At 41.7% G+C, this 60948-nt stretch overlaps 1 protein-coding gene across 3 annotated transcripts; it reads left to right on the forward strand.

The window, feature by feature from the left end:
• Positions 1–32718: 32718 nt before the first annotated feature.
• On the forward strand, positions 32719–60534 carry grik5 (glutamate receptor, ionotropic, kainate 5). Of its 3 annotated transcripts, none has more exons than XM_062423337.1 (20): positions 32719–32830; positions 34347–34511; positions 36868–36965; positions 37401–37566; positions 41821–41999; positions 42762–42815; positions 43601–43759; positions 44127–44279; positions 45669–45773; positions 47000–47107; positions 48031–48234; positions 49354–49467; positions 50038–50147; positions 50405–50578; positions 51571–51736; positions 52931–53156; positions 56953–57081; positions 58433–58599; positions 59890–60100; positions 60131–60534. In XM_062423337.1, the coding sequence occupies exons 1-20, from the start codon at positions 32719–32721 to the stop codon at positions 60532–60534; spliced, it is 3204 nt and encodes a 1067-aa protein (XP_062279321.1). The 3 variants fall into 3 exon arrangements, with proteins under 3 accessions (XP_062279321.1, XP_062279322.1, XP_062279319.1); XM_062423338.1 differs by lacking the exon at positions 60131–60534 and adding an exon at positions 59155–59191 and having other exon boundaries at positions 58433–58554; positions 59890–59942; XM_062423335.1 differs by having other exon boundaries at positions 59890–60534.
• Positions 60535–60948: the final 414 nt, after the last annotated feature.

Consider the following 60948-nt stretch of genomic DNA (forward strand, 5'->3'; position numbering starts at 1 on the left):
GCAGGGTTTGCTTTCGAGCAAAGCAGAGGCTGAAGGTGTGAGGCTTATTAGATTCCAAGAGGCCATGTTGATGATGTTGAATTGCGGCCATGATCATTTACCTCACCGAAAGACGCTCAAGTTCACCCGGTAGTATTTATCATCTTAATCCTCATGTTCGTCTAATCATGCATGCACTGATGTGAAAGAATGGAGGCACTAATTAAAAAGAAAACTCCACGAAGCTCAAGTGTGCCATGTAGACATGAAAACATCTGAGATCATCTACTGTACTGTATTATCTATTCATTGCTCAGTTTTTCAAAATTATCTACCAATTATGTTGTCAACTGCCTAATGATACTATTTTGTCAGCGCATTTATTAAGAAAACCATTATGATAATCTCCAGAGTTTCATTGTAACGTCACTTTGTAAGGATAGGTTTCATAGTGGAATCAAACAGATGATAATGTCTATTACTGCTGATAACGATGGTGCAAATTACATAACTCTCCCAGCACCTCCACTCTAAATCATAACTCATCTATAGGCACTTGGAATATTAACCCAGTCTTCCCCCAAGGCTGAGAATATGAACCAGTACCTTATAAGCCAATGCAGCCCTTTGCAGCGGTGGTGTGATTAGAAACTCTGCTTGGTGAACTGCTAATACACTCAATGGAGTTTGATAGCCTCCAGTATGTCAGGCTGCTGGTTATGAATAACCCTCTACATAACCGACCCTCCCCCACATCACTCAGGGTGAAATACATAGTTTTCCGTTCTTTTTCATCACTGTTTTATGCTGTGCACTTGAAGTTTTTTTTCTCGCTAACTGAATACATGTCAGAGCATAGGGTTCATCGGAAAGCATTAGAGGAATCAGTAACAGCCCTTAAGTCTTTCTGAGGCGGATCGGGGTGGAGATTAAGCAACATCGGTTAAAGGGAGACGGGAGGGGAAATGTGTTTTGGTCTTATAGGCATCTGACAGCTCCTCCATAATAGTAAGCTAATCCGTTTTATGCAGTGTGTGTCTGTCTGTCTTCCTTTCCTACACACATTGGCAACATCCAAACACATACACAGACGCCTCACATGCATGCAGACACTAATTCATAAGCAAACACACACACACACACACACACACACACACACACACACACACACACACACACACACACACACACACACACACACACAAGCATGCACACACCTACACACCCAAGGGCACAGACAAATGCATTCATAAACACTTAGTATTCTTGGCTGAACTGATGAATGGAGAATCCTTTGTTGATAATTTATTGAAATGTCTCTTCATTTGACTTGACATCTGTCAAAACTACTCAAATAGAATTTGTTCCTTCATCAAGACGCTGGCTAAGAGTTATTATTAAGGAATGCTAGTGGCTAAGGTGTTAAAGGAGCGTCTGCCTATTCCTGGCACGGCACTACAAGATAGTTAGACACCAAATTGACTCATTATAAGTGCTAATGACAGGTGTCCCTTTGTGTTTGGTTTGTGGTATTGAAACACTGCCAAATGCCTGCCATCACTAGCATCAAAGACTGCGGTGTGCAAATATTCTGTAGAATGAGGTGCCCTTATCTATTGCTGCGCACTCGTTCAACTCATTAAAAATTAATTGATATGTGACATTTGATATCCATTGTTGAATCACTTTAATGACATTGATGTGACAGACTCAATTTAGCCAGTCAGGCAACATAAGAGGAAGAAGTCATTTTGTCCCTCCCATCATTATCGTCCTCATCGCACACTGTGATTGCACACACCAATTAAAACAGATGAACCCCCCCCCCCCCCCCCCCCCCCCCCATCCAGTTCACCACGTTCTGCCACTGGATTGTTGTGTCATTTATCGAGCATTATGGCTGCCCAAGCTCACTCTTTGTTTTTTTTTGTTCCACTCTCTCAGGAGCTGTCGAAAGTAATAATTGTGTTTCTTGCTGTGTGATAATGTGGTGCTCTCTGTTCCTTTTGGGTCTGTATTGAAATCTCGATCCTGTCCCTCTGCAGTGGCTATCTCCCTCTGTATCTGAAGAACTGATGGTATCTCCCTCCCCCTGTGAATTTTCTCCTCTCCAGCTGAATTATCCATCCTCTCCCTATTGCTCTCTTTCTCAACTTTCAATATTTCCTCTCTGGCTTCTCTATCTCACCACCTTATCTCTCTTTCACCACTATATTTCCTCCATCTTGCTCTTTCTGTCTTACTCCTCTCCCTCCTCCTTTCCCTACTCTGTAACAATTCTCTCTTGCCTCTTATCCGTCCACCTCAATTGCTCTCCTCTGTCTCACTTTGGTCTAACTTGGTATCCTAAAGACGCTTTGCATGTGTCTGGCCAGGAAGCATCAGAGTGTAACCTGCTAAATTGGAACGTTATGGTGAGGCAACACACACGCATGAGGAACTCTTGAGTTAATGGACAATTTACCTCACCTCATTGTTATAGCCTTTACATTCATTAAGCCCCCTCTGCTCTCTCCTCTGCCTCTCGTTATCTTTCTCCCACTCACTCTTTTATTCCTTCATTCTCTCCAATCTTTCTCTCCCCTGGTTGTCTTCATCCTAAAAGAAAGCCTGGATGCATTCTTCTTCATTGTGTCATACCTACTGTAGGTTTCCTGGGGCTCTGGTGTTGCTTTTTCTCTCTGCCGCTCCCCTCGCAACCCCCCCCCCCCCCCCCCCCCCCCCCCCCGGCTTGAGCTGTCCAGCCTGGTTCCTCCAGCTCGCCGCTGTAAATGGTAAAATAATGGTAACAGCTAGCCATAAATCAACCCAATTGAAAAACATCACCATTAGAGTCTCCCTCTCTTTCCCTCCCTCATCTGCTCTTTTCTGTGCCCTTCACCTTTGTTCCAAAAGGGAACGAGGGAGGGAAAGACAACTATAAGTAAATGTTGTGGGGAGAAAACAGCCTCCTAGAGAACGTGAGGAATAATGAAAAATGAATACAGCACATACGTTACTGTTTGCTCGTATATTTTTCTCGGTGCTCATGTTTTTGTATTTGTTGATTCAAGAGAGTGAAATCCAATCTTTAAGCTGTTACTGGTATATGTGGATGCTATGTGCGCCGTCCTGACCTGAAGCTTAGAGGAGAAGGCTCATGCGGAAGGAAGAATATCCTTGTGTCAGCACATCCACAATCTCTGTGTGTGTATATATGTGTGTGTGTGTGTGTGTGAATGGGCATGCATGTCTTACAGGCTTAAAGGATGGAAGAGGAAAAATGCGTCACAGTGAGACAGCGCAAAATAGCAAAAAGAAAGGAGTGATAGCGAGAGATAGACAGAGGCAGAGTGCGTAATGGTAGTAAGAAATTTGCTCCAGTGGATGGTGAGTGAAGCGATGCCATAAATATGATATGACACATGGACATACATATTGTAAACATGCAAAAGTCTTTTATGCTGATTGAAACAAATGTGTAGCTACAAACACATCCATGCATACACATTTAGTTACAGCTGCTGATTGCAGGCAGCGGTGCGTTGTTCAAGCTTTATTGGACCAATAAAAGCCAGCGCCAGGCAGAGGCCTGTCTGGGTTTGGTTGCTGTGGTAATGCTTGGCAAGGTGGACTACATGGCAGAAAGCAGTATTGGTAGTATTCAGTATTCAATATTCAATAAAAATAAGCAACAATGTAAAAATACTATAATACAAACAAAAGTCCTGCATTTCAAATGTAAGCTAACAGTTTGTTCACAAAACGTGTCAAAATGATACCTAAAAAAACGTTCTTCCTTACCGTTAAAGAAAAAGTGAATTGGCTACAGGATAATTATCTGCAAAAAATAGTCATTGAGGAATTTCACTTCTCAAGTGTTTTATCATATTATTGGCTTATGGTTACTGAAGCATTAACATGTGAGCAGCATCCTAATGATGTAGTTGGTTGTGGTGGAACAAATTTTCAAGATCCTCTTCAGACATGAAGTAACAGATATAAAGATACTGTGCTGGGAACAATAATGTGCCTCTGATATGGAAAAGTATAATTACCACTTCAAAATCGTTAAAATCTACTCCTCCAACATTAAAAATTAAACAATATATGAATATGTAAATATATAGCTTCTCTGGCTCCCGCTTAGGGTGTAAAGAGTCCTATGAAGCCAAAAAGGTATAGCCCAAATGAACTTTTGAACATTATCAACAACTCGCCTGCCTCACTTCCACTGAAGCTTAGAGTGGCATTCGGCAGACCGCAGCTCCTGAGGCCCTGCAGCAGTGGACTGGCATAGCAGACTATGTACTGGATCCAGCTAATGCGATCAGTCCAGCCATTCCATTGGTCTTTCTGGTCAACTTTCGCTCACTGGGTAACAAAATGGATCTGATCTGACTGAAACTGTGCGTTCATTGAGAGATGAAGAACTGTTTCTTTTGACAGAAACTTGGTTAAGTAACATTACGCCGGACTCAGCTTTTCAACTCAACTGGTTGCACTCGTCTGTGCAGATCGGAAATAGCTTTCAGGAAAACCTGAGGAGGCAGACTCTGCATATAATTGTCTTTAATTATAAATGATTGGTTTGTTAGATTTGTGAGGAAATTACCTACCTGAATCCATGTTTTTGGTACAGTGCAGTTTCAAAGTGGAAATGCTCAGCTATGATGTCGATTGCTTATTTTGCTCCTGATATAAGAAAACAGTACATGGACACTTTAACAAGGTTAAAAACTTGGTTTTCATTGGAGGGGGTCTTTAACTATGTCATATACTGTGTGGTAGTTTAATGTATAGTGATACATTGTACATCATCAATTTTTACTCTGAAAAGTGACAAATATCGACAGCCATCAAATAAATGTGGTGGATTGAAAAACTATTAACTGAAAGAGCAGCTGAGAACACACAACTTTCAAACAAACTCATACAATAAGTGTAAAGTAAGTAATCATGCATGTGCTGTATGCCCGAGCTCACAGCTCCCACACACTTGACTGAACCACGCATGCCGTGACACATCTTGACAGATACACACCCATCCACGCATTCTTACAGACTCACAGCGCAAAGGCCACGCTGCACAGAGGTGCTGACGGCTGTCATGTTAATATACCAGGGAGCCTGGAGGATTGGGTTGTTACTAGCAGGATGAGATGGAAGAGAAGAGAAGAGAGGAGAAGGAAAAACTGTCAGTCTTAAATGATTTATTTACAAAAAGTGACATCTATTCCTGCAGACTGATTAAGAGCACAAAAAGCCTTTAAGTTGTCTTTGTAGGCAGTGTTATAGGCAGACAAAGTCATCATTCTCTTACACAATACATTGTAAGTAGGGCTCATATGGTTGTGACATAGACATATTGTGTTATTGCTTTTAAAAAATGAAAAATTAGTAAACTCCTCCCCTGTAAAGTGATTGTCCAGTCATAACTTAACAGCCATAACTAGGCATGGCAGGCCTGTCAAGCTTTGTAATTCTCCACATGTTCAAGCAGTGTGGTTGTAGGAAGAGAAGTACTTTGTATCTTGAGAATTTGGAGGATGATATCTATTTAATTGGCTTTCCGGAACCAAAAACACTGCTCCCAAAATGTAAAGAATAGATTAAACTGTCTGCTTATCTGCTCTAATGTAAGCTGCAAACAGTACAGTTTGACCAGTTTGTATGTTGGTATGTTAGCATTACTTTCTACAGCAGTAACACTAACAAAAGGTTCTTACCAAGGCCAAATAATGCATTATTAGCTAATGTTGCATTATGTATTAGGGTTGCAGGTAATGTAAGAAAAAGCTCTTTTCAGGGCTAAAACTGCCATAGTGTGGTATATCACCTACAACAAGTTACTATATCATAGTCACGTCAATGACTCTGTCCTGCCTTTTATTGGATCTGAGCAAAATTACGCTCCAGCAACCAGAGATAGCATTGTCTAACTCATTGATCGGTCCTCATTCTCAAAATCTTTTCTCTTGTAAAAGTGACAATAGGAACAATAATGCAATCAGTGCTTATGTGTTTACAGTAAGCCAAGCATCCAACCGGGGATTATGTGTATGAAAAAACAATTTCTTCCATTTCCCTCATCATACTACATTATGATACCAGGACCAATTAGCTCTACACTCCAGTACAAGAACAATGTTGATTCATCATTTCCATGTCTTCTACATGGATCAACAACTTGAGGATGCTGACTTTTTTCCCTCAGTGTTTCGCTCAGTATTATTTATGTAGCCTTCATGTACATATTGACACCCTTTAAAATGGTTCTTGTTCTAAAATGAAACAGCTGAAAACATTTAAGTCAGTCACAGACAGTGTGACTGACACAAATAACGATTTCAAGCAAACTAATAATACTGTGTATAAAATTATGCTCAGCCTACATGGGCTCACACAACAACATAAATTCACATGCCAGAGCCAGAGTTCTGGTTATACATTTCCAAACAACATAACATGGAGAAGCAACTCAGACCTTAATCATCTACAACTATGTGAAGATAATTTTTTAACAGTTTTATATATCGTAATATGTATAAATATCTGGAATATATTGTTATAAAAATGTGATACTGATTTCAGCAATTTCCCACTTGCAACTTCCAACTTCAAGCAGTGATTTTTTCCCCCCTTCCCTTCCAACGAATAAACAGAGGTATGGAGGACAGGCCCTCCTATAAATGGAGGGTTAGTGGTTGATGAGATGAAGATGAGGGGTGGAGAGATGAGGGAATGAGGGAGAGAGGGAGATGGGGAGCTAAGGAGGGGCAGAAGGAGGATACACAGGATGAGCGAGGGGAGAGAAGTCAAGACTGAGGCGCAAGAGGGGATGTTGATGATGGGATGTATGGGGTGGGGGGTGTTGTGCAGGAGTGGGGGCGGAGGGATTATTGGAAGGAAGAGAAGGAGGGGGATTTGTCCTCCATCCAGTAGGAGTGTGGTCTTCATTGGCCCCTGCGGCACTGTCTTCCCAATCTCCATCCCTTAATCAAGAATAAGAACAAAGATATGCAAGTTATTAAAAATCAGGCCCGTCAAAGGGAGCAAGGGAGCAGGGGAGAGAGGGAGAGAAAGAAATAAATAATGGCATAGTAGAGTATAAATATAGTGATATCCTCCAGGCATGTTCTATCTATCGCTCTTTTTTCTCAGCCATGAAGGAATTCTTCTCTCTCTTTTGCTTCTGTCTTTTAAGTAAAAATGAAATGGTGTTGATTTTCATTGTCTGCCTTCACTGTGTCTCCACGTCCCATCTCTATTCTAATGCCGACTGTCCATCTCTCTCTTTCTCCCTCTCTTCCTCTCTCATTTCCATGCTTCTGTACTGTGACTGGCTCTATCTCACAGTCTTATTAGCTTTGTTCTCATTCCTTGCCTCTCACCTGTTCTTCATTTTTCTCTTACGCTCGCTAGCGCACCCGCTCCCTCCTCTCTTATTTTGTGTGATGTCAAGCTAATCACTCTGCCACTGTTTCTCTCTGCGTTCCCCTCTCTCTGTCCCTCTGTGGTGTGAAAGTGATTATGGTGGATGGTGCATTAGGCTGTTTGTGGTGTGTGTGTGTGTGTGTGTGTGTGTGTGTGTGGGTGTGATTATGATGTTGAGAGACAGGTGAAAGGTGAAGCACGGGGTGCGGCTACAGACGGAGGCGTTAGTGTGTCATCTCTTATCAGCAGTATTTAGTGCGGGATGTGTTACCCCGGTGTAATTTGCAGCTCAATATGGAATTATACAATATTTACAGCCCAGGATAATTAGAGGGCTGCAGTCAGCTATCACAGTGTCACTGAGGACACGGGCACTCTTAATTACATGTCACATGTCTAAATTTAGTCAGACTAGGGGGGCTTGGAAATTATCTGAATGTCCGGTTTACAAGAAAATTGAGACCCAAAATACACACATCGTCTAAGCTTGTTTTGATTATGTTGTGTGTTCGCAGTGGAAAAATGTCAAAGTAAGTATACTCCAAAACAGTATGCAGACAAAAAACTCTAGATTTTTGAGTGCGCTCTTGATGTAAACTATTCCCACAATATAATTCACAAGGAAATTGAGGAGTTGCTCACATATTGCATCATATCCAAAATGATAAAGTACATTTACTTGTATACTAACTTCAAACACAACATACTTTGCCTATAACTTTGTTGTAGATACTGTTTGTGGATTATATGGAGCAATTTTTCAAAAATCAAGTTTGAGAACTAACATTTGATTTATTTGCAATAATCTGAGGTTGGCTAGCAGCCTTTCCTAAATACACAGTTTTCCGTCTAGGCTGTTGAATCCAAAGTGGTTTCCTCACATTTACTTCTGAGATGGTTTGGTGTCACAATTGATTATCCGTTCAGCACAGCTCATTAGTTTTCTTAATTTTGCATTAGTGAAGAGACAACGATAGCCTAGTTTACTGCATTTTTAGGAACGCCACCCGCTGGACTACAGCACTGTGAATTTTTAATTTATACAGATCATTTCAGATTTTTTATCCTCATGTTCAAACACTTTGGACTGGAATGTGAAATAAAAAGTAGTATATAGTACTGAATTAAGTGAGGCTGCAATGCTGACATTTTTTCTTCACTGTATGAAAAACTGGCAACTTTTCTATGCCTATACATACCAGTAGCGGGGCAGAAATTGTAATTTGTCCTGATGGTGGCACCAGAGGAAGGACCATATTGTTACCTAAACAGTTTATCTTCGGTTCAGTGCTATTTCAGGACATTTCATACTCGACTGTCAGGCTCAGCTCTGTTTGGCTCCACTTTCATCACTAAGAGGCCACATTATAACAGACAACAGCACTGTGTGGAAAATTGCATCCTCCTCATTCAATTGAATTGGATGACTGCATTGATGCAGCTGGAGATACCAATGTTTAGGGCGCAGGGTCGTCTAGCCAGAACATAACATTATCAGGCAAGGAGCCATGTTAACCAATCAAATACATGTAAGCACACATTTCAGGTAGATGACTTTGCAACATGTCCGCTATATTCCTACTGTTTTCCTGGCGAATGCTGTGACAAAAGATAAAATGATTTCTGCAGTGAAAAGTTACCAGAGCAGTAAAATCCTGTCTCGTAGAATTATGAACTGCTCATGAAAACTCATGGATCTGTTAGTAAAACTGAACTTGCAGCACTGTATTTTATTGTCTTGCCAGTAAAATGTACACTCACACCAATGCAGACACATGCTTTTTTTATTTTATTTTATTTTTTAAAACTCAGGTCGGTTTCTAGATGTTCTCAAATGCCCACTAAGCCTCAACTTTATATAATGTTCAGTGAATGTTACATGAAACATTAGTAGTGCACTACTAGCACATAGTATAGAGTGCTAATACCACCAACACCTGTATAATATCCCTGTTGAGTTCAAAAGCTCAGTGCTGACTACCTTTGTGAAGTTTATAATGTTCTGTTGAATGTGCGTTAGAAAGTGATCATTCATCGTTGTTTTGGATTGCATTATACTGCATTAAACTTCATGTACCATCATTGTATCGATCTGCTGTACTTGCCATAATGTGAGTTTGAATTAGTCATTTACCACCTTTTCTCCTTCTCCTCTGTATTGTATAAAAAATGTGAAAACACAGTGAAAGTGATGACCGCTTTGACCTTTATTGACCTTCTCCTTTGTTATCATTTATGAGTTTAAAGTGCTTCAGTATTTGTACTCTGAAAGCACATAAACTGTGTACTCTCCCCTTCTGCTCTGTTAAGCTCTAACTGTCTTTCTCTCTCTTTTTGTAACACTCAAACACACACACACACACACACACACGCACGCACGCACGCACGCACGCACGCACGCACGCACACAAACACACACACACACACACACACACACACACACACACACACACACACACACACACACACACACACACACACAAATGTACCTACCTGACACAAACCATTTATTCCACTATATAAACAATCTACCAAATGCTACCCAATTTCTCAGGTTTTTCAGCAGCATTCATGATTTTCCTTCTATGACAAATGGAACATTTGTAGGACAAGAAACAAGCAGATTGCAGGAAAATAAGTGAGATTTCCAAGGTTGCTCCAAATTTCTACTGTCTATAGGCCCAGGTGCAGAACATGATTGGGTTTCTATTAGGAAGGCTGGCTTGAGTCGCATCGAGGATATGGGACCACCTGGGCGTCGGTATGCACGTGTGCCTCGAAGCATGTTTGACAGCAGTGTGTTTATGTGTGAAAGAGTGTAGCTGCATTTGCCCTTGGTTGTGCTCATTAGGCTGTTATGAGGACGGTGTGTGCTCATTACTGAGAGAAGATTCAGAAGAGCTGCCATAGTATCCAATATGAAGTCAATGAGGGTGGCAACAAAAGACTGTGCTGTATATGATATACTTGTATATGATGTATACGTCTTCTTGAACCATCAGTTGTTGAGACACGTATTGACATCAAAGAACATTGAATGCACGAGTTTAACCAAGCAGCAACCTTTGTACCTTAAGCACTTTAAATCCTGCATTGTTAACATGAATGTTAGCTCGCAGTTTTCTTCTTCACTGCCTTTGTTAGTTTCATAGATTGGTGGAATAGTGTGAAACCTCAGTCAGTCTGTATCCTGCATGCGTGTGCACGTCCCTGTGAGCGTGCATGAGACAAACAAATGGGGACCAACTCATAAAAAAGCTTCATAGCACCAGTAGAGGCCAAAAAACTCCACAGATGACCTTTAAGCCAATGCATGCTCATTGAAACTTTAGATTGTAGTGAGAGCAGAAAGTAAACCAGAACATATTTGTTCTGTTCCCAAGTAAGAAAACCTAATTCAAAATCCCACTGTTGTAATAATCAAATCAGTAAAACTTCAGCCTTGGAACATGACCTTGCTCAATACTATGTTGTGCTATTTACTTGATTTGTAGAGACAGGGAGTAAAAATTAATACCAGAACCCACAAACAAAGACTGTTAAATGTTGGTTAAATGTTATCAGCTGAATAGACTAAGGCTTGTCAGTGTCCCTCATCCATAATAGCACCCCACACACTAAAACATAAAAAGGCATAGAAATATTTAGAGGAAATATATATAGTATATATAATACTAAAAATTATTGTTTTTTCCCCCTGTTAGACCGATGAAAGAAAGAGGTTAGTGGAACAGCAGCTAGCCCGAATGTCTCATCATGACTTTGGCTCTCTATTGATCTCAACAGAGACACCCTGAACATCTCTTTCTTTTGGAATGGGGTAGGGGGACGCAGTAGCGACAGTAGAGAGATGACGAGGAGAGAGACAGTTGGGGAATGACATACAACAAAGATCCACTGCGAGAATCAAACCGTTGAAGCTGCAGCCACGTGACGTGTGTGCCAACCAGCAGAGTTCACACCAGTGCTACAATTTGAAATTTCTGCCTTTGGTATCTGATGGCAGCAAGCAATTACTCCAAGTTCAGGGTTTAAAATCTTTTATCAGACACCTTTGGGTGATGTCACAGATGCTAATCCTCTGTTTGAGTCAATGAGTCCAGCCAATCACTACTAACCCTCTGTCTCTCTGTCTCTGATTCCAGCAGTCGCTGCTTGGCATGCTGCTGATGTGTCCTCCTTGCAGACATGACTAATGCATGGAGTACACAATATACGTGCCAGTCAAATCTCACTAGATGTGTGTGGGTGAGAGTGTTCTCAAATGTACCATTTGTGTATGCTTAATGAAACAATTTGATCTGTTAAATATACATAAGCCTGGATTATAACATGAAATAAGATCACAGACCTTACAGTGCACACACACATACACACACCATCTCTATGTTTCATTGTGTTTCACCTGATGAGTGTGTTTACATAGTGGTGCTGAGATTCCTGCGGTTTGCTGATGTTCCATCATAGTGCTCCCTCTCTGAGCTGGCACTTCGCCACAGGGCTGGTCACGCTAATAAAGACCCTTTGAACTGAACCGAATTGACTTGAGACATGCAGAGAAAGGGGGAGGAGAAGAAAAAAAGAGAAAGAGAAATGGAATTAGGAACAAAGAGGGAAAGACAGAAAGAGATAATGAAAGGTTTTGTCCTCCAGGTAAAGACCTGCCAAGGTACAAGTCTATGAATTTTGCCTTTTTTTCTGTCAGCCATGCTAACATTAATAATTAAAGGCTAGGCAGACTGGATGGGTCCCTGAGATAAGGGCAGATGATGTCCTCAGATAATGCTTGTTTCAACCTTGAGCTTGATTTTTAAGGTCGTACTTGAGGGGCATTTGACATTTTGACATCTGACATTTAGACTTCACTTTGGCATTTTATGAGATTTCTTCTTTTTTGGACAGTACTTTGAAGCTAAAATGCGAAGAGATAAAAATGTGACACAAGACTGATTTGAACCCATTTCTGGCTCTCGTGTCACTACTGGAGCGTTGCCAGACTTCATGTTATGCCCTCCTCTTCAGTCATTCTGCCCCTCTAACTGTTCCTCCAATGACAACAGAAGTCTCCACATTTCAGTGCTCTGATGGTAATACCTAGTGTGATCTGATCCAAATCTATCTAAAGATCCTGTACAATCCACTTCACTTTCAGTCTGAAATATTAACTGGATTGATTCTTATAGATCAATGTTGATGAGTTTATTTGGCACCTGTTCCCAGATTAGCAAAAAGGCTATCATAAGAACCAGACTGAATGTCAATCAAACAGTCAATTATGGCACAACAAGACATCCACGAGTAGGATGAAACCTACAGGCTGTGTGCTTTAGTTACTGTACCACTGATGAAGCAATGTGACATCTTGTGTGTGGGCCTGCGGCAGCTTCAGGCCTGCAGAGGCTGTCTAGTCCGACTAATGAGGATGGAGAGAGAGGTCAGAGATGATAGCCAATCTAAATAAGGACCTTGATATGACTTTAACACTGTGTCATAGTGTGTCACTGTGTGTGTGTGTGTGTGTGTGTGTGTGTGTGTGTGTGTGTGTGTGTGTGTTTGTGTGTGCTTGGAGGTGATGTCCTCCCACCTTCCTGCTGTTATGTTATGACTAGCGTCCTTGCTGCAAGCCCACTGTCAACAGGAGGTGTCATCCACGCAGCTCAGCCATCAGCGCACTGCTGGCTGCATTCTGAACGCTGACAGATACAGACACACCTTCATAAACACAATTATTTTAATGTGCACAAATACACACTCAGTTGCATATCTAATGTACACTTTATTAGGCATTCTGCGAGCATAGACAAATACAGTGCACATGCTCCCACATGTGCGCACATGCCTTTTGCCCTGTCAGTTCTCCCACTAGCCGTTGCTGAGTGTCCATGTTATGCAAACTCTTAACAAAACACTGTCAGAAACTGTGAGTGCGTGTCAGCTCACCTGACAGGAGCAGAGGGCCGTCTTCCTCCCTCACTATCCAATTTTCCCTCAGTCCAACCTCTTTTCATCCTGAGGCCGACTCTTTACCACAAAAGTTAAACTCAACTGAAGTTGATGTATAGACTCAAACACTTTTATTGTATTGGCCTTTCTTCCTTATCTAGTTCCTTTGCTGCACCTGACCACTGCTGGATTTGAACAGACAAAACCCTTAGTTTTTATTTATTTTTTAAACAGAATGATAAACTAGTTGCCAGGATAGACTGGGCATGTAATTGCCTATTTAAAATTGGTATTTTTTGTTTTCTGAAAGTCTGTAATTTTCTCTGCTCAGTGGGACTCTGAATGACGGCATGCCTGTCTAACGTGGCATGCAGAGAACTATTTTGGCGTGCTATCTATGCTTTAATACAGGGCTTAGCAGCCACAGCGGAGTTGTTAAGCAGCATTGTAGCTGAACGTTAACCAATACTGTAATGCCAACAGGCCTCATTGTGAGTGTAGCTGTCAGGAAAAACAGGAACTAAGCCCCACACTGGGGCCTGTTTCAAACGCACACCAGATGAGCTGCTGATGAAGAAGACGTTCCCTCGCAGAAGAAAGCAAGTGACATTTGAACACTTGAACAATTCCCAGAGTTGTTGTTGAAAATGTTTCTTGGGCGGAGGGAAAGATTTTAACATGTGGAGGTACTGCACATTTATTTTCGATGATAATAGATACATTTGTGTGTGGACTGTCACAGACATACGGTATACAGCATGCCTTTTGTGTGCCAGTGTGTACAGTATCCTGGCAGATACAATGTGGGTGTGTGTTTCAGACTCCCCATGAAATGTATGTTCACTCCTCTGAATCCTCATAATAAAGTCACAATTTTCTGAATTCATATGCTGCCATCCTGGCTGCCTTCACAGCTTGTATATAGTTTGTCAGCTGTTGTGTGTTTCTTGCCTGCAGGCCCTTGTGATGGGATCATTTAAGACTTATTCGCTTCAATGATGGCGAGTGACATCTCCCTTTATGATGTCCATATATGGAGCTGTGTACAGGGACTTCACTTTGTCACATTAAGACCCATCTCACCTTGCAGCACTATTCTTTGAAGGCATTTCTTGACACATGACTAGCTTTACTGTACAGTATAGGAGTTGTTTAAGTTGTTTCCACAGCTGCAGGAATGTGATTGTTTTTGTGGTGCATGACAGACGCAATAATGAAAGAGCCCCATTTTTTTTGAAGCACTGCATCTCATACAATTGCTTAATTCAGGCAGGAATGGCATTTGCTGTGTGTATGGATGTGAGACCCACTGGTCAATCATAGCAACTCACATAGCAACAAGACCTGCGTAGGACAACTGAAATAGATAAGATGAATCAGAAGCAGTGCTTTACTGCTGGCATGCTTTAATCCTGGCCATGACAACACCTTTATGTTTGTCAGTTGTCGCCACATTCTGGAGTAGGTAACACTGCCAAGAAAAAAGACAACACTGCGGACAAAAGAATCTAATTAAGAGTTGGAATTAAAAGAATAGAAAAATAATGTTTATCACATACATACACTGTGGCTTTTATCTGAGAGCGATTCCTTTGCTACACAGACAACAACAGGAGGTGAGCCACTTGCAGCGATGCCCCCGGTCGATCTGTATTCGTACATTCCTGATTGCTGGCCATGCGTACAGATGTTGCAGCTGCAGGTTGTTGACCTGGCCACATGGTGTGTGTATGGTGCATGTCTCCAGTCTATTACACTGTATCCTGAAGTGAAACCTGAGGGTAGTCTTCACAGATTGATGAGAGTTCACACAGCTCACTGGAGCCCCGGGTGGAGTGACACAGATGCATATAAGAACCAGGCAAATACATGAGCACACTTATGTGGCCAGAGAAGCACACACATACACACACAAGTACAACGTGTTCACAACCTGTTCCGTCATCCTCACACACTCTAGAAGCATCCCTCATCGCTCTTTTCTAGATGGGGTCGGCATGTCAACTTGCTCACCATGAAAGGATGGGAATTAGAGAGATGAATCTGTGCATTTGTGTGTGCGTAAGCATGCTGTAGGGCTTTGTTTGTACATTAGGCCCAAGTCCTGCATCACTAAATCCAGCACAACACATCAAAGAGACAGGAGCCAACACTGCTGCCCGCTGACAATATATGGTTCTTCCTGCATTATCCAGGCTCTGGTTTAGCCCATTAGAGAAAGTAGGACAGAGCTGGGTCCTGATGACCATATTTGGCCGGGTACTCTGTCCCCTACAGCCATCTTGCCTGCCTCCACCACATGCTGCCAGGGCACTGCTGCTCAGCTTCTTTCCTCTCGTCGTCTATCCCCGTTTCCTCTGTTTTCTCCTCCTTCTTCTCCTCCTCCACCCATCAGAACACAACACTTTTCACCCCCCTCTTGATTTCTCTTTTTGCTCACTCTGCCCCTTATCGCTCCTTTCCCTCCTCCTTTCTCCCACTCATCCTGTTACTGCGCTGTTTTGTCTTTTCTCCCCAAACCCGCTTCTTCCGCTCATCCTCCTTCTCCCCGCTTCACCCTCTTTTACTGCTTCCTTTGTTCTTTCCCTCCTCATTACTTCCTGTGTTCCCCCTTTCTCCCTTATCCTTCCCCAGCAGGAAGCTCTGCACATCCAGGTTTACTCGACTGGCTGTGCACTGGGAGCAGAGTCTGCTGGCCTCTGGCCTATTCTGACTTCATCCCTGTGTTCCTAATCAGCCCTGCTCCACGATGCACACGTGTTTGCAAATTCATTAACTTACACATATATTTGCACATGTGCACAGACACTTTTGTTATATAGGAATCTGTGAAGGTGTTTAGCCAACATCTGCACATGGACAGCCATGTGTAAATGTGACTGTTAATGCACGTGCACTTTCACACGCACTTAATTTGTGGGTGCGTGTTAATACTCATGCACACACACACACACCCACACACACACACACACACACACACACACACACACACACACACACACACACACACACACACACACACACACACACACACACTCCCTCCACCTCCTGGCAGCGGGTTTGATCGCCTGGAAAATGAATACTAAATGCAGGGCAAAATGGCTGGCAGAGATCACCTTGGCTGCATGCAGCTCACCGCCCGCTCTATGCAAGCATGAAACTGGAGCTCCTCCATACCTGTCTCCCCACTCAGATTTTCTTGGACTCCACAAGCTTGGTAAGGACACACAAAGTGATAGTTGGCTCTTGTTAGTAATTTTGTGTCTAAGTAGAGAGGAGAGAGGCTCCTCCTGTGCCCTGGCTGTAGCATTCCCTCTGAGCCCTCAGTCTTTCCTCTTACCGCCTCAGACTGGAAGGAAACACACTAGGCGATGCTGTGCAAAGGTTCCTACAGCACATACACATGTAGCGTACACACATTCATGCACAGACGTAGACAGTTTAGGCTCACATACACACAAGCAAGCACACACACACCCGAAGAAACTCTTTAATTTCATCGCTGTGAATCAAAGCAGGAGGAGAAAGCTTGTAGGCTGAGTACTGGGCCAGCTGGGAGCAGGTTTTCCTTGAGGCTGTAGGAAACTGTTTGAGCCCCAGACACATACATTTTAAAGTAATTCATGAAATAATAATAATAATGTAATTTTAATGTTATTCTTTCATATTTGTTAGAATATAATTAGATATTTGTAGCAGAACAACAGTTCCTTTAAAATGCATAGTATCCTTGAGGTGGAAAAAACACAATGTGAACCATACAGAATCGTTTTATTCTCTGTTTTTTCGGCACAGCTTCTTAACAGTTTAAATACATCTGACTACGGGACTGTGAGAGTGTTTGACCATCTTTAAAGTGCTGTCCAGGAAGTTATTACTGTGAGTAGTGTCGGGAGTTTGACACATGGGAGCATTGTTAAGTTGTTCCTCTGCACTCGCTGCTCGACCTGTTGAATACCACTCTGCACTCAGACCTGCATGTTTAAGCTACTTGTTGAGCAAATTTTGCACTCTACTTCCTTCACACTCATTCTAAAAATATTCTTGCCACACAGCTGAGCCATAACCTGCCATTTTAGTATAAAAAAGTAATTGTATAAAACTCGCTTGCAGGAATTCATTTATTTATCTCAAGGTTAGACGAGTAGTAGTAGATAAGACAGTCGTGCGGTAGCATTAATGAGGGTTTGAAGAAGGCATCTTTGTTTCAGTGCACACAAAATACTTTGGTACACACAGAGGCACATAAGCACACACTCACTATATAATTCTGGGTTCCCGCAGGTATTTTTTTCATGGAAAAATTGAGTGAGAGCAAAATTTCCAGGAAATACTGGGATCTTGATTCTCACTATTCAAACCTTTGCAGTACACCTTCTATAACAATATACAACTTGCTTCATCTTGTAAGAAAAGTCTGGATTTCATGATTAAAAAATGAACAATTAAGCACCCTACTATGTCTGTGTGTGTGTGTGTGTTTTGTGTCTGCATGTGTGTGGCAGGGGAGTAGCATGGTTATTTGGGTGAGTGTTTACAACACAGCCATGTCTGTGTGTTTATATGCGATTATGAATCTTTTCATGTATATGAGATGAGTTTATAGCACGGTGAGAGTGTGTTTGTGTCCGAGTGTTTGTGTTTGTGAGTGGGCAGTGTTTGCTGCTGTTATCAATCCGGGCCAGATGACAGAAGCCCTTTAGTGGAGAGTTAGCTCAGTTTAGCATGAAGATGAGGTTTGCTGGCCTGCGTGTGCCAGTGTTACTTTGCTTAGTGTATCCCTGTGTGTGTGTGCCAATGAGTGTGTGTGTGTGTGTTGTGGAGTATTTTTTGGCTTGTGTGTGGTCTTTGATGTCAGCTGGTGGCTGCTACTGTTTGCAGATGTGAGTTTTAGGTAATCACAAAAATCACTCTGATCTATTTCTGAACTGCTGCCATTATATATAGTATTCTCCTCTTACACCCACAATCTCTCTCCATTCTCTCTCACACACACAATATTTTCTCTTTTTTTCCCTCTCTCCTCTGCCTCTCCTACTCCTCGTCTCTGTCCTCCATCTCCTACTCCCACACTCACTCTATCTCTGTGTTTTGTTATATATTACTGCTGTCCGTTGTTTGTCTCCGGTCGCTGGACATTTTTCTTGTCATCTCTCTTTTTCCCTCTTGTTCTTTCACCCACTGCCCCAAGCCCTACACTCCCCATCACTAACACTTCCCCCCTCCCCAGCCTTTCTGCCCCTCTCCTCCCTCTTTCTCCCTTCAACATCCCTTCTTTACCCTTGCTGTCCTCCTCCTTTCCTCCCTTTTTTTCCCCCCTTCCATCACATGTGTGCATGCTGTCGGAGGGAGAGTATTGATTGCACGCTTGGCTGACAGGCACAGTAATGGACAACTTGGAGTGTGTGTGTGTGTGTGTGTATGTGGTGGTGGTGGTGGGGGTGTTTAAGGAACAGTCCTGGCAATAACTTACCTGACCAAGTGGATGGCCGCCAGGCAGGCAGGCAGGCGGAGTGAGAGGTGCTGCAGCATGCGGCGCAACATGACAGGCTGCATTTTATAGCAACTGAGCCAAATATAGGGCAACTTCCAAATCACACCCTATTTCTTCCCCGGGGAACTCGTTTTTGACCAGACGCACCATGTGAAAACACTGGCAATAAAACAGACAAGTGCATTCAGGAACGGCAGTGACTAGTTTCCCCTGCTTTCATATTACATTGTTTTACATTTATCTCGAATGCACAGGATATCAAAAATGCTGTTTTCAAAAAACACAGTGTGCTTTGTTGTTGCCAAATCCTGAGCCATGCTCCTCAATAATCACCACTGCAGTATGGACAGCAACACACTGTAGGACATACACTGCAGTTAAAATGCTAATACAGGCGATTCAATTAAAACGATCTCTTTTCCATTGCCTATAACACCGCTTTGTGTATTTTTGTGTCCACTCTTTTATGGATTATTATGGAAACAGAGAGTCAGTTTCTCTTCTCTCAGGCAGTTTTTGGACATTGTCATAATGATTGCAGGGCTTTATGCAGCAGCCCTTTTGACAATGCAATGGCTTTTGTTTCATGGTGCTGATCTAATAGTGAAAACCTGTGACATTTGGGTTCAGGCTGCATAATATTACAAATACTGTAAATATATAAACCTCATTCTGATACATCTTCTGCATGCCAACAGCCTAATTATGTGATACCCTTGCACACCAGCACAATGCAGTCTATGTTATTACTAACATAGCATGCATACAGCAAGTGTTACTGTCATCCCCACTGGCATAATACGCAGTATATACAGTACATAAATACATGCTAATACAGATGAAATCACATGGTGTGATTAGACATCATAGCACATTATGCCACATAATTGTAATTTATTTCATTCAATCTGTATTCAAAAGTACAGCTTCTAGGCATTAAAAAGGTTATAGCACCCTACAAATAGTAATACAAGTAAATAAGCAATTGAATAAACACATATTTTTCATACATAATTAAGCAAAACCTGACCTAGATCAAGTATCTTGAATGAGTGATTCTAATTTGAGATGCCAGTTGTAAGCTGTATAAAAAATGAATGAGGATATTCATAATTCTGTAGTAAGTTGTGGAACTTCTAAGGCTAATGTACCATGGGCTAACTAAATGTATTATGTATTTATTCACCAGTGCATGGTACTGATTTACTGAACAATGGAGCAAACAAATGCTAATCCCGAATTAAAGATGATACTGTTGCATAAATGTCCTAACAGACATTTCTTTTAGCATATGCTACCATCTATTAGCAGAAAGCCGGCAGAGATAACTGAAAGTTAAGCATGAGAGAGATGAACTGAATAGAGTGCAGCAGAGTTTGACCACTGAATCACTTAATTGACCTTGTGAAGGTTATACTCTGGTCATATATATATATATACACATACACATACACACACACACACACACACACACACACACACACACACACACACACACACACACACACACACACACACACACACACACACACACACACACACACACACACACACACACACACACAGCTTGAAAGTGACCCTCCTGACACTTTATTTTCTTTACATATTTTGCCTGCTGTACGGCAGCTCTCCTGCTCAGCTGAAACACGAACGTGGAGATGGGTGAGCAGTCAATTTATCTCGCTGTTAAAAGGACATTAAATATTGACTTAAAGATAGAACCAAGGCCTAAACGGCAAGAAATTATTCATCATATGTCAGCTACGCTGTTTTTGATTATCTGAGCTGTTGATATGCTTCAGACCTCTGGCCTCCAGTGCTCTCCAGCTGACCTTGGACTGAATCCCATCATACCCTTATTACAGTTAGATGAAGCAAGATGAATTACAGTATATATTGGAGTTCACAGCTTACTTACTTAAAAACACACAGTGAGCAGCTGAAGGCACTGATGGAAAAACTCATCTTGTACGCTAGGAGAATATGAGGACTACACACTGACTTTACACCTTCATTTATACTTAATTGTTGGAAGCAAAACAAATGTTAATTATTTAATTACTGTTGATTGCATATTACATAGTCACATTTAGCCTACTAAAATAAAATGGTGTTACTGTAAGCAATATACGCTACAACTATTTTAATTACAATGTGTTGTAAAAAATGCCTGATTTCCATATTGGTTGGGGGAAATTTGAATGCTTTTTGTATTATACTGAAGAAATCTAATTAATTCTAATTAAAGATGGTAAAAAGCATTCATCTTCCCAAAACTCATCAATCACACTAAGTAGTTGAATCCTCAGAAAGTCCTCACTTTGGCGTTGTGTTGGATGTCCTGTTTTGTCTCTCAACTGTGTGAGAGGTACAGAAAAGGAGAAAATGCCTCTCGCCTGGAGCATCTGAAAACAATTTGAGAACGCTGTTGTCGGCAACACATTTAGCACAGATGAATACACAAATAAAAAGCTTTTTATGCAAAAATGATGCATAACAACATTTTGAAAGTGCACAGTCACTCCATATTTCTGTGTTTTGCTGAATCTTTCATCCCCCTCCCTCCCCCCACTCGTCAGTCCCTATCAGGCCTAATAGTGTGATGTCTCGTCTTGAGCGGAGATGACCAATTTTAGACTCAGTCATGGGTGACAGAATTATACAACATCTTGAGGAGACATGCAACATATTCAGGGGAACTGTTAAATACATTATGGGGAATAAAACTCTGATAAATATCAACCGTTAGCCTCTGGTTAGACCACAAATCTAAAAACATAATTATATGACTAATATGTTCTGATTAAAATGGATCACAGCCGGTTGAATAGCTAAGCAAGGCTAACATCAGTCAGGATTGGACAAACTATCTCCAGGCAATTTACATAATATAAACCAATAGATTAAACTTTTAATTCCTAAATATATAATTACAATCTAGCACAAACAGCCATGACAGAACATACAGTATGTACAGCCTTAGGATTAGTCAAATAAAATATGGTCAGATATAAGCAGTTTTTCATGGTCAGTATTAAACTACAGATATTAATGTACTGATGGTCTGTAGGCTCATGCAGCAAAATTGAAAATGTGGAGTAAACGTGATAAAATAATTTAATTAAAAGGATAATTAATGGCTTAATAGAAACAGAAAAGTCATTATTTTTTGTTTGTAAGCCCATCCAACACTGTGACATTTTTCATGTGTTTGACTCAGGCAAAGGACATTATTAAAAAAGATTTTCCTGATATTTCTTGTATGCTGGATTATTGCAAAGTGCAGAATGAGAGACAACATGGAAGCGAGGGAATGACATCAACCAAGGTCACAAGCTATATTCATACCCGTGATGTTTTGAACATGAGATGCAATGAAAAGAAAAAACCACCCCAGGGCTTCATTGTGTTATCCTATTGTTTCTGTGACCTTTTTAAAATAGATGTTTTTTTCTGCTTTTATGAAATTGCTCATAAATAATTTGATCAATTATGTAATCCAACAAGAGCGCATGTACATTCACAGATAAGAAATAAGAGATTAAATTGATTGTATTGTATGAATTTTTTTTCTTTGATTGTAGATATATAGAAATTGTTTCCATACATATTTTCCAACTATAGTAACATGAAGGCCAAAGATAGTATTATCTATTAAGACGCAGATTTCAGACTGTAGCTGAGTCAACACAGATTGGTGCTGTCTTGAGTCTCATGGTATTATTCATGGCTTATACTCACCATCTGGCACTAATGCAAAGTTCTCAGCAGCAGCATTAAAAGTAAAAGTGTATTTTTTCATGCATTTATCCCAAGGCAAAATCTTCCAGAAAACAATGTCAGGCGAAGAAACATGAAGTAAACAAGATAATTACTACATTTGTTTTGATTACATTAAATAATTTTTTTTACCCACTTCTTTCCACCTACAATACTTAACTTACAAATGTATTTCATTAACAGATTAGTGAATATGCGAATAAGGCATTGATTCAGCCGGGAGGTTGAACTGGCTGGCAGGTACTTAAGAATGACAAATAATAATAAAACACTGCTTTTATGCTGTTGCTAATTTGAAATGATCACCTTATGCGATCATTTCAATTAACAAGTTCTGTTCACAGACATTTCCTGGAAGCTCACAATAATGTTTAAATATTGTGATATTGATTCGCTCAAAGCCTTTTATGATACCTGCAGCAATCATAAAAATACACTTAATTTTATTGTAGAGATGATTCAGGCCTTATTCATTTATCAAACATTGGTGCATACTTTCCTCGAGCCAACAAACTCACTCTCCTTTTGAGATATCCAAAATTAAACAGCTGGTAGACTTTCTCTGAACAACACAACGTACGATTTTGTTTAATGCAGGATTTTAACCCTAGCGTTCTACTTTAATACTCAGCAGTTTAACTCTATAAGAAAGCACCATTGTTCCTCTCCTGAATGAGAATAGTGCCTTGTCCTAAATATTTTGGTCTTTGCATAGTCGCTTTGCATAGTTACAAGTGAATCCTTTTCAGATGTTGAACTGAGTCTGAAAAGTGCAGTCAGAGTGAATTTGTCTCTTGCCCGCAGCAGCTGAAAACAAACCAAATTTGAGCATGCTGCTTTCTGCAGAGCAAATTAGTACAGACGAAAACACAAACCAGAAGCCCCACATGTAAAGTTGAATCAAAAGAGCACTTTCACAGTACTCACTTGCCCCTTTATTTTCATGTTGTTATTCCTCCCCCTCTCTGCTTTTTCAGTTTTTCCTCCTCTCTTCTCAGTCGCTCCCTATCAGTGCTGATAGTGTGATGGCTCATTCTGATTTTAGATGACCAATTTTAGATGCAGTCGTGGGTGACAGAATTATACAACAGTGTGAGTGGACACGCAACATGTCGTAGTCATAGAGTACACAAGTCAGGTGCACCGTGCACACTTGGTCCCAGTCACGCACCAAAAACAGCATCTTTCTGTTTCTGCCTCTCACTACTAGAGCTTAGTCAAACACACACACACACACGCACACGCACACACACACACACACACACACACACACACACACACACGCACACGCACACGCACACAAAACACACAACGACAAAAGCCCCACTTCACATGACCAGTGAGCTCTGACTCCCCCAATCTACCATTTACCTGTTCCATCACCAGCTCCATCTCCTCTCTCTGTCTCCCTCATACTCCTCCCCACTCCCACTCCCTCCTCCTCTCATCCTCAACTCTGTTGCCACGGCAGCAAAACCTGACAATGAGCGAGAGAGAGAGATAGAGAGAGCAAATGCCATCTGAGTCATTTAATCCACAACCTGTGTATGTGTGTGTGTGTGTGAGAGTGTGTGTGTGTGTGTGTGCATGAAGCCAAATATGTTGGATATGTTTGTGTACATCTGTATGTATCTGTTGTGCGTGTGTGTGTGCGTGCGTATGTGGCGCGTGGGTGTCTAAGTGGGAGAGCTGTGTGGAGTTGGTTCATCGGTTCATCACAGAGCTGTGGCAGTGCGAAGACAAACACTCTACCTTTATCTGTCTCGCTGCATATAGTGGTTTTGTTTCCGCTTTCTGTTTCATGTACACTGTGAATACCTTGTTATTTCAAAGTAATATTCCCTCACCAGCTTTGAGTGATTCACAAATGTTTGTATGTTGTGATGACTTTGTGCCCCGACTGATTGAACAAACGAAACTTTGAAGTGCTTTCATGACGTAATGTAGTTTCTTTTACTGTACAGCAGCAGCCCTAATCAGTGGTCAGCTGAAATGTACAGAAAACTCTGATGTACCAATTATAGTGAAGTCAGATTTATTTTTACATACAACATACTAATGTCTCAATGGGCTTTACAGGCTCTCAACACTGCCAATAAGCTCTCTAAGAAAAATACTATTCACACTTACAAAAACTCTTAACAAAAAAAGTTAAAATTGGAAGAAACCTCAGGAGAGAAAATTGAAAGAGACTCCTCCTCCTCAGATGGCCAGCTTTTCCAGTAGGAGTTCTAGTTGTAGAGAAAAAGACAACTACAAACAAAGAGCAGAAAATTGTAACAGTTTATAAAAATTCATAACACAAGGGGTTTAAAATTTAACAGTGGGATTATAATAAGTCCCATATAAAAGCATGTACCAATCGTGTAACTGTGTAAAATCCTTTAACTAAACTCATTCCTCTATGATATAAGTGAAAACATTTCATATCTACTGTGACGTCCACCTCTTAACTACTCACTGATCTAAATTCACAGTAATCTACTCTCACTCAGCCATTGTTCTTTTGCAGTGCCGTGTGTAATAATATCACTCTTATATTTCCAAGGCTTTGTTCTGAATGCAAATTGTAGCTCTCCAAACAAGCCAAGGGGCAAGTGAGTTCAAGGAGAGCGTCCTAATTGTGATTAAACTGCTGTGCTTACATAAGCCACAGCTGCAACAAGTGGGACCTGCGTCCACAGCTAGTGACACTGAACAGCACATCTTTTTTAAACAGCTCCTGGGGAAAGCAGTGCACTGAGCTTCAACCCCCCTTCATACACTGATCTGAGCAGGGTGGTACATATGCATGCGGGGAAGCTGAAATGCAAACTCACTGCTGGCACGTACAAACAAATAACACGCAGGCGTGCATCGGGACACAGATGTTGAGAAAAATAAAAGACATGAGCTCACGCATAAGCAGGCACACACACTCAATGTTCTCTGAACCTTCCTAGAGAGTTGGTGTATGTGTGTGCTGCCAGTGGTTGCCGGCGTGTTTGTGTGCGTGTTTGTGCGTGACATACTCAGATGTGACAGTGTCACAGGAGCACGGTGGTTCCCCAAGCAGACGGTGTCACTGACTGAGGGCCTCTTTGTCAAGGAGAACACTGAGAAGAATTTATCCATGTCCAATGAAAAGAGAGAGGAAGAGAGGGAGATAGAGGGGAGAGAGAGAGAGAGAGAGAGAGAGAGAGAGAGAGAGAGAGAGAGAGAGAGAGAGAGAGAGAGAGAGAGAGAGAGAGAGAGAGAGAGAGAGAGAGAGAGAGAGAGAGAGAGAGAGAGAGAGATAGGGGGAACTGTAACAGAGAAAGTCCACTGCCAAGATTGAAGAGACCTGTGAGAGCTAAGATAGGGTGAGAGAAGAGAGAGGTCAGTAAAGAGACAGGGGTATAGAGTGTTCCTGAGGAAGAGAGACAAAATAGATAGAGGTAGAGTGAGAGCCGATAGAGAGGTGGGGGAGGATGGAGAGAGAGACAGAGAGGGAGAGAAAATGAGAGATCAAAGTGTCTGCAGCTGTGCCGAGAGAGGACAAGGTGAAAACCTATAGGAAGTGGGTGGGAGGAACAGAGACAGAATTCTTGAGACCAAAGTTACTCGGGTTAGACGTAATAAAATAAACACGTGTGCAGTTTCATGCCCTCCACAATATAATAATAAGTAATAAATATTGTGAAGCTTATCATTTGAGCTGCAACTAATCAATATTTCTCATTTTATTTTTTCAACTCATCATTTAGTCCATAAAATGGCTGGAGGCTGAAAAAAAAAAGCCCATTGCACTTTGCCAGGGTCCAAGGTGACATCTTCAAATAGCTCCAAATTCAAAAGAAATTCAATTAACTGTCATATAAAACACAGAAAAGAAACAAGTTTTCACATTTCAGAAGCTGGAACCAGCAAATATTCAACATTTTGGCTTCGTACATTATTCAAACAATCAATCAATTTTTCAGAGTGTTGATTATTGTTTCATCCTCTGCTTATGTACCTTAGAGCAGCCGAGTATCCCTTCTGTGGCGCATGATTCATGTTCATTGCTGATGTTCAGGCCCAATCAAATGGTGCCAGTGTGGAAAGTATTGTTCCCTTTATGTAGTGAAGCGAAAAGTTAAGGTGTGAAGATTTTTGTATGTGAGATTGAAGTTCATGTTCTTTTAGAATACAACAATTTGCCTTTTGAAAAACACAACCTCAATCTTTGCTGCAATTTAAACCGAGAGTTTTAGTTGCCAAAGTTTAACCATGACAAAGCACAATGCCCTGGATGTTAAAAACACAGAAACATCTGTTTGGTCTGAGAGGTGTTGATTTAATTTTTGAGGCTATAGTTCATCAGACCCATTTTTATCCCCAAACTATTTTCAGAAACAAAGATTTAACTCTACCAGCTTCACATTTTATTTGCATTTAGAGTAGTTTTAAGATATGGAGCATTTACTTTTTCAGATTTCATTTCATATGGCTAAATAATATAACCTTTTAGCTAAAACTCTGCACACACACACAGACAAAAAAAAACATTTTCAAAACATCTATAGCGTGATATTCTTTATGTACCAGCTTCCCGGTAGAACAACATCACATGAATAAATCATATTTGCTCAAAATGTTGAACCTCACTTTCACGTCTGAAGTCTCAAAAGCCTCTAACACTGAGAATGTCAATAAGAGGGAAAGATGAGGGTAAAAATCTGAAACACTGAGACAAAAGGGATAAAAGGAACAGAGACACAGTGTTGTAGAGAGGTAAGATAGAAGTGGAAGGCAGAAATAGTGAGAAAAGGTGTATGTAAGGGGTGGGGGTAAACTCAAAATTCTGAGTCAGTGTGACCAATAACATGTGCTGCTGCTCTGATATTAGATACAGACACAAAACACTCAACACTTCATCTTACAAAAAGCCAAAAAAGGTGAGCGAAGGGTCCTTGGTATTTTTCCATTCCTGTTTACACCACTTATACACACACACACACACACACACACACACACACACACACACACACACACACACACACACACACACACACACACACACACACACACACACACACACACACACACACACACACACACACACACACACACCTCTCAGTTCATCTGTATTGTCTAGGGGTTAACAAATGCCCTGAAATGGCCTGACTGTGCTCAGTCAGGGACATCAGCCCAGCTGATTCCAGCAGGCTCGCTCCAGTCAACAATGACTGTTAATTGTGAGAAGGATGAACAAAATAACACTTCAGTCCGCGTAATGGCTGGCGGTACAGTCTTCTTAAATCCACAGCCACTGAAGCCAGTCCACTTGCAAATTCAATTATGAGAATGATTCATCCTTTCATTATGATAACTGTCAGATTTTCTTGTGTCATACAATAAGGCAGAGGGGGGAAATAACAAATGATTCGCCAGCCCCCCGTCCCCCCACCCCCCTGCTCACCGACACCCTTCTTTTCTCCTTCTCATCATCCCTCCCTCAAGCTGCTTTTCTCCATCTGAGTCCTTTTTGTCTTTCTCTGCATCCCTCTTTTCTCTCACTCCTCCCCTGCTATCTCTCATCCTGCTTCCTTTGCCTTAGTCTCTGTTCATCCTCTCCTCATCTGCCCGGGGGTGCGAGGCGAGATAGCGTTCCCTCGTTTTCTGATTTTCTCCACATCCCTCCCCTTCTCCTCTCCATCCCACTCTGGCCCTCCCTTGCTTCCCTTCCCTTGCCTACCGCGCACTCCCCCCCTCGCCTCAACCCCATCTCCCTCACGCTCCCTCTAGATAATTAAGATCTCTGATTTTACGGTTTTCTCTTTCATAATAGGCACTGCAGACACTAAAAGCAAGCCGCCAAGTCGCCAACACACACACACACACACACACACACACACACACACACACACACACACACACACACACACACACACACACACACACACACAGACACACACACACACACACAGACACACACACACACACACACACACAAACAAAACAGCAAACACACAAATATGCATATGCCTTCATGCACACACTAAGATGAATGCATGCACCAAACAGCTAAATTCCCAACTGGGATGAATGTCCCCTCTCTCACTCTGCATTCTTTCTCTGTCTCTCTCTCTTTATACACTTAGGCACACGCCACGCATACACACACACACACACACACACACACACACACACACACACACACACACACACACACACACACACACACACACACACACACAGCGAGTCGGAATATTTATGTATTTTTGCTTTTGTGTATATCTCAGTGGTGCCAGCATGCGGGGTGACTTACAGCTGGGTGCAGAATGAAAGTGAGCGAGGGGGGGAGGGTGATGGGGGGCTAGAAGCAGTGTTTTCTGTACAGCTCAGACTATTCTGGCTCCACTCGGCACCCTTGCTGCTTCAGCTCCCTGCAGACTGACACCCGACTGCTACAGGGACTCAGCCATGTACTACTACAGCAACAGAGCACGTACAGCAGCCAGACACGGAGGCCTCTCAGATTAAACACGGCTATAGTCTCTCACCGTTTGCTCTCTCTTTCTCTCTCTGACTGCATTTGCTTGCTCCCTGACTCCCTCCTCCCAACTCCACCACAGCATACCTAGTTTCTTTCTTTCGTCTCCTGCAGGAGTGAAAGAAGCCGACCCTTTACTTTAGTAAAATCACTTGAGCCACAATTTAAAAAAAGGTTGTTATAAAACCTACAATCAAAATTCAACTTGTACTTTCAGTAAAATATCAAAAGAAAAACTGAGCAAAATGGCCACTTTCAGAGTGTTTCAGAGATGTTTTAGTTACCTTATTTTTGAATGATTTTCATTGAAATTGAGTTCTCTTCTTTAAGAGAGACCCGAGAACATGAAAAATAATCAGAGAACAACACAGCCTGCATATCGTGCAAGGGCAACACATCTAAAACCAAACAATCAACATCAAATGACGAAATGTTTTACAAGCGTCATAAAAAGCATTGCATAAAGCTTTAAATTATCAAATTGAATCAAGCTTGAAGGCAGATAATAATAATAATAATAGATAATGTTAAGTGGTTATATGATGTGTATTGTGGTTGTAAGATTTAAATAAGAAAAAAAAAGTGAGGTATTGGAAGCTTTAGCTGTAGTGCTTTGGAGGTTAATATAATGAAATCATTATCTCCTCCTGTTGGTAAGAAAGTTCATGCAACTTTGTGACACTGAGAGCAGTGATGAGAGTTAAACTTCATTTGTGATCAATCATAACGCACTGTGATAAACAGGGTCTAACTGCTAAAGTAATGATGGACCAGCAATAGGGTACAGAATGTCCCCAATATATTTTAATTAAGATATATCAGATTCTTATTATTATTGTAACATATAAGCAGCATGTTGCAGTAGTTGTAGGTGAGGTGGAGCTAATTTTAACTACTGTACTTAATGTATTGTTGGGAGTTTAATCTATGACAATTCATCGTATTGTATAGGTTGATTATATCTTATTTCTGCCAAGTAACTAGTAGCTATCCAAAAAAGTACAATATTAAAAGTAAAAGTATAAAGTAACTCATGTACAGTACTTGGATAAATGTACTTAGTTACTTTCCACCGCTGCTCTTCTCTCTTTCTATCTCTATCCTCCTCTGTCTCTCATTTTGCTGAAACATTTTCCAATTTCTTCTCTCTGTATTCAATTTTGTTCTTTTATTCCCTCTACGTCCCCAGCCCATTCCCTTTGCTCCTTTTTTCACTCATTCTCCATACTTCTATCACAGCTTTCCATCTCCTTCTTTCCTCCTCCCCTCTCCTTCTCCTCAGAGTATAGATGCTGTAATCTTCTCTGTCTAATGCTGTCAATAGCATTCAATAACAATGAAATAGTACCGGTTCCATCCCATCATTGATGAAGGTATAGCCTCAGTTAGGATCTTATTCGTCATCATGGCAGTCTGCTTCTTGGTAATAGCCAATCAGATGGCTCCTGTGAAATGCAGCGCCCCCATGATAGGTTCCCCATTGTTTTGATTGACTGCACCTGAGGGCCCGACACTTCAGCTGGGGTCGATCAATACGCCATCACACTCACACAAGGTAAGCGCATGCGTGGAATAAACACACACACTCGCAATCCACGGGACTGGACAGAACACACACACACACACACACACACACACACACACTTTGGTGGAGAGTAAATTGAGAAAGCAAACAGAATATAATATAATATAGTAGTAACAATAAGCAAAATGGGGTACTGCACAGCACAATACACAGCGGTGTGACAGCAGTGTGTCGTAGTGATCTCACGGATGGTCACAATAATCAGCTGTTGCATAAATGTCACTACTGTACACACAGTATTATATACCCGCACACAAATATGACAACAGCATGAAACTACTGTACTTTCTGGTGAGGTGATTATTTATAGGAACCTTTATAGTAACATACTGTGTTAAAACGCTGAATGTGAACATTAATTTATTGAAAACAATGACTGAGGAAAAAAATAACCCCCACTGTGTGCCTGTTATTCTATGTTGTATCACACATACAGATGGCCTTGCACAAGCCCTGCCTCCGTTCACAGTGAGCTGCGGTAACCATAATGAGAGCAACACAGCCATCTACACAGTATGGCGCAAGCTATTAGTATTACAAACATGTTCGCGTACACACTTGCCCACCCTTTGACACAACAAACCCGTGTATGAGAAACACATGAAGTTATGAGGGGAGGAAGTGGAGGTTGGTAATTGCAAGGAAAGAAGAGAAAAAAGGGAGAAAAAAGGAAGTAGTGTTGGTTTGTGAGGTGCGAAGAGGGATTCAAAGCACAGGATTGCAGATTTCTTTTCTTGATGTGTTTAAACATCAGAGTCAAACACATATTGGAAAGCTGAGATGGGGTAAAAAAAAAAAAAAAAGGAAAAAAAAACAGACAAAATGAAGATCCCAAAGGGAAAAGACTGTAGAAAAAAGACTGGATGTTTGTTCTACACAATGGCTGACAATCCACATCATCTGTCTCTCTGATTTACACATAAATGTATGCACCAACACACAATGGCAACACATTTCCATCCCCACATGCAGTTGTCAGGGTCAAAGGTCAGCCTTCTATCACCACAGCACCAGCCCTGTGTAGAGCTGTACGGGTCAATTGAAGGTCATGAATGGACTCTTTCAGCTGTCCGTCAGACCTGTCGAGAGCTCAGACCAGTGAACCAGTTGTTTGAAACATTCCCAGGTCAACAGCCCCCATAACCACCAGCACCACTGCCCCCACCCCTCCCTCAACCTGTCTGCCCGTCTGTCACGCAACACTCCTCCTCCTCTCCTCTGTCTTCATCCCTTCCTTCATCTCTCCATCCTTTCACGCTGCCTTGTCATGTTGTAAGTCAGTGCACGGCTTTGTCACTCCTGGTGAGGACTGCTTAGCACCACTGAGCTCTTTGCGTGTGCTTTTTTTTTTAGGGGGGGGGGTTTGTGTGTCTGTTTGGAGGTGGGGGTGAGAGGTTTGGTCATGGAAAACATGTATGTACAGGTATGTGTGGGTGTATAGTTCATGACTGTGTGAGTGTTTGAGAAAGTTGTCATGCTTTATATTCTGTCTGTGTGTGTGTGTGTGTGTGTGTGTGTGTGTGTGTGTGTTTAGTATGTGATTGTGTATCTGTGTGTTTACAATTGTACATATGCTTGTGTACGTACAGTGTTGAGGATACATGTGTGGCGATGTGTGTCCCAGTTTTTTTGTGATGTTGTCTTTGAACTGCCTCTGGAGATCTCTTCAAGGCTGAATCCTGTCACTTCTAAACGGCTGACTTTCCACAGGAGACATGAATAGAGATGTGTGCACTGTATTTCATTATTAGACAGGCTGTATGCATGGGCCCGGGCTGCTCTTGTGATATGACAGTGAACATCTTCATAGCTCAGTATGAAAGTCTATAGTAGTGCTGTCATATTACAGGTGCTACATAGAAATATGACAGAGTAAACTGAAGATAAGCCGCAGGGTGACAATTTAAAGAGTCATCTAGTGCTAGAAGATTGATTTTGTGTCCAGTAACATGCCATGTGTCCTCCGTTCCTGCAGGTGGTGGTACAGGCAGCCAGCAGACCATTCTCCATGAGGAGCAGTAGAAGATGCCGGCTCTGCCAGCACTGCTGCTGTCAATACACTTCCTCTCCTTCCTGCTAGTCACCATGCCGCCACGCTCCCTCAGTCAGGCCCCCTTGCTCTCCTCCGTCCGCATGGGTGAGTGGCGCGGCCGTCCCTCCGTCCCCCCGTCCCCACCACACCTGAGTCCAAAGTTACACTTACATACTACAACATACTGATCATGATTTGTTTTTAGCCTCTTTTGGTGCCTCAGAGTGGGTTTTGCTGCATTGGATAGGAGTTGGATGACAATTTAAAGCAACAAATTAGCATCAATAACATACCTGTTGCTCAAATGGTCCTAATAATATAAAAACATGCAATAAAAGTTTCCTTTTTTTACTCTTCTCTTTGTTAGCCAAAGGTGTAAAGTTACTCCAAACAAAGGAAAGAGGCCTTGTCACAGTTTCAAGTTTTCAGTTTACAGAAAGAGAAAGACGCCTGCAACAATTCAGTCCTTAAGAGTCCTGACTCTAATATAACTCTACTCTTATATGTCTTAAATATCAATGTCACCAGTGTTAAATATTAGAAATGGAAATTTTCCACATGCTCTAAAGCTTTGTGTCTGACCAGAATAAACTCCCATGCACAGAGTAATGCAAAATAATATAAACATATTAAAGACTATGAATTTCTGAAGTAAGTCACAATAACTACAGCTACAAAGCTCAGTAATTTAGTGCTATAAGCTAATTCTTAGCATTTATCAGCTATGAAAGAGTTCATGTGACAATCAGCACTTTGAAGTCCCACAGAGACCATATCATCCCTACACCAAAATGATGTAACATGACAAGGGGGACTTTCATGTAAATCGTGACAACATATGGTAAACATAGACAAACTGTTTGTGTACAGATTAAGCAAACAAGATATAACAAGTTAATTAGCGCGCTGGCAGTTGCTAGGTAGTGAGCTGGAGGTGCTGGTAGGCAGAGTTGTTTTAACGTTTAGATAGTGCAAGGCTTGCTGTATCCACCTGTTTCAAGTCTGTCAGCAAGAAAGCTAATTTCCCAAGATGTTGAAATATTCCTTTAATTTCTGATATTATTTGTATTTTACACCACTTACCAATTTGAACAAGGTCAACTTCTTTCATTCCTTCCCCAGTTAGGTTTTTTTTTTTAATCGCTCTATCAATCCCTGTCATCTTCCTCATCCCCATCTCTTTTATTATCTCCTCACCAGAGCTGGAACAATAAGTCTATTAATTGATTAGTTGACTGACAGAAAGATTAATTGACAACTATTTTGTAGTGAAGATTCATTTCACAAATTTTTCAAGCAAAAATGACAAACATTCTCTGCTTCCGGCCTCTCAGATGTGATGATTTTCTCTTTTGTTGTATCATATATGACACAAAATTAAGTATCTTTGGGTTTTGGATCATTAGCCAAACAAACAAGACAACACTGTGGAATGTCACTAAATAATTGTTTAATCAATTAAGCAAACCAAATAATCGGTTGATTCATTAGTCGTTAATGAAAATGATTGTTAGTCGCAGCCGTACAGCTCACCTCTTCTGTCCCTCTCTGTCCTCCTCTCTTCCCCCTCTCATCTGCATCCTCGTCTTCACTATCTCTCCTTCTCTCTCTGCCTCTCTAGCGGCGATCCTGGATGACCAGTCTGTGTGTGGGCGTGGGGAGCGGCTGGCATTGGCCCTGGCCAGGGAGAACATCAACAGCGTGATGGAGGGTCCGGCCCGAGCCCGAGTAGAGGTGGACATATACGAGCTGCAAAAAGACTCCCAGTATGACACTACTGACACCAGTGAGTGAAGCCGAAACACTCTAAAGACGACCCGTGGTGCAGATTCACACGACCCCTTATAGAGTGATAAAATCCAGCTAAGACCATTAGAGGCCAATAGGGCATTGTGCCTAATTAGCACAGGCAAAAAGTGACTACTAAGAATACCACAATAGACATAATGGATATTAATATTGAAAGGAACCAGTCCAGAATAGAAAAAAATACTAAGCTACTAAGCTACTGAATACTGCAGTTTTATTCCAAAATACTTGAGCAGGCTGTTGATATTTCTGAAAAAAGGTGATCTCATTATCTAAAAAAATGATGTTTTGGTCACAAAAACATCAAATGATGACTGGAATGATAAAACAGCACCACTTTCATATGATTAGGAGCCAGTAAGGGCTGTTGCTGATTAGTTTACATGTCATTTGAGACCAGTAATGGGCCACTAAGCTGGTCTCATTAAAAACAGTGGACCAGTGCCCTCCAGTAACAGCTGGCTCCATCTACTGTGCAGTCATGACAAAAACAAATCATGAAATACTAATTCAGATCAGCAGTACAGGCCAACATAAAGCAGATTTATACCACAGAGGCTGCTCCATGAAAGTTGTATTGATATATAGAGTTAAAAAAAGAATGTGTGGAGTCTGTAAAGACAAAAGAATAGCTGCTGAATCCAGCCACTGAGGAGACAGAGACTCCCTGCTCTTTTTCTAATAGGTCACCGACCCTGCCACAAGCTACTGGCAAAATGTCTGCGTGTGCTTGAAAAGGGTTGTGTACATGTACATGCTTGAGTTGCATGCATGTGTGTCTCTTCGTGTGTGTGTGTGTGTGTGTGTGTCTGCCCTTGACCGATGGACAGAAGACTCTGACAGGCTTGTTTGCTCATGGCGTTTTTTGGTCTCTGGATCAGAAAGCTCATCATCTTACAGCTATGATTGTCGGAAGCACACACCCAGACACACACACGCGAGCATGCACGCACAGACACACACACACGGAGAGACACACACACACGCAGGCACACACAGTCAGTGGCAGGGACTGAGGACTGAGGAGGACTAATTGGGATGAATTAAAATACCAACCAAATATAGCAGACGTAACTTTACAGCTATCAGGATAAGACAGTTAAGTCTCCAGACTTACGGTATATCTACTGGATCTGAGAGAGCATTTGTCAGTCGGGTAACCAGAAAAAAATGTCAGAAAAATGAACCTGAATGCTATAAACACAAAAAACAAACATTGCAAAGCATTTTACGTAAAGGATTTTAAGTATTTCCTAGATTCTTTTAATAATCTTTGTCAGGTGTATATGTGAGTCTGTTATGATTGTTGATCAATAACACGGACTGCATAAGCTTCACCTCCACCACTGCATCCACCTGTAGGGTCTGAGTCTGGGAAGTTAGTATTGTGGCTCCCCACTTCCTGCTGTGCCGAGCTTGACGTTTCCTTGTGTGGAGCGCAATATGAAAAAATCTGCATTCATGAATAGAATGCAGCCATGATTCATGTAATTAATAACATTTTTCCTGGTGTGATATGAACATTTTTGTTACAAACACTTCAGACGTAAAAATAAGAAAAAAGCAAACTCTAGGCACTCAAGCGTAGAGGAGCAGAAGTATGTGGACTTTTTGGTTAATTGGGACTACAGGTGGGAGATAATGAGTGTCATTCAGAAATTACTTCCACAAAATTTCCCTAAACCAAACAACTTACAGAAACTTTGAAAAAGCAATCCATAAAAACAAAAAAAATCAAACTAAACTTGGTAACAGACTAAAATGAAAAACAAACTACACATAAGTTTTTCTGTGCTCACAAAATCAGTGAAATCAGTGTCTTCTTTAGGACCGAATACTGTATGTGGATATTGTGCAGACATGTGTTGTCACTTGGGGGTTTAATGTATTTTTGTTTTATTTTATTAAACCCCAAATAAAAAGCCAAAAGAGTAATCATGAAAACTGGCATTTAGAGCTCCTGGTAATTGAAGGCATCCACCAATCTGTTACTATTGTTCTGATGCCAGAGATATAATTATAGCATAATGTCTTAAAAATCATTAAAAATGACTCTCTAAAGCAGTGAAAAATAGCAGCAGGCAACCCATGGGCTGCACCGCTGTAGTCCTTGGAGTGTTTATCTCAAAATAAATTTGATTACAATGAGACAGATTGTGCTGCAACAATAGAATCAGTGGTTAAACTGAAATCATAACGTGTCCTCTGATTTTGGCCTCTTTTTAAATTTCTGCCCTTTACTGTATGTCAACTCTGTGCGGCCATCAAAATGAAGAAGAGGATAAGTGTGTGTCTGCCTATTCATCATTTACCTTCCTTCCTCTCTCTTCCAGTGTGTCAGATTCTACCCAAGGGCGTCGTTTCTGTGATAGGTCCCGCCTCCAGCCCCGCCTCTGGCTCCACTGTCAGTCATATATGTGGAGAGAAGGAGGTGAGTGTGTAAGATAAACACATGCGTACAAATGGGAACAAATATTTGCACATCTAGTACCTATTTCTTCACGGTTTACTGCCCCTCTTACTCACATAGATGTCATCATGAATGCATCTAGAGATTCAGTTTTCCTTGGCTATTGAATTTCTGCTGATATAATTAACGATTATCCACTTCTGCCAACTGTTTTCTCCTTTCTCCCTGTAGCCTTTAATCCTCAGGTCTCTGTGTTCTCTGCCTCTGTTATCTTTCTTATCTCTTTTTTTTCACCCTGTAGCCCTTTCTAATGGATCTTCCTTACTCACAGTTTTTCCTGCTGTGTGTGTGTATGTGTGTGTGTAGAGGAATTAATCATGACACATTTGTTTTTTTTGCTCCCTTCTCCTCTCCTCTCCTCTGCTCTCCCCTCCTTTCCTCCTCCTCTCCTTGCAGATCCCTCATGTAAAGATTGGTCCAGAGGAAACTCCCCGCTTGCCGTACCTGCGCTTTGCCTCTGTCACTCTGTACCCTAGCAACGAGGACCTGAGCCTGGCCATAGGAGCCATCTTGCGCTCATTCAATTACCCGTCAGCCAGTCTGGTCTGCGCCAAGGCTGAGTGTGAGTACACATGTAGTCTGTTGTATAGTTATACAGTGCATTATGTGTGACTGCACAGCTGTGTTTGTGTTTAGGTGGGTGTAAATGCATTGGTCTTGTTCCTACAAGCTCATTCACCTAGTGTATGTGTGCGTTTATATGTGGGTGTGCAAATGCCTCTGTGGGAGTGTTGGCACATTCACACCGTTTGAGCGGATATGACTGTTTTGTACAGTCGGACACTCATTTTGACATTCTGGTCATAAAGTTCTGTCTTTTGCCAGAGTTCACAACATGGCTCACGCTGCAGCCTTCATATTTATTACTCATGCTCTTGCACACTGTCTCTTATCCACCTCAGAGGGTTGTTAGGCCAAACCAATTTAATAAATATTCGTATTTGAAATGCTTTTCAGTACTGGAAGAACTTAGGGGACATTTGATTTAACTGGCCAGGCACTCAGAAAGCTTTAACATCACAGGGGATTCGGGGCTTAGTCACTAGCCCTCTTTATTTTCATTTTGAAAGAGTGTGTTATTGATTTATTATGCACTCCCCTATCGAGAGTCACAGGAATTAAAGGGCCCGGTCGGATTGGTGGCTGTAGTATTCAAACAGAGCTTTGTGAATACATGACAGAATATACTTTGTGTGTGTATGAAATGGTGAGATTCCATTTTTTCCCGCTGAATAATCGCCAGACTTTTTGTCTAGTCCTGGGTGAAACTGAGCTGGGATGAGTTGTTGTGCAAATGTTGACTGCTCACACCAGCCAAACAGAACTGCACAAGAATTTAAGGGCATTACATAAAGAATAAGTGGGCCCATTGAAGTCTGCGAACACTTTTCATGGCAGTGCGAAAAGGGTAGATGACAAACGAAAGCTGTGACATTATGAAAAATCGATTCAATTATTGAGATGCCTTTGTTATCTCTGCAGCAGTTAGCCAGCCTTCCTGCGGTTGCCTGAAAGTAAGCTGAATTCTTCGTGGACTTGATTTGTTTTAACGGCCACTCACATTTGGCCTCATGTGACTCCAACTACTCTAACTAGTGTTGTTACTGCAGCAGTGAATGAAGTGGTATCATTGACCTTGATAACGACCCCACACAGGTTTAATACCTGGGACTCCCTTCAAGTCAGTTTGAACTGAAAAAGCTGTTTGGATGAGAGGTGAATCGCCTTCAAGTATGTACAACCAAGTCCAGTCGCCCACAATTCAACCCTCTCTGGATAACCATGACCTTTATAACTGAGAATCTTCACGGTCATCTGGTGGACTTGTCGTTTCCTTGAACTAAAAGAACTTTGAAATGGCATCATGCATCTTTTGCAGTTTTGATCATCAGTTGAACGAGTAGATAAGAGCCTTGTCTTTTCCTCTCTTAAGAACTAGAGGCAACAGATAGCCTGATGGTTACTGTCAGGGTCACAGGATGCAGCTTTAACTGGTGGAGAGACTGAGGGGTGTGTGCGTGTGTGTGTGCGTGTGTGCGTGTGTGTGTGCGTGTGTGTGTGTGTGTGTGTGTGTGTGTATATGTGTGTGTGCGTGTCTGTGCATGTAATATATTTGGCTTGAAGGTGATCTTTACAAGGTTATCACACTCACAGACTCTGACCCACTTGGCTGCGCTATCTATCGCCATGGAGCTGGTTGCCATGGCTGCAGAATAGGTGCTAACTGCCACTCAACAAGCTTGTTCCACACTCTGAACAACTGTGTGGGTGTACGTGTGGCAGGGTATGTGTGTGTTTGATATATTTTTTGAGCTTGGTTCACTTTGTCCATATGTGTGTGTGTGTGTGTGTGTGTGTGTGTGTGTGTGTGTGTGTGTGTGTATTCTTGCCCCTGAGTGCACTGTTTGTCTGTACGTGTGTGAGTGTGGTACTTGTATGAATGCACTGTATGTGTGTCTGTATGTGCGGCTCCTCTGTGGTCCTGCAGAGGTTCAACATCAGACAATGTTTACCACCAGCCCACTTGTTTTATTCATCTTGTTTACCCCAGTGTGGAGTAGTGCATTCAAGTGAAGTAGACAATCTCTCTTTTTTTTTGTCAGTGAAGCGAGTAACATGTAAAGTCACACATCTCACAGACACAGTGCACACATCCAAGTTAAGTAACGTATTTAGACACTGGTCGTTTTTGCTCCACCTAGTTAATGGCATGAATCTAATTCACTTTCCCTCTTTAGCTGCGCAAGTAGCAGTGCACAGATATTCTGTTAAATGATAGTGAGTCAGAGATTTTGGTTAATTTCCGACGAATCCTTCCCTCGCCATGCCTGGGTCACAACGCGCTATCTGAGCCTAATTCCATTATGCAGTTTTCATGAGATGGATGAGGTTAAGGACAGTGAGAGGGAGAGACTGAGCACAAGGATGAGGAGACAGTGGAAGAAAGATGGATAAAGGCAGAGAGAAGGGTAACTAGAGCACAGGACCAAGATGAGAGAGATAGAGAGGTTAGAGCTTCTGTGTGAGAGAGTGAATACGTGAAAGAAGGAGAGTGAGAGAGTGGAGGAGAGGAAAGGAAGCTGTAAAGTGCATTGATTTTTTTCCCCTCCTTCCTCAAACTAATTAAAGTTTTGGCCTGGTTCAGTGATTACCCCACTGCTTACAGAGGCTTTCTCCTGCTGAAGGGCTCTGTTCGCTACCTCTCCCCTCCTCCTCTCTTCCTTCTCCCTATCCCCTCTGTCCCCCAGATGCCTGCCCCTCCACTTATTTACATAGCTAGGGGTGCTTTACTATGGAATTACAATTAGGAAGCAGCAGAGAAGACTTTCTAGTAAAGGCTCATTCCACACACAATGTCAAGTGAGTCTTGTATGCCATTGGTTATACTCATTTTCGAGAGGAATTTGCTTGGAGTGGGTGAATTGACTCAATCACTGTATTTCACATGTCTTTCTCTTCCTGTAGTTCCCCTCTTCTCTCAGTCCATATTATTACCAGAGTCTTGCAGAATTCTTACAGCCACAGTTTTGTCATTTCATTTTGAGGTTTTCAGCTTTTTAACGCATACTGTTTTATTCATAGTACCTACATCGCTCAAAGAACTGAAAAACAATCATCGAGGGATGGGAAAACAGACACAAAGTGAATTACAAAGTGCTCAACGATTATACCTCTGCCAAGGCTACACGATCATAATGTATTATTCCATTAATAGAAAATGTTAAGAAATTTGTCATGCTGATTGGCTGATGGCATCCATGAATTTTTGGAAATACTGTACCTAAATCCTTTCGGGTTATATTAGGGCAAGGATGAATTCAAGTGAGTCAGACTCATGATCATCCAGTTATGGCTTTTTAAATGGATCGTGTTGCTGTTGAGCCAAACAGAGTTAAATGTCATCAGAATTTTCGGTACTTAATAAGAGCTGATATATAAATGCATGTAGTTATGACAGTTAATGTCAAAACCAGGAAAACAGGCAGATTAAAAAACACATTTGTTGTAGCTCATCCAGATATTTTATGTATTACATTTGGTTAAAATGGAATGACACCTGCAGGATTAATATTAAAGAGGAAAAATATGAGATATTATAATAATAATGATAATATATAAATTCAATTGGTATCATGTGGCGTATAAAATCTAATTCAAGTGGATATCTAAAAAAGAAATGTAAAGCATATGGGCTTAAGTCAAATTAAAAATACACCAATATGTATCTGTGCCCTTTCTCCCTCTGGGCGTCTGTAGGAGGGGTGTTGAAAAACATGATCTTCAAAAAAGTTCAAGATGGTGCAAAATCTGTCTAGGTGTAAATGAATATAGCCTGAAAGATTAATGAAGAAATAAAGTATGCAGAAAAAAAGATATTTTCCTCAGTGCCTCACAGTTGAGGTGTTAAGGGCAAAAAGTGAAGTTTTTCATAAGTGGTGGCCGTAACTACACCAAAAAGTAGTCACTTATTCAGTGTGGAAGTCAAGTTGGTTTTGGATACTCTGCAGATAACAGTTAAACTAACAATCACACAGGACTAAGAAACAAAACCTCTTTTGCAGTGGTCATGATATACAAAATGCTGAGAAAAACAGAATGCAGTCATACTGTAGACTCCATATTAAATAATGTTTCATTTCCTGGGGATTTAGACAAACCATCGATCATGCTTTGCAAAATGACATAAATATATGGCCATCCGAGGATAAATTAAGATTTTCACAGGTCCTGCAAAGCATACATTTTGGAAATATGAGTTGTGTCTACTGATACAGACATTGATATGCGGCTCGGCTCTGCTTTGGCTCTGCCTCAGGCCTGCTGAGATTGGAGGAACTGGTCCGCCGCTTTCTCATCTCTCGGGAGACGCTGTCAATCAGGATGCTGGATGACAACCTGGACCCTACACCACTGCTGAAGGAGATCCGTGACGACAAAGTGGCCACCATCATCATTGACGCCAATGCTTCTGTCTCCTATCTCATCCTGAAGAAGGTCAGACCTCAACCATCAATACATTCTTCAAAGCCGCCTACACATGTTCGGGATATGAAGTCAATCTTCTATCCAAACACACAGTAACAACCTTAGGGGGATTTGCATTGTCTCTTTTATGTACCCAATTGGGAAATTCAGTTTACCATCTTAAAGGGCATACAGAGCATATAGTCTTTAAAATAATAAAGCTCTAAATCCTCTTCCATGGGCTACGCATTTGTTGTAGTAACAGAATTAACATCTATTTTTACCTACTTTGCCCTCCGGAGCAGCATAGGGAACAATATTTACGCATGTCTGCCAGCAACAATCACTTACACTCTGAAGAAAGTATTTGACAAAAGAACATCTTTTGCTGGGATGCGGTGCAGATGTTACAGAGGCTCGTTCTGATTCATGGTACGGCCCGTAACGCCGATAGCCAACGCAGTGAGTCACAGTTTGAATGCGTACGGGATGTTTTCACTGGGCATGTTGGAGCGACTGTCTGCCCTCGGCAAAATGTCCTAGTGTTAGCCTGATGATGTAAAACTGTGAATAACGTATGCTCCCTCTCCTCTTCCACATTCTCTCCCACTTTGTCCCCCAACTAACTCCTTCGCTCTCTGCCTCTCAATAACTCCCCTCTTTTGCCCTCTCTTTCACTCCTTACATCAATCTTTCTGCATCTTCTCTTTTTACCCTTCTGATTTTTTTCTATATCCCACGTGCCTCTTATGTATTTTTCATCTTCCTCTGCCTTTCCTCTTTGTCCTACAGGCGTCTGAGCTGGGGATGACATCAGCATTTTACAAGTATATCCTCACCACCATGGTAAGAGCATACCAATTTCACCCTAACTCTCTTCTATCTTCCAGTCCTCCGTTTTCACTTCTTCCCTCCTGCCCCTCCTCCTCTTCTGTCCCTTTATAAGGGAGCAAAGGTGCTAAGGCGGAGAAGGAATTAAATAAAGGGAGAAGAGAGAGGTGGCAGAAAGAGAAAAAAGTGAGAGGAGATGAAGGATGGGAGAGAGATCTGAGATATGAACATACTGTACAAAGATGTAGAAGTGCAGAAGAGGATTGTAAAAAAACAAAAAAAACAGAAGGAAAAGGGGTCTGAGTTGAAGGTGATGACAGACGTGATGTGCCCTTTTTCTTCTGCCACACGCCACCCTCTCTATGCTTCCGGTGTTTTCATCTGCCTCTTTGATATACTCCCCTCCCCTTCTACCATTTGAATTAATGTGTCACTTTATTCTGTGTGCCTGATTTCTTCTTTTTTTCTCTCCTCTCCACCCTCTGTACGTGCTGCGCTCTTATGCGTTAGATGTCGTGTCTTGTGTGTATATATCTGTGAAAAGCTACTGGAGTCATTTCCATCAACCTCTCTTTCCCCTGTATCACTGTTTTCCCCTTTTCCTTGCTATCTTTATCATTTTTTTCTGCCTCCATCAAAGATTAGATGTTGTCACTCCCCATAGCCTCTTTTTTTCTTTATCACACTCTTCTTTGCACAGTATTTTTCCTCTGTGCAAAGATTTAATGCACTGTCAACATTGTCACTCACCTGAATTTTCTGTCTCTCTCCCTGTAAACACCCTCCCCGCTCCTCTCTAGGACTTCCCCCTATTGAAACTGGATGACATAGTGGATGAGCAGTCCAACATTGTGGGTTTCTCCATGTTTAACACCACCCATCCCTTCTATTTGGAGTTCATCAGGAGCCTTAACCTCTCTTGGTGGGAAGGCTGTGACCTGACGTACCCCGGCCCTGCGGTCAGTCTCATGGATACTTGTATACTCATGCATGCGCACATTCAGCAGCAATCTTCAAAGCTTTGTTTGTATGCCACCTAACATGAGGCTACTTTATTCCTCACACTGATTCATGGTGCCGTTAAAGAGATTCAGCTAGTCTTTTGCTTGTATTTAATGGGTATTGATGTATCCATCTGTGTTTCCTCCCCACTGGTTTACTCATACCTCACATCTCTTCTCCCTCTCCTCTTATTTTCCTTGCCTCCCTCCATCCCTCTTAACCATTCAATCATGTGTGCTTTCACCTCCTCTTTCCTCATTGCATTTATTCCCTTGACTATTTTTCTTTCTTCTCCATGTTTCCACCCCCTTCTATTTTCCACAGCTCTCGTCGGCGCTGATGTTTGATGCGGTGCATGTGGTGGTTGGGGCGGTGAGGGAATTGAACCGCAGTCAGGAAATCGGAGTGAAACCACTCAGCTGCACCTCGCCTCAGATCTGGCAACACGGGACCAGTCTTATGAACTACCTGCGCATGGTAATCGCTTGATCAATTTGTGCAGTGTGTGCACTGTGCAGTATGTACTGTAATGTACAATCACTCACTCATATGCATGATCATGCACATGCGCTCGCATGTATCATCAGAAACATGGGTAAGATATGACCTTGATGTATTGTCTCATGTTTAGTGGTATTCACATACAAGCAAATAAGCAGAACTGCGACTAACAATTATTTTCATTATTGATAACACTGTTGCTTATTCTTTAATCTTTCAACATAAAAAAGAACATTGATTAATAATGAATTAATTGTTCAAGTCATTTTTCAAGCAGAAATTATAAATGAGATTTTCTTTGTCTTATTTGATAGTGGTCTGTTGGTCAGATAAAACAAAACACTTGAAAACACCTCTTTGGACTCAATGAAATGGTGATGGATATTTTCCATCTACCAAAAAATTATCAATATAAAGAATGATTTGCAAATGAATCTATGATGAAGATAGTGTTTGCAGTCTTTCTTCAGATTGATTGATTAACAGCCCAAAACTAAATATTTTCAATTTAAAATGATATAAAACAGAGAAAATCAGAAATTCTCACATTTGAGAATGCAAAACCTGCAAATGTTTGGTATTTTTGTTTGAAAAATGATAGATGAGTGATTCCTGATTTATTTTCTCGTGATTGATTTATTGATTAATAACTACAGTGTAGCTACATTCTATGTCATCCTCATCTCTTGTTACATGTAACCTTTGTCTCTTGTTATTCTTTGTCATCTCCCATCTCAGTTTTTTTGTGGGTTTCTCTCATCGACAACCTGTTGTCAAGGCGGCCTGAGCTCCATCTTTCATTGCCTCCTCCCCACCGGCCCGACATCTGTCTTTGTTAAGGCCTTTAGTCAACATCATGGTGTGCTCCATCTTCAGCATCGTGTCATTCATCATAGTTCTTGCTGCCAGCACCTGGGTTTTGGAGAGGCAGAGCTGAGCTGTGAGGTGGAGTTCTGTGTCTTATTAGAGAGTTGTTGACTTTCTCTGCTGCTCTATCTGAGCCTCTCGCTCAGACAATTTCACCTAGTTGATCCGAAGCTGATCATCCCTGTCTGGTCCAGCCTCAGACACTTCCTCTGCCTCTCTTGCTCTTTGTTTTACCCTCTATCTCTTCCTAATCTCTGTCGATAGTATCTATTTGCCCAATCATGATAGAGAGTGAGGAGGAGTATGTTTGGTTTTATATAGATGATTTATTTCCGCATCTATTATTGTTGTTTCTACCCACTCTTTTCTCATTTCCTTAGCTTTTCTTCACTTCCTCCTCCTCTCGTCCCTGTCTTGCTCTCTCAAACTCCTCCCTCCTCTATCTTTTCCCTTCTTCTCTCATGCTTAGTCAGCTCACTCTGTTCATCTGCCTGCCAGGTGGAGTACGATGGTCTGACAGGGCGTGTTGAGTTCAACAGCAAAGGGCAGAGGACCAACTACACCCTGCGGATCCTGGAGAAACACCGAGGAGGCCACAAAGAGGTCAGGAGTCACCTGTTATCATGCAGCAGCCAAGTCACATTGCCCATAGGCTTTGGGTTAGTTACAGGTCACCCGTCTGATTTCACAATGCCAGGGGAGGCATTTAACACTGAGGTCAGCAACATCACAGAATCCCCTGATAGCGACCAAAAATATCTCTATAGTTTGTGAAATTGGTTTGATGTATTTCACCTGATGGCACTGTCTTTATAACCTGCAATCAGATGTGAATCTAGTTTTCGCTGCAAATATGTTTTATGTGAAGGCTACTGGAATACATTAGCTACTTTAGTACATCGAATATTAAATTGTTGTTAAACTTAGTTTCTAGCAGGTTTGTGGTATCACATCTGGTCTGGTCACGATTTGTGACTTTCTCTTCACCTTCCCTTAATATGCCTTACTGGACTCACAATAGGCCAACTGCCTCCCGTGTTAACACTAAATGCCATCTGATAACCGCAGTTAAAGCTAGACTTTAGCTTGCTGGGAGAGTTGTGATAATTAACATTTTAACTCTGCACACCTCTGAGCACAGCAACACTCACACTGCAGGCAGGCAGCGGAGATTCACACAAGAACACTCTTAAATGTCAGGGCAGGATAAAGAGTGTCATAGAAAAACTGTGATTCTGTCTGAGGAGTCATTACCTCTCCTCTGACCTATTGAAAGATGTACAGTAATATCTTCAAAAGAAATGCCTGTGCGAGCTTCGGTTCCACCCATGCACAATGGTTAGGTTATAATCACACACTTAGATACCTCTGTGACTTTACTGTCTCATAAAATGAAATTTGAGTTATTTATGCATTCAAGAAAGATGTTTTTAAAGGAAAATAGATAGGGCAGCGAAACTCCTTATCATGAATACCTTTCATTACCGTCTTTGCCATCTTGTCCCAGCTCATTGCTCTGCTTGTAAACAGGTTTTTTAATAATAGTGCATACATAGCACTGTAGCTATATGTATGGCTCCATTGGGGACAATTAAATTAATGTGCACATACAGTATTTAACAGTATACCAAAGCTAAGCACAAATATATTAAACTTGCAAAGGCACTCTATAAAATAGCCCAATAGGGTTAATGTACTCTCTGATATACTTATCTGCAGTAGATTGTGTGTAGCCTGCCACAACAGTAAAATAGTTGCAGTGAGCTTAACAGTACATTATTTATCCCACAATGGCCATTGATTTTCTCTCGCTTTCTCTTCCCTGTTAGATCGGGATCTGGTACTCCAACAACACTCTGGCAATGAACTCCACCAGTCTGGATATCAATGTCTCAGAAACACTGGCAAACAAGACCCTTATTGTCACCACCATTCTGGTAAGGTCACACTTACCTTCTGGACCACGAGGCTGGGGAGGTCAGAGTTGTTTTTGTGTTTCTGTGCTGGCAGTGCTGCATGCTGTGTTGTGGTCTGTTTCTGCTAATGTTGCTGTCGCTGTAGCTGTCATAGAAACTGACAGAGCACTGAGAAAGACAAGTTACTATATTCAGCAAAATCCTGGTCTTCTGATGATGTCAAAACTCAGCACGTTGTCCCCTACTTGTTTCCATTTGAGTAATGTCATATTACAGATATCATTTCCTAAATGATGCTCCCCCATCTTAGTTAGGTGGCCAAAATGTATAATAACTTAACATTATGCTATGATGTGACATCACCCGAACAATCCTTTCCAAACTTAAATAAGCCTCAGTGTCATGAATATGATTGCCAAAGCTTAATTACATGTTATAAATATTACATTTTTTAAGAAAACAAAATAAATGAAATCATTTAATTTCAGTGGAGACTCCAAGAGCTTTAGAGGGAGTTAAATGTGTAAGAAACTTGATTGTCTCCAAATGGAAAATTGTCTTGCTGCCAGGTAAAGCACAGAGTTTAATATAAAACATAATATATCAAATCTATATTACAAAATATGTAAAGATGTCTGCTAAAAACTGCCTAATGAGCTCACATAAAACAATGTACATCAGAGAGTATATCCAGACATCATCATCCAACCCAGTCATCTGTGGTTAGAACAAGATCATCACACACTAAAATGACTGTGGAGATACTAATAGTAATTTAGCTGTAATCTATTATTACTATAAGAGACCTTTTTTTTTTTTTTTTCTTAAACAATAGAAATCCCTGTTTTTCAGGCATTGAACATTACATTTCATTAAGTAAGTTTTCCTCAGACTGAATATTCTGAGTTTTGGATCGAAAATCCTCATGTGTCCCCCGTGCGCAGGAGAACCCATATGTGATGCGTAAAGACAACTACCAGGACTTCCAGGGCAATGACCAGTATGAAGGTTTCTGTGTCGACATGCTGAGGGAGCTGGCAGACATCTTGAAATTCTCCTTTAAGATCAAGCTGGTGGATGACGGGCTGTATGGGGCTCCAGAGCCCAACGGCTCTTGGACTGGTATGGTTGGAGAGCTAATCAACAGGGTGAGTGCTCTCCCTCTCTCTCTCTTTTTCTCTCTCTCTTTCTCTTTCTCTCTCTCTCTCTCTCTCTCTCTCTCTCTCTCTCTCTCTCTCTCTCTCTCTCTCTCTCTCTCTCTCTCTCTCTCTCTCTCTCTCTCTCTCTCTCTCTCACACACACACACCAGAAAAACTCAAACATGTTTTAACCAGTGTCTGTGCAGACAGAAACTTATATTGAATGCACACATGCACGTACACACACCCGCCCACCCACACACACTCGCGCTGTAGCCCCAAACCACAATTCTGCTGTTACTTCCCATGTTTCAAATTGCCCTCAGAGGGGAGTAAGACTCTTATCTAGGACAAAAGCTGACTTTATAATTCCCCAAAAGAGAATGGTAGCATCGCTTAAAATTGTGTGCACCGTCTTTGTCTTCGCAGTAACCCACACCGCTACAACCGCCTGTCCCCCTCTTCCTCTCTCTGTCCAGGCCTAGCGTGCCTCTGACAGACACTCCGGTGAAGCAGGCTAATGAGAGCCCCTCTCTGCTTAATTACCATACGGTATACTTCAATTACCAGGCTGTGGTCCCTGTGTGGGGCCTGCCACACTGGTGCTCCCCCAGCTCTCCACGCTTCCTCTCCCTCCCTGCCCTCCCCATTGCTTGATCACTCAGCTCTAATTAGCGGCCCATGTTCATCAATTAGCTTTTAATGGAAGAGATGGAGGGGAGGCAGAGCAACCAGATGAAACCAGCAACCAACGTGAGGTTTTATACAGGTGGAAAGACCAGCCACCCAGTGCTTACTTGCAATTAGCCTCATTTGGACGGTGGATAATGTGTGTGTGTGTGTGTCTGTATGCCAGAGGTAAAGAGAAAGTGCGCACGTCTGTCTGTTTTTCCAAATGCGCTTTCAAGTGGGTAGTCAAACTTTCCACTTTTCATTCGGGAAATCAACATTTTCTACAGAGCTCTCATCTGCCCAGTGCAGCATCAAGTGCATCTATTTTTGCAATTGCCTGACCACTTCTGTTTTTTTCTCTCTCCCTGACTCTCCTCCACTCCTCCAACTATCTTCCTCTCATCCCCTTTTCCATCTGTCTATCCATCTACCTATCTATCTTTGTCAATCCTGCAGAAAGCAGACCTGGCCGTGGCAGGCTTCACCATCACGTCAGAGAGAGAGAAAGTTATCGACTTCTCTAAGCCGTTCATGACCCTGGGGATCAGCATCTTGTACAGAGTTCAACTGGTGAGGGTGTTATGTGGGGCTGTAGGGCGTCTGCTAGGTGATACTCACTACAGCTCTTGTATTGGATTTAATTTCTTTTCTTTGCGCTGCTTTTAAGCCGCTAGTGTCATACAGAGGACGACAAGCCAAACTTGCGAGACAAAGCTTAAGGAATCAGACTGCATATTGCATAAGAGTTGATCTCATCTTTAAAGCTTGGGTTATATTTGTGTAGTTTGCCGTATGCTGTGTCCACACTGTAAGTTATAGGTGTAATTTAAATTGCTCAATAAGTCAGTACTCTGAAACTGGGTAACGGTGGCAGCTTTACATTGCTAATGAGGTTTTGGGACCAAGCCAAGTATGATTCAGCAGTAGGCATTGTGAAACAGAGCGCTTATGGATTGTAGCATTAGCGTATCAAAGCACTGCAGACTTACTATCAAAGTGCAGTGAAGGACACTGCCCTCCTGTGGTGCAAAGGGGACACTCCCTGACTGCTGAGACATGACACCTCTTTTTCTAACACATTGTACCTTCCTGGCTGTCTGTCTCAACTTCTCTTTCTCTTCTTCTTTTTTTCTGTACCAGGGGCGAAAGCCAGGTTACTTCTCCTTCCTCGATCCCTTCTCTCCAGCTGTCTGGCTGTTCATGCTGCTCGCCTACCTGGCTGTCAGCTGTGTGCTCTTCCTGGCTGCAAGGTCAATACATTACATCACACACTGTACTGATAGTCTTCAGTCTTCACAATTGTGCTCCATCGTCATTTATCTTGTTTAACACAGGTCACCTGTCACATATTAGAATTTTTTACCTCATACAACCCTCTGCAGACAGTTTGACAGGGATCGAATGACTGATTGGTGGTACCTTGAATGATATTTTGTAAGGCACCATATATTACTGTACTTCAGTTTGACCTCAAGGTTGTTCCACTGTACCTGTGTTACCCCACCAGGTTGAGCCCCTACGAGTGGTACAACCCTCACCCATGTCTGCGAGAACGCAGAGACATGCTGGAGAACCAGTACACCCTGGGAAACAGCCTGTGGTTCCCTGTCGGAGGCTTCATGCAGCAGGGATCAGAGATAATGCCCAGAGCCTTGTCCACGAGATGTGTTAGTGGGGTGTGGTAAGTTATGGGTTGGCTTAGTTTGCTTTTGTGTGCATGTGCTGCCCAGCTTAACCTTATAACCTGTCAGGTGAGGTTTCAGTTTGTATGTTATAATATAATGTTATAAAAATGATAACTTTGGCACAAACATAGAGGTTTACAAAATTCGACAAAAAGAGTAAAAACAAAGGAAGGCTAACTCGTAGAAACAGTGAAGATAAAACAATATGATAGTAATAAAAAAACATTAAATATACATGAAGTGTACAAAATGTAAATTACAATGAAAAAAGGGCTAGTACACAAGCATAAAATATAAACATAATAAAATAGCAGGGGGCAAAAAATATAGATTCCAACAAGAAGGCCAACCTGCAGTTAACAAATTAGCCCATAACCATGATTTTAAAATATTAAAAAAATCATTCTAACTTGATATAGTAAGCTGTTGCAGATTTTAGGGGCCACATTTGAAAAATCTCAGTATGTTCTAAAGCAGACTCATTGGCTTCCTCCCTTCTTTATCAAGAACCTGCATTTTTCATGAAGGTTGCCTTTTCAGGCGCGTCTGCTATGTAAGATAATGATATTTACATTTTCAATTTGAGGCATATAGCAGACATACAGCTTGTACATTTCAGTCCCTAAGCACCTACATTTCATGCAAACAATACAAAAATGCTATGTTCACAGAAATATTAGCCTAATGATATTCCTGTGGCAACAGAGTAACTGTGAAAGAGACGTGTGCTGAGAGAGAAATAATAATCGCTGAGAGCTAAGGAGATAAAGGGTAGAGGAAGACAGGAAGAGCAAATTACAGTGAGTTGAGCAAGACATAGGATAGGGGATATTATTAAGTATAGTGGGTACATTATGTTCTTCTTAAAGAAAGTTTTTAGACATGCAGCAAAGGTCATAAAAGAGTCCAATTGTCAAGGTTGTACGTTTAGAATATTATCCAGGGCAACTGAGCACCTATTCTTCCTCCCTCCATCTATATCTTATAGGTGGGCGTTCACCCTGATCATCATCTCTTCCTATACGGCCAACCTGGCGGCCTTCCTGACCGTCCAAAGGATGGAGGTTCCCATCGAGTCCCCCGACGACTTGGCTGACCAGACCAACATTGCGTATGGAACCATTCATGGAGGAAGCACTATGACCTTCTTCATGGTACAACCTACTACAGCAACTATGAATGGCTATATGTGTTTTTGTCCACGTGTATGTGTTAAACTGTGTTATGTTTGTGATGGGTTTATTTTAAAAAACGGACAATTTCCTGAATCACCTGTATAGCAACAGTTTTTTCAAACAGATTTAGTGCAGCACTTTTGTCTTTATGGCAGTGTAGTGACTGATTGTCCTCATATTTGTCACTTTATCTCTCTGTTGTTTTCTTTATGGCTGTTTGTTATAAGTGGCTGGCTGCCTGTGTTTGCTTATGAGAGCGCTTCCGGCATCTGTGTTGGCATCTGTGTTTGTCATAGAGTGCGCGCGTGTGTGTTATTATGTGTGTAGGTGAGTGTATATAAAGGAAAATGTTTATTTGTTTGCATGCACGGGAAATGGCTACATGCCAGTTTGTGAGTGTGTGTTTTGCATCCTTTTGGTGTTTGTACATATTGAGGATATAAGAAAGGGTAATGTTTGCCCACATAAGCCCGTTTCAGTGCTACAGTACATTACCCCACTCAATACCTAATCCACACACACACACACACACACACACACACACACACACACACACACACACACACACACACACACACACACACACACACACACACACACACACACACACACACACACACACACAATACACTTCAATATTATTACACACAGATGCCACCTTCTCTACTCTTTTCCTTTCTTCTCGCACACAATGCAGGGAGATACAACATGTAATTGTAAACTTTAAACACTTAATCCTGTTTTGGAGCTCGCCATATTTTGTGCTAAACCACCTCCTGTGTGCTGATTTACCTCCATCTTTATGAAAGATGATGCATCAACAATGCCATGAGCAAATAATCTGTTCCCTTGATTAACCTCGCTTTTTTCTCCCCTCTTCTCGCCTCTCTCCTTTTTTCCTCTATTTGCAATTGATGTTTTACTCTCCTTGTCATTATTCACACTGAATTTTCTATTCTACAGGCACTTCCCTCCCCTGTTTATCTAGGATGCAGCTCTCTTTCTCTCTGTCTTCCCTCTTTCATTTATATCGACCTTCAGTTGATTTCTGCTTCAAAGATAGATGTGAGAGGCACTGTTAGGAAGCCTGTATGTACAAACACACATCTGTTGTCAGTCTTTAATTCCTATTTACTTGATATTCCCATCCGTTGTTTTCCTGTTGCTCTGCAGAACTCACGTTACCAGACCTACCAGCGGATGTGGAACTACATGAACTCTAAGCAGCCCAGTGTATTTGTGAAAAGCACAGAGGAGGGTATAGCCCGCGTGGTCAACTCCAAGTACGCCTTCCTGATGGAGAGCACCATGAACGAGTACCACCGCGGCCTCAACTGTAATCTCACCCAGATAGGAGGCCTGCTGGACACCAAGGGCTACGGCATCGGCATGCCATTTGGTAATAATACTTAATAATGAATAATTTATAATTTTTCACACAAATCATTAGTTATAACATCTTTGTAGCAACTGAAAATGCAATAATTACGAGATAATAGCTTTAAATAACTGTAATATATAATAAAATATATCACAATATGAATGAATAATTAGCTGGAATGGAACAATATTTCAGTATTGACAGATAATGACCACAGCAACACAAATTATTGCATTGTAGTAATGTAATCTCATCCTATATGTTAAAAATATGTAATTACACTAGTAATTACAAATCATCCTCATTTTAACAAAATATTTAATTGAAAATAAAACTGTAAAAAAAATGTTTGGAGAAGTGACATAAATATCATTATTTATATAGTTAATATAATTTTCTCACACAGGGCATTTCAAAGCCTGCAGGCCTCCGCAGCAAACACTCAGCCACCTTTTGTCTTTTGCCTCAACTGACTTACCAGAAGATCAAGTGTAAAGCTGCACTTGGCCTCATCAAGGGTTTAAAGGTCACAGAAGGTCACTAATATAACTTAAGTCATACAGCATCTTTAATTAGACACGCAACCAGTCCTAGGAGCCACAAGGGATACAGCACTGACCCTATTCTTGTTCCTACTACAAAACACTGCCGCAGTATTTTATCATAGTTGGGCCACAGCTTGTGGATAAGGGCAAAAAGACAATGTTTCCACCTAAAGATAGCACTAAACATCACAAGAACAATACTTTAGAAATAATATTCAAGCTTTAAACTGAGATCAGACATGTTATCTTGATAACATGTTAAAGATGTGGTTCCCAATATGTTATGCTTGTGACTCCTTAATATAAAAATAACATCTATTCACAGCCTCTCATCTAAGGGAGCATGTGTTTTAAAGGGGAATGTTCAAGTGACTTCCCTTATGTTTCACTTGAATACACCTAACAGCTAAAACCATACAGTAATTCACAAGAACAAGAAAGCAAACCCAAATGGAAATCAGATAGCGTGTTTTGTGTGTACCCTATCCACAAGAATCCATTTTTTCTGTTGTTGTGGTTTCCTCTCATTGTTTTGCACTATATGACGCAGTTGTCACGAGTGCATAGCTCACACAGAGGACATCGCTTGAGTAGGCAGTCCTTCTACGTGTCCCAGGACACATCGTGCAGATACTGTTAAAAGAATACCGACTCAGACCATCTCCACAATATAGTCTGAGCAGCTGATCTCAATATGTCCTTGATGCGTCCTGGGTCACACCTGTACTTGCCTTTGGATCACCTACTGTAAGATGCATTTTAATGCCAGGTGTGAACAGGGCATTACACAACCAGCTCAGCAAACTCACACTATAACATAGCTTGGTTACAAATGTTATTTCATTGTTGGTAAGCAATGCTATTTAAGTATCCAGTAATCCAGGTACCAGGGACATATTGTGTCTGCCTGTTTATTCATCTAAGAAATAGAGAAACTTCACCTGTGTATGTGTTCAAGATTACATAACTGGAGCTATCAGTGGCCTAGTTTTTGGAGCACGTACCATGTAGCTGCAGCTTCCTGGTTCGATTCCCTGCTCTCCCCACATTTTCTGCCTGTTTCTCCATTGTCACTATTAGACAAAGGCAAAATGCCAAAAAATACATATTGCATAATAATTAATAATATTGTATAAAAGTGCTAATTGCTAAAAGATGTGTAAAAATGACTCTGTAAACTGAAACAGGCTGAGTTTTCTCTGAGAAGCTGGACGCTTGCTGTCTTCTTATAGTCAAAGACACAATCATTAGTCTGCAAGCTAGTTACAGTTGAGAGTAAAGTATGTCACCTATAGCCCCAGTGACCTCTTTGAGGTATACAGTGGGTACTAAGTCTGCTGGAAAGGTGAACAGTTGCAGTATACAAATGCTGGCAGAGAAATTGCCCGAACTGTGAATGAGCACATCCAACAGAGGGCAGGGTGTTTAAAGATGTGAAGGGAAGGTGTTATCCTAGATCTAAAAATCTAATCCTCATCAGAAAAAAGAATAAAAACTCATTAATCGACAGTGCGAGAGGCAGAAACACCTGCATGAGATCAATTATGATAAATAGACACATGTAGTTGTACTGATAGATCTGAAAAATGTCTTGTACGTGGTTGATTTATATTTTATCTAAGGGATTAGTAAGTATTTCAACTGGAAGTAATGAATAAGCAGTTAATTGCTTTTCCACACACGTCCGGCTCCTCTGAAGCTCCTTTTTTTAGCCCGTAGAGGTGGTGTCACAGAATCACAGTCATCTGTTCTAACAAAGTGGAGGAAGACATGACTAGAGAGAGGAGGGAAAGGACAGAAGGGAAGATATGATTGAACAAAGTTGTTAAGAAATGGAGAGAGATAACACACAGTTACAGTACATCAGCATGGAGAGAAGACAGACATGTGAAGGAGAAACGGACCAGAGTAGCAGACCAAAAGAAGAGACTATTTCTTGACTGAGAGTAGTGACTTCCATCTCTCTATTTTCTAATTAATTGTCCTCGAAGGGAAATTTGTCTTGCAGCCAGACAAAACACATAGATGTGAACATAAAATATAATAACAGAAAAAACATGGAGTCTTGTTGTTGGCAACCAGCAGAGACTGCAGGAAGTCACTGTGCCCAACCATGCGACCCTGTGTAAACCACGACTTTGCAGTTTTTATACTTTGTTTTTTCTATGGATGAAACAAATGATATATAATATCATATTTAGTGAGATTAGGACATGCTGGTAGGTGGATTTTATTTATCTTTGGTCGGAGCCAGGCTTGCTGTTTCTCTCTGTTTCCAGTCTTCATATTTAATGGACATATGATGTGAGAGTGGTATTAATCTACTCATCTCATCATTCTGTGCAACAAAACAAATACGTATATTCCGCCAAAATATTGAACCACTAATTTCTGGTGGAGTTTGTCATGAGTTCAGTGTACAACATCAAGGTCCATCAATATCATTGCATGGACCACAATTTAAATTTGGGTCCAAAATAGCCAAACAACATATCACAAATACAAAGAGAAGTTTCTCACGGTGCAATTCAGAACAGGAGATGTTTTAAGAGCTTAAGAGTTCAGAGGTATTTGCAGTAGAGGAAAATGATGTATTTGAAACAGATTATTGGGGTGGGTAGTGACCCGATAGGGTAGCGGCTGGAACGCGGCTGGATGTGTGGTATCAGAGATGAGTTTCCTTGCTCTTTTTGCTGGTTGTTTTTGGAAGTTGCAGGTTTAATATGAAAAAAATACATTTGAAAAATTCAACAGCAATGTTACTGTGAATAATTCACCATCAATAATTTTCACAGGGATTGTGTTTTTATTAAACAATAACTGCATAAAAAAATTGAGCAAACTGAGGAGTTGTTGACTGTCTGCATCGATGGTATCCTCTAGTTTTAAGTGAGAAGAAATGTTTTGTCATTTCTGGTAAGCCAACCCTTTAAACCTTCCAGTCTGTTCTACTGTATCTAGTTCACAACATGCCTTATGTGCTGTCTGACCAGCAGCTGTACCGCTGGCTCTGTCTGGTTGTAATCTCGTTCTTCATCTCTCACTAATCCTCTCTTTATTCTCACAATAAGATCATTCGCAGCCATCTTGAAGCTGTAACAGCAATTCTTTTTCTGTTACTTCTCCTATTCTCTGTTGCTCTTTACACTTTCCTCATTTTGTGCTTTTCTCCTCATCCGAGATAAACCCTCTCTTGTCTGGGCTCTCTCGCCCTCACCCTTTCTATCCTCCACCACTTAGTCTTATCCTGCTTTCTTGTCATTCGCCAGGGTCTCCGTTCAGAGATGAGATCACGTTGGCCATTCTCCAGCTGCAGGAGAATAACAGGCTGGAGATACTGAAGAGAAGGTGGTGGGAGGGAAGCCAATGTCCCAAAGAGGAGGACCACCGTGCCAAGGGTCAGTTGACCGCAGCTGTCTGTCTCCTCTCCCTCCTTCTCTCTAATTTTCCTAATAATAGTCACCTCATTCTCTGCTACAGTCCAGCTAATGGCTAATGCCTAAACTAATGTCCTTGTGAAGGGTGCTTAGAACAATCTACTTTCTCAAATGTCATCTGTTTGTCTCAGGTGGTGTGTAATTGAAATGTTATAAGCGTGAGTGAGTCTGTGTTCGTGTGCATGTAAAATGTGTGTGTGTGTGTGTGTGTGTTTATGAGTCTGCGCCTGTATAAATGAAAAAGACAAAAAGTCTCGGTTTTTATGCTGCTGCTGTCAGATGAGAATCTCTTTGAAAAAGGGCTTTTTAGTAAAGACTCTGTGCTCGACTTTTCATCTGTGTAATGTATCTCAAGGGTTTTAGGGCCTCAGACATGGCATTCACACAGTCACTTCATCACAAGCTATTTACATTTTTAATTCAATTGAAAGAGCTCTCTGGTGGGTATTATTGCACTTTCATAAAGCTGGAGCACAGATTTGAAAAAACTGGTCAATGGTGAAGCTGCTGAGAAAACTTGATTTTAATCCATCCAAAAACTAGATCCTACACTTCCCATAATGCAACACAATAGATCATAGATCATCATTAGACATCTCTTGAACTTCATGTTCCAGACTTGTAACACAAAAACTGTGTAGTCTCCAAACCCAGCCTGAGATTACTAAAATCTCTCTCCTCGGTTCTCAGCACAAATAAAGCACTTTAAAGTGAGTAACAGTGCAGCCAATGTATTTAATCATGAGTCGGGTCATGGGTCTTATATTTACGGGTCTGAGCTGGTCCAGATTTGAGATGGATATAATTGCGGGTAATAGGTCGGTTTCGGTACTGAGCTTTGCAGGTGTGGGTTTGCAAAACTGGATCTGTGCAGGACTCTGGTAGAGTGTATCTGTATCTGAGCTTTGTTAAAGGGAGTTTGACATTTTGGAGAAATGTGCTGTCTTGCCAAGAGTTAGTTAAACATTTTATCTTACAGTATCTTGGTATAAAAACCAAACTGTAAAAATGTCAAGTGTGTTTTTTGGGGAATTCATGCGAATGAATTTTGTTACCTTTGGACAGAGCTGGTTCCAGTCGTCATGCTAATCTCAGCTAACTGTCTGCCAGCTATAGCTTCATATTAATCATACAGATATGATAGTGGTACCAATTTTCTCAACAAACTGTCAGCAAAGACATCACATTTCCCAAAATGTCAAACACATCCTTTAACAAAATTACTCCAGAGCCACAGAAGATAAATGTTTACACCTGTAAAATGCCCTTTTAAGATGTGTATTAATGATTGTCTCCTGTGGCCCCTCCTCAGGTCTGGGCATGGAGAACATTGGGGGCATCTTTGTGGTGCTGATCTGTGGCCTCATCATTGCCGTGTTTGTTGCCATTATGGAGTTTGTGTGGTCAACACGCCGCTCGACAGAGACAGATGAGGTATGCCCCCATACCTGCCCTCGCCGACCCCACAGACACACCCCAGTAGGTTCCCATGGCACCGCGCCAACCCTTTTGATTATGTTATTTTGTGTGTGTTTGTGTGTGAGAGATGGTAGATTTCTTTTCAGCTTTTGCCTCCATTTGTACATGTTTCGTTTGTTTATGTGTGTAATAACATTTGGGGTTCAGTGTGTTTTGTGCATGTGAGATGAGAGGAATGTTGCAGTATGCGGCACTGAAAAATTCAAAAAATTAAACAACAGATAGAAAATTTGATTTCACTTTGCATGTCTTGCCTGCTTTTAAGTCATTGTGCCCTCTAAGTGTTTGGTGTTTAACAGTATGGCAGTAAGTGCAGTGTCTGTGAGCTAAACTTGATGGTACGAATAAGCAATATTGAGAAATGCCAATATTTGCTTGCATAAAGAAGTAGTGTGATCTTTTTCCCTGGCATTAAATGTCATGATGTATCTTCTTTTACATGCCTCACATGTACGCTGGTATTCTTCGTTTCCATTCTTGGATTACTTCTCACCCATCTCACTGTGCGTCTCCCTCTATCTCTCTCTCACACACCTCGTGTCATTTGGCCATCAGTGTCTGTTCTCCGACAACGAGTACTGTTTCTGTTTATGTGAGCACATGACTTTTTATTATGATTTGAATGAGAATGTTGTTTGTCTGTGGTGGACATGTTGATGCATTTTATTCGCCATGTGTGCAAATTACAGCAGTTGTGCTGTTAGAATGATGAAACAGTTGGTGTGTGTTGTGTCTTACTCTGTGTGTGTGTGTGTGTGTGTGTATGCACAGCTGCTGTACATGTGAGCGTGCCTTTGGATGTATATGTGCACCTGAGTTTGCAGGCCTGCCTGTCCGTTCATAGTGCATATTGCCATAATGAAGTGCCCATAAACTAAACAACATTTTGGTGTTTTGTGTGTTTGGATTGTAATAACTCTCTCTGCTCCTTGAATATTCTCCCATCTCTATCCATCTCCACATCCTCCCCCATCACCTCATTTCTGTTTTCAAACCACCCCTCCATTTGTTGATCTCTGTGCCCTCGCTTCTCTTGCGACTTTTTTGTTCACCATGCCTCAATGTGTCTGTTCTTTCTGCCTTGTTCCCGCCTTGTTCTTTTTTTGTTTCCCTTTCAATTTTTCTTGTTTTCCCTCCGCTCTCCTCTTTATGTACTGCCTCACCACTGTCTTGTTCTGCTGCCTGCCTACTTTGTGTCTGTGGCGCCCCTCCTACCTTTGCCTCCCTCCCTTCCCTTTTCCCTCCCTTCCGTCTTTCCCTCTTTCCTCCCTCCTTCCTTTTCTGCTCTAGGTGTCTGTCTGTCAGGAGATGATCACAGAGTTCCGAAACGCCGTCTCCTGTAAGAAGAGCTCCCGCTTGCGCCGTCGTCGGCCCCTCAGCAGCTCAGCAGCCCTGCGCCACCCAACACGCATTGCTCTTGGGGCCCCTCGGCCCCTGCGCCTGGTTCGAGAGATGCGCCTCAGCAATGGCAAACTCTACAGTGGAGCTGGCCCCCTGACAGGTGGAGCTGGAGGAGGAGGAGGAGGAGGAGGTGGGGCAGGAGGGACAGGACCTTCCGATCTGGGTCCTGGGCCCCAGCGCATCCTAGATGATCCACTGGGGGCCAACACCACCCCTCCTCCACCAGCCCCCACCCCTGTAATGCTGCCCGCCCGCAGTTGCACCCACGTGAGGATCTGTCAGGAGTGCCGGAGGATCCAGAACCTGAGATCAGGCAGCAGTATAGGATCAACCTCCACAAGAATACCACCTTCATCAGCACCCCTACCCAGGCTACCCCCACCCCCTCCTCCATCCTCATCCAACACAGACAGTGAGGGCGGAGGGGGGCCCAGCCCAAGGCGGCTACACCACAGTCCCCCACCTCATACCCCCCGACTCATTCCACCTCCACAGAGCAGCAACACCACAGACCTACTGGGTGAACAGGACTGAGATCAAAGGTACTGGGAGGAATGAGGGGGCTGCAGAGAGCCAGCAGTGTGACTGCTGCTTAAAGAAACACTACTTGTTTCCACAAGTGAGATTCATTGGAGGAAAAAGAGGGGGAGATGAGGGAGAGGTGGAGGAAAAATACGAGTTGAACTCTGCCGATAGAAAATACAACCTTTAACAGGAGAAGGGGAAAGTGTAACCCTGTCTCCAGGTGAGGTTGAGGCCTACAGGCATGTGGTGGAGGTAGTCATCTGTTAAGCTTTTGCAATCTTCTCTGAAGAACATTCCAGTCTGGACAAATCTGAGTGGAAATGCATATGACCAGATGATAGTTTTCATTGGCTTCCTTTTCCTCTCCTTACTCCCCTCTCACTTCACCTTTAGATGTGAAGGTGCTGGTTTTCTTCCACAGAC

The sequence above is a fragment of the Scomber scombrus genome, chromosome 7, assembly GCF_963691925.1.
Source record: "Scomber scombrus chromosome 7, fScoSco1.1, whole genome shotgun sequence".
Classification (NCBI taxonomy): domain Eukaryota; kingdom Metazoa; phylum Chordata; class Actinopteri; order Scombriformes; family Scombridae; genus Scomber; species Scomber scombrus.

Excerpts from the sequence above, each read along its gene's own strand:
- grik5 (XM_062423335.1), top strand. The coding sequence starts at position 32,719 with ATGCCGGCTCTGCCAGCACTGCTGCTGTCAATACACTTCCTCTCCTTC. Across the intron at positions 36,966-37,400 it reads ATATATGTGGAGAGAAGGAG|ATCCCTCATGTAAAGATTGG; the intron begins GTGAGTGTGTAA and ends CTCTCCTTGCAG. Across the intron at positions 51,737-52,930 it reads GCACTATGACCTTCTTCATG|AACTCACGTTACCAGACCTA; the intron begins GTACAACCTACT and ends GTTGCTCTGCAG.